Source organism: Amphibalanus amphitrite, unplaced genomic scaffold (genome assembly GCF_019059575.1).
Source record: "Amphibalanus amphitrite isolate SeventyFive unplaced genomic scaffold, NRLGWU_Aamphi_draft 002187F_arrow, whole genome shotgun sequence".
NCBI lineage: Eukaryota > Metazoa > Arthropoda > Thecostraca > Balanomorpha > Balanidae > Amphibalanus > Amphibalanus amphitrite.
In genome coordinates, this window is record NW_024883679.1 from 1 (window position 1) to 52,369 (window position 52,369).

Genomic DNA, 52,369 nt, shown 5'->3' on the forward strand with positions numbered 1-52,369 from the left:
GCCAATCTGTTAGCAAACTGTCAAGTAGTTCCGTCAATAGTACTGCACCCGGCCGTCCGGCGGCGCCGCGCCGCCAGAGCCCCAGAGCGGTTACACGGTATACAGGCGAGGAGAGGGAGAGATGGAGGTGGGTGAGAGGAGAGGGAGGGAGGAGAGAGGAGGAGATGAAGTGGGAGGGAGAGGGAGAAGGAAAGGGAAGAGGGACCCAGGAGAGGGAGAGGGAGAGGAGAGGTAGCGAGAGAGATGGTTAAACGTTTTTTTTCTTTTGAAAAAGGTCAACTTGAGTGTTGACTCAGGTCAAGGTCAGATCAAGCCAATTACATTACAAAACTGGTCGATGCAATGCAGATCATACTGCACATCGTTAAATTATGCAGCTCATTGTCAGTATCTTGGTACTTTTCACAACCCTGCTTGATCAGGATTATTGACAAAAAAAAAAAACTTCGACGAGTCAGGCAACCACAGTGACGTCATATATGACATCACGCAAGATCAAAATGCTGCACCCGTTAGATCTTGCACAGAAAGTATGAAGTGGTGTTTCTTCTTTCGTGCCTGCAATCGCGAAAAAATAATCTGGTAGTGGCATCAAGCGCTCAGCCGAGGAGGGTAATTAGTGCTCGCCCCCCCCCCCCCCAGCGTTATCTTTTTTGCGAATGCTCGTAGCGCATAAGCTTAAGAGTGCTGAAAGCTGGCATAGCATACCTCAATTTTGATTCAATTCGGATCTTCTGACACCAACATAATTTCCAGGTCAGGTCAGGTCACTAGCCTATTACATCATAAGTGAACCTATGCACCGTCTTATAACCCGCGCGGGGCTGGGGTCTCCAGCCGAACGCGCGGGGCTGGGGGGGGGGGGGTAAATTTTACCCCCCCCCCCCTGTTATCTCCCGAACTAATGGTCCGATTTGGAAAATTCAAACGCCAATCGAAAGCTCTCATCACGAACTACTAAAAACATGTACTTAATTTAAAGTTTGAGGTCAAGGTCAAGGTCAGGTCAAGGGTACAAATTGCAAGTTTCTACAGTATCGGCCTTGCACCGTAGTTGCCGAAGAATGGAGTCATGGACTGAGACTGATCGCCCAAAACGTGTTCTTAGGCTACCAAGACAATATTCGTTGCATACAATATCATTCAGAGGTCAAGGTCAAGGTCAGGTCAGGTCAGGTCACCAAAAAACAAAATATAGAAAAAGGCATGTGCGACACATGTTTTATGGGTCATTTTACTCATAGAATTCAATAGGCACACTCAATAAGTGATATGAACCACCTCTGGATGAATTTCAGGTCGAGGTCAGGTCAAGGTCAGGTCAAGTGAGGTCAAATTTTGAAGTTGGTTGTTAAGGCCTAAAAAGGTGTCTATCTGATGCAGTTTTTCACGGCGAATCGAATGGTGCTATTTTTGTTTCCGTACGAGGTCTAGAACTTCCAAAAAAGTCATTTTTCAAAAATTTGTCGTGACGTCATAAAATTTTGAATAACTTCCACATTTTTGAACCGATTCTTCTAAAATTTGGTATGTAGGTGCACATAGACCCCTTCTCTGACATATATTCCGGTTTTTTCGATACACTCAAAATTTTTGATTTTATAATGATTTTCCCAAAAAAGTCAGTTTTTTCAAAAAATTTAGGCCACAATCCAAAATTTTCAAAAAACCGAGATAGCCATTTGATAGACAAAGTAAAATTACGTATAACCTTTTTTGTTACGTCTTGATTCCTTTAACAATAAAGATGTTAGCGGCGTTTGAACTTTTGCCGTTTTTGAGGCGAAAATGGCGAACATGACGTCACTAAAACGTCAATTTCTCAAACATTTTCCGACGGATTTCGCTCAAATTTTCAGGGAACGTGTCAAATTGATGTAAGAAAAGGAACTGAAAGTTTGGCGGCGCTGCGCGCCGCCGTTTTTGAGATATCGCAAAAATTCGCGAGGGGGGGGGGGGTAAAATTTACCCCCCCAGCCCCGCGCGGGATAATGTCGCATTTTGCATCACCCTCAGTGCCTGGGAATATTTTACAGGAAGAATAGATTTACAGGACTTCCGAGTAGTAGACTTTTAGTAGTCTTCCGAGTCCTCACAGCTTGTGTATCTCGGGTTATCCTGAAAGGCCATCTGAGATCAGGTCGATCAGGTAACCTCATTTGGCGCCAGAAATGATTTAAGACTATCTTGGACATATGTAATCGTAACTTCATAGTTCATACACTTCTTGCAAAATTCAATGCTCAGCTTTGACCTTGTTGATCTTGCGTAACGGCATGTAGGAAGTCAATCAATCAGTAAGTTATTTGTTAGCAATTATCGTTTACCTACATACATTGCGTTAGTGAAGCTTCAAAACCACCGACGGGCAACGGAAGAAAGACTTGCCAAACTGAATGATATACGGCATGACTTCCTTCCAATAAAATTTAATGACATGGAGGGCATAGCCCTGACTAACGCAATAGCCGTGAATAGTCAATAGCCCTGACTTATGCAACTGACATGAGGTCAGTTGCATAAGTTTACCTCATCGAAGCAAGCACAATAGCCGTTTTCACGAGGGCTATCCGACGAATGCACCTAATTTGACCAAATCTGCACCTAATCTCTTTTATAGCATATCTCTTTATCTTATGAGTTTATTTCAGTGTTTTAATCGATGATACTCTCTGATAATATGACAAAGCAGGCATAAAAGCAAATAGTGCAACCCTAGCTGATAGCTACTAAGAGACACGCTGAACCTAATTTGACCAAATCTGCACCTAACCTGCACCAGATGTGCACCAAATGTGTACTAGATGGCCGTCGTGAAAACGGCTAATATCATGCCACGCTCCAGAGCACGCAATCAGGATAGTGCAAGAACTGCATCTTTGCGATCTCTTTTGTCGAGGTCTTCCATCAAAACTCGAACCCATTTCTCAGGGCATCTGACCTGACCTGAGAGGTCACCGATTGACCTTAGAGTCTACCTAACATACTCGCTGCATCTTGTAACGGCGTATATGCCCGTTTTCTGTGGATATCTAGCCCATATAGAGGAGAAACGGCGAGGGGTGTTCCACCGTGCATCTCCCCCTTCGGTAAGTAGAAAACCTTTAGAGCCGGACAAAGGTAATGCTAGTTTCCCCGTTACCCCGCGTACCGACTTGTCACGCAAGCCAGCCTCGCAGCTTTGCATTCGTGGCTTGGGTACTAATAAGGCATAACGTAATCGCTGAACATACAGCAGGCTACAAGCACAAAGCACACAATGATCCATGTCAGTCATGTTATAAAGAGAATCTGCAAACATATTACATGTCATAATGAGAACATACAAACACATAAGCGGTCTTTATGAAGTACATATTTAGCCGTCTATTCAGGTCTAGGTTGGACATTCCACAAGACTTATGTGGACTGAGGGTCCACGACATTCAAGTGAGGGTGTTGGCGCACACATTCAGAGAAGACCTAATGCAAATGATTGTGTTTGGGTCTAAGCGCTTGAATGAGTGCGCTAGTAGGTAGGTACTTGTGCTGTTCAACTGTCGTATGCAATCATCAAATACTGTTTGTGCCTCTATTTGCAGAGATGAGCGTGCAAATGACTGAGTTTGACAAAATAGAGAAGGCAGCTTCCAGCAGCCATTATATAAACATTGGCATGTAAAATATGCACTGCAGTATGGTTACATTGATCACTGAAGACAGCAGGTAGACGCGTTTATCTCCAGTACGGTACGGATTGCCCCGGTAGGTATGGAGTAGCTCTGTGACCCGTCTGGCTGCGCCGCGTCTGGCACCGTCACCACACCTGGTGGCGCGGTGGGCAGAGCTGCCAACAGGCCCGACACACTGCCGGCTGCCAGTCCTCTGTCAGGCAGACATTACCCGCAGTGTCCAGCCGCCAGTTCCGCCACAATCAACTACTGAGATGACAATGTGCCACTGTTATAAAAGAATGATGCACCTGTTCAAATGTTGATTTTTATTACAAATCGTGTCACATTAAGCCTTAGCTAAGCTAAAGCACTAAATAAATTCCGCATAGGCTCAAGCTGGTTTCACGCGTGCCAGTCGCGCGTTTCTGGTCTGGCGCGTTTGGTTTGTGCTTTTCGTTCTCGCTGCGCTCATCAGGGCGCCATTCAGTCGGGAGGCCGCTGTGCTGTGCTGTGCGGACGGTTTGATCCCCGCGGCCGAGGTGGCGGCGCCCTTCCCCTCCCCCTCCCCCGGCCGACCCGCCCCGCCCCGATCTCGGTCAGTCACGCCCGGCGCGGCCGGCACGCGGCCCCGGCTCCGGCCCGGGCACTGGGTCGCGCGTGCCAGGAATGTCGACTGCGTGCCGGCGCGCTCCCGCGCAAACCGCGCCGCCGCCGGCAATTAGCGCGGCTCGGTGCGGCGACAATGACGTCTGATGTGCAAACAAACAGTGCACGGGCGGTAATGGGAGCCGGCGGCCGGTATTTGTTTTACAGGATGAGCCGGTGTCGCACTGGGACGCCGAGGGGCGACATTGGCCGCGGGAGACTCTCAAAGACACACTCTGGCCGCGGGAGACTCTCAGAGACACACTGTGGCCGCGGGAGACGGAACATGTCTCAGAGACGCAGAGATTGGCCGCGGGAGACGGAGCATGTCACAGAAACACAGGCCTGACTGCGGGAGACGGGACAGCGCTTACGGAGACAGGAGACATTTTCCTTGAGGAGACGGAAGGAGAACAGCAATCGGCCGACACAATGCCGACAGGCAGTCAGTCGGGTGCCAGTCAGCTCACCAGTGGGAAACTCAACTTCTGTGTGATCTGTGCTCTGTCTGGTCTGTTATTCAGTGGTCTGGTTCATGTCCGATCTGTATCCGGCTGTGGTCTGTGTCCGGTCTGTGTACGGTCTGTGGCCGGTCTGTGGCCGGTCTGTGGCCGGTCTGTGTCCGGTCTGTGTCCGGTCTGTGGCCAGTCTGCGTTCTGTGGTCTGTCCCCGGTCGGTCGGTCGCTCTGTCTGTGTCCGGTGTGTGTCCGGTCGGTGTCGGGTATGTGGTGTGTTTCTGTGTCCGGTCTGTGTCGAATATTATTTGGTGTGTTTCTGTGTCTGTGGTCGGTGCTCTATGGTCTGTGCCCGGTCGGCCGCTCTGTCCCTGTGTCCGGTCTGTGGTATGTGTTCTGTGGTCTGTGTTCTGTGGTCTGTGGTCTATGTTCTATGGTCGGTGTCCGGTCGGCCGTTCTGTCCCTGTGCCCGGTCTGTGGTCTGTGTTCTATGGTCGGTGTCCGGTCGGCCGCTCGGTCTCTGTGCCCGCTCGGTGCGGCGCGCCACTCACCCCTGTCGGGCGGCCAGTCGGCCTGAGGTCGTCGCTTCTCCTCGTGCACCGGCCCGGTGTCGGCGCCGCTGTCGTGGCGGCTGCGCTTCCGGCCGCTGCGGCCCGGCCTGCCCTGCTGGTTGCCCATGCCGGCCGGCTGCCGGCGCGCGCCCCGTCCGCCCCGCTGGCGGCTGGCGCAGCTCGCACGCTCTCACTGCAGACGGCCGGTGGCCGGGCACACCTCACTGCCCTGCAGACCGGCACCGCTGACCTGCCGCGGAGCCCGAGCCCGCGCCGCCCCCTCGCGGCAGCCGCCGACGACTGGCGCGCCACAGGAGCGCTGCCAACCGGCGCGGCGCGGCGGCCGAAATATTTGGCTCCGCTGACGATATGTGAAGTTCCCTCCGTAGGCTATTTAAAGTGGTCCCGACCCCGGCGCGGTCGGCGCCACAGCAGGGGACACATTGCCCTGCGCTCGCCGACGGGGCTGGAATGACGGTCCGGTGCCCTCGATAGCCGCGGGGTCGCGTCGGACGGATAGTGATATGGGACCGGTACCCTCTGTAGCCGGGGTCGGCCGGTGATATGGGACCGGTGCCCTCTGTGTGTTTGTGGGGGGATACAGTCCCGGTGCCCTCGGGGGGGGGGGGGGAGGAGGCTGGTGATACGTGTAGCCCCGTGTCGTCTGTGGCGGGGTCGGACGGAAGGATTCTATGCATGCGCTCGGCATTCGGAAAACGTTATCCTTTAGAGATTGTCGGTCGGAAAATTAGGCATTGATGACAACTTACGTTCGGTATGCCTCGTTTAGGGAAGAATCATTCGCGGATTAATATCCTTCACATGAGAGCTCGGCATCACGGATGTCATCCCTGGACGGTCTCAATAATTTGACTTACTTTTGATTTTTGCTCTTGCAAACACCTTAGTTATTCATAAAATTGCATCACACGCAATATGTCATCACATCTTATAATTTATCTTCAAAAAATCAAAAATAAAAGCCTTTCGATCACTACTATCAAAATACCCACCCACCTCTAACACTAAAAACATCCAGCCAGAGAGAATCAGGTCCGCTGATTCTCCCCAGGGAAGAATAATTGTCGGGGATAATTTTTGTTGTCGCGATACCGAACGTGATCCCCCATAATTCTCGCTGATTCCGGATAACTCTCCCTGAATATCCGGATGCCGAACGCACGCTATGTAGTGCCTACTGCCTGTGAACACTATTCTGAAGGCGGCCTGCGGTCTGCAGCTGATTGAATGAAGGCGAGATTGGTTAGAATTCTGCGCTTGAAAATGAATGCTTGATGAATGAATCGTGTTCATTTTTAGGGCCGGCATCCTTCATTGGGCACTTCGACCTTCCGCTGTGAAATGTATTTGATAAGTTGCTATTATTTATTAAACCCGTTCTTTCTTATGTATATTTGCCAGCCTTTTTTATTTGTATGTGACCAATGGCGAATGATGTAAAACCGATTTACCGCTGTTTGCATTATATCTGACTCGTAGGTATCGGATACACTGCCCCTGAATCCGCGGCCTGCTTGGGGAGGAGGGGGGGGGGGGCTAGGGGACGCTTATCGCCCCAGTTTTTCCGCCGCACTACATATATATGTCTCCAAAATATTGTGCGATGCTGAGGTTCTAAAGTGTTATGCATAAACGTCAAAAATAATGATGATAAATGAAATAAAAAATAACAAGAATTAACCCTCGCACGACCAGGCCATTTCTCATAACACGAACGACCAGGGGGGGGGGGGGTTGTTACGACCCCCCCCCCTGGCGTTTCGAAACGGAAGGTCGTAGAGCTTAGCGGAAAAAAACCAACGGATTGCTCTCAACGAGATCTCGCGATTGGTGGTATATTGTTTGGTCCTAGGTCAACATTTGACCTACTTTTGACCGGTCGAAGGTCAAATTTTCGGAAAAATAGACTTTTTTCAACTTTCGGCGGCGATTGCGGCAAAACGGTTGAAGATATCGACTTGAAACCTTCACTATCGTGTTCCTTGATCAATTCTCTATCGTTTGGTATGTATTTCGTTTCCCTAGCTCTACAAATGGCGCGTTGGGAGCGCCGGAAGTCGGCAAGGTCACAGTCGGCGGCAGAAATTCGAAAAATCAAAATTTAAATTTTTGAAATCTGATTGTATTTTTGGATTTGGGAGGTCCATTTGCTCCCTATAGAAGCTAATATTGCTGCATATTCCCATTGAGGTGACAAGAATTAGCAAAATAGTGGTTCGGGCGCTTTTCAAAAATAGTACCGGACGCTGTTCCTCTTGTGACGTCATAGCTCCGTGACCTGACCTGACCCGGTCAAATTTCTTATACCATATGATAGCCAATACTTGCCCCAACATGCATGGGAAGTTTCATCACGATCCATCAACCGATGTCCGTACCACCGGCAGGAAACCTCGGGCGTTGGCACTCAGTTTGTGAAAATCCGGCCGGAGGCTGTACCTCTTATGACGTCATAACTCCGTGACCTGACATGACCCGATCAATTTTTTTCGGCAAAAGATGCGCAAAGGTTGCCCCAGAGGGTATTGAAAATTTCAGCCCGCTACGACAAGCCGTTTAGCGTGCACTTCGAAAAAACCTCAGGGGGGGGGTTGATACAACCCCCCCCCCCCCCTAGGCGTTCTAGGGTTAACGTAAAAAATAGAAGAAAGCAAAAATAAAAAATAGTATAATAACCCGCGTACCGACGGGGGTCTGCGCCAACTTCGCACCGACGGGGGGGGGGCGGATGACCACCCCCCCCTGAGATCTCAAGAACGAAGCAAGATAGCGACAAGCGGTAAACGGCATCGGATACGTACCGTCAAGATCTACAATTTTTTACTAATCATTTTCAGGTCAGGTCAAAGATGACGTCACAGGGGTCAAAAAGTCAAAATGGCGGCGCTAGATATGGAGAGAGTTTTTCTCGAATAACTTTCGAATTAGTCAAGATAGGAACAAACTAAGGGCATCATCGTGATCCTCTCGTCAATCCGCATCGAATGATATATATATATATATATATATATATATATATATATATATATATATATATATATATATATATATATATATATATATATATATATATATATATATATATATATATATATATATATTGACCTCGAAAGGTCAAGGTCAAAGGTTGACCTCAGGTCACGTGACCTCGAGGTCATCATGTATATCATTTGATGCGTCTTGACGAGCTGAACACAATGAGACCATCCACGCGGCTGTATCTTGTTCCTGTACGGAGTTATTGGCCAAAAACCTTTGGTGACCTTTGATGACGTCACATGACCTCACAGCTGCCCAACAGCAAAACAGACCTCAAGGTAGTGAAGGTTGATCGTATATGAAGTCATGTATGGTATATGGGGCCATTCCGACCCGTTTTAGTGGTAAAAAAGGGAGTTGATTTTCCCCCATTGACTTATAATGGGGAGGTCGCGAAATTGACCTGACCTTAGGTCACCGATATCAAAATTCCGAGATATACAAATTGTAGCTACTAGTGCCCTAAAAACATCCTGCGGTTTTCAAAGGTTTCTGACATCTACTGTACATCTGGCACGGTGACAATGTTGCAAAAAAGTGACTTGAGGTTGGGTCATCCAAAGTGACCTGGTGACCTGACCTTAAAAGGCAGGAGGTTCAAACTTGCACACCATGTGTAAAATTGATAAGGAAATAGTCGTACCAAATTTCGCGGCGCTACGCGCCGCGGTTTTCCCGCTATTTGTGAAAAACCTCAGGGGGGGAGGTGGATATCCGCCCCCCGTCGGTGCGCGTGATGATATGTCATAAAACATATAGATATCATGAAATAAAATAAATGAGATAAAAAATGAAATAAGGTGAAAAAATACTGACCAAGCCGGTAAGGAATATCGTCTTAGCTTTTAAATGGTATGTGTTAAAGCAGACGGTGCGAAAAAATATAAACGCGCGTTTTTACAGCCTGGTATAGGATGTTGCGGAGAAACGCCTGCAAGGTCACTATATCCCGCCCCGCTAACAGTTTATGTGAACGGTAGCATGTTCTTGCCCCTTGGTCTTGCCTTCAATGCGCACATTTCTTAACCCGGCCGGGCCCGGGGGGTAATCCCAACCACCGCAGCCCGGGGGGGGGCGTTTTTCGCCCCCCCCCTGTCTAACTCCGTAAATAAGGGAGCTACGGAAACAAAAGCGATACCAAACGAAAGGTCCTTACGAGACAATTCTAATGCACCTAAAATTTTTGACCTCAGGTCAATTTTCAAGGTCAGAGGTCAAGGTCAAAGGCCAAAACCGGCACAAGTGTAGTGATCTCAAAGTAAGCCTTCTAGAGGACGGCAGGCTGCATCAAACCGGCAAAATTGGGTGTCAAACGAAAGAAGAGAATCTGAGGATTCTGAAAATGTGCTCCAAATCAAAGGTCAAGGTCAAGGTCACGCTCAAAATTGACCTCAAACTTGGCACTTTTTCGCACATCTTGCGTGCTAACTTCCAAGATGTTTTGAAATGTTTTGAGGCTTATCAGTTCCCTATTTGTGGTTCATCTTACCATACAAGGCTGCTCAAAGGTCAAGGTCACAGAAGAGTATCCCTGTTAGAGGCTATTTCACTGATTCAAGTTAGTAATAATAAATAAGACAATTTTGCCATCCGGAAGCTCTAAATGAAGGCTTAGAAGAAAATAGATGCCAGATTCGTGATCAGCGGGTACAAATCCATCATAAACGACCTTTCATGTGTCAAGGTCAACCAGAGGTCATTCGAGGTCACATGAGGTCAACATGAAACTTGACCTTTTCCGAACAAAATATATATCATTCGACGCGGCTTGACAAGGCGAATGCGATGGTACCACTGCCGTAGCTCTAGGACCATTTTTGTCGAAGTTATTTGCGAAAAACTAAAACCACATTTCGGGGTCGTTGACCTGACCTCTGACCTCAGGTCACCAAAACTATTTTTCTATTTTTCTTTAGGTTAAACGCTACACAGCTGTGCTCGTAATTTGTCTTTATCTCTAAAACTCTATTTTTAGCAGCTATTTGAAGTTTGCGTCTGTGACGCCGAAGTTTGCCGTGCAGGGGTCTAGAAAAATGGACCTTGTGACGTCATCAAGGGGGCTAGGTCCAAATTTTTTACTTCAGAAGATGTCAAATTGATGGGAGAAAAGGTACTGAAAGTTTCGCTTTCCTATCCCTAAGCGTTCGGGAGTTATCGCAAATATTCGCCAGGGGGGGGGCGAAAAACGCCCCCCCCGGGCCCGCGAGGGTTAATGGCCATATATGCAATATGCATGCTGATTCCACCTATCTCATGCTGTTGATGACAAATCCATCCTAATTCGGCAGTGCTTCCTCGGAGATGGAACATCTTTGAACAAGGTAGGTAGTTACGTTATGATCTAGTTAGTGGGAATCCTAAGGATATCTGACATGCAGAAGTAATCCTAGACACTTACTCAAATAACGTTCTCGAAGGAGCCTCCCACTGGACCAGAAGTTCATGGAACTCTGACAAAGTCCAAGCTCAGCAAACACCAATATCCTCAGATGAATGACGCAAATGCCAATGACGCCAGCACAATGCAAATTGCAACACTCGACTGCCATCCTCCGGCAAAAGTCCGCGAATTTCGCTTATACATGGGCGGGATGGCATGACGCTACCACTGAAATGTTTTGCGATCAATTTTACATTGGAGCATCCGATGTGAATTTAAACGTCACATGATTTCTGCAAGTTCACGTGGATGTGACAAAAGGTAAATACACCGTGAAAAATGACTATTAGGTACTGTTATCTGTGGTGACTATACCGATACGTAAGCTGACACATATGATGGTATGTCATTTATGTACTAACAAGAGGCTGGTGATCTGATCATAATGTATCTGGCCGGGAAGGGGCATTTTGCGACATATTCTATATAGCTAAGCTCCTGGGCCACGCAGCGGAGAACAGTAAGCAGTGTTCTAGGTGTTATCACATTTAATAAAAAAGCATATCTAGCCATTTTTAGGTCAAGTCAAAGACCAAGCTATACCTATCCTACCCGAGTCAACCAAAGTTTCCACTTTCCATATCAATAAATTTTTCCGATGGAGTGAACTAACCCTATTAGTGGCAGGCGGCGGTTGTTTTCATCCACCCCTCCGGTTTTCTAGAAATATCTGATGTCTCTGACACGGCTGGAGCTAAGATGATGAAATTGCCTGACTTTTCCTATATCTCCTGTAACTAAACTGGGCATATTCCCTGAAAATTTCAAGTTGATAACTGCAAAAGGGGTGGTTCCAGCCCAGGTCATCGGAAATCGGGAGGTCCTATTCGTAAAGTGAGTGTTTAGGGTGAACATCACGATGCTGATGCATTATAGGTAACTGTGTGCACCAGTTTTGTGAACAGCGACTGAAACATGTCGGCATGTGATAGCATATACACACTGATTGTGCATCTTCCTTTAATACGTGTTTCCTATAATAGGCGGATTTAGCCGGCATCCAAAAAGGGGGCTCATTTCCATATGCATTAGCCGTTTTCACGACGGCCAGCTGGTACACATTGTAATATAACAGAACCAACCGCCCATCTGCTTTAGTGACAGTACAAAGAAAACCCCAATTCATGTATTTTGTGCATCCCCAGCTTCAATGACCTTTATCCGCCTATGATTTTTCCAAATGCTCATTTTTATTATATATGTAAATTTCTGGCTCATTCTGCAACAATCGGCAAAAGTTATTTCAAAATTGGTCCAGAAACCTAGCCGTGGTAAGGAGTTAAAATGTCCTCAATTTGCAGTTTTTACCCCCTACGAGTCTACGATCCCCATTTTGCATTTTTTGAATTCTCATTTTTGAAATATGTTGATCACTTTGAGTGGAATCGAATGTCGTTTGAATTTTGAAAATCGGCTCATTAATTCTCAAGTTATCAAGGGGGTCAACTCAACAGTCCCCCTTTCACTAATAGGGGTAGCCAGGAGCCTGCCACTAATAGGGTCGAATAACAGATCGAATTTTAAGCAACTTTGTTACGAGACTCATATGCTCATTCATACTAGAGCCCCTCCCCCCCCCCTCCGAGCGCACGCCTGGCGACTCTCTCGACCACGTTAAAACATCCGGCGTGCGGCTGGGGCGCGGCGCCGACGGCCGCACTGTGCGCTGTCCGTCGGCGGCGCGCCCCTGCTGGCGTAAAAATAGCCGCCCTGTGCGGGCCCCGCGGCCAGCGGGAGAACCACGTGACGGCAGAGCAGAGGAGCCGCGAGAGAGAGAGAGGGAGCGAGAGGTAGGGCATTTTCTTGTAACTGAAACAAACAACGAATGAAAATGCAAAAAAAAAACTTACCGAGTTTTAGGAGTTGTAATGAAGTGGCAATGCTCAAATCTCGAGGAATTTGTGTGATAGTGAACACCGGTGAGGTATCTTTTTGTCATTGGTAAACCACGGATCAAGCCACGGATTCAGCATCCGATTTACAGCTGATCGCTACCCAGCAAGGCTCAAATTCGGGTAGCGAGATGTTGCGACTGAAAAATGAAAGGAAATTGCAAGACAATTACATTTTGAACTGCTATCTAAAACGGGAAGTTTATGGAATGGAAATGGGCAATTCTGTTGGCTGCGGATGCGTGAGGTTGCAGTGACACCGTTCCATACTGGTAACTATTTGTTATGCATGCACCACTTTTGAGCCATCACCGCGGAGAGGAGTCCTCGTCTCGCGGCTGCACTGGTCCGCCGCGCTGCTGGCACGGTGCCAGCCCTTTGCTGCTCGGTTTGGCACGTCCACGCCGTCCCTGTGTCACCGCCTCCCTCCCCTTCCCCTCCCCTCCCCCGCCGCCAGCCGCGGGGTCAGCGGGCGGCCGGCGCGACCCTTCAGCCGGCCAATCAGAGGCCAGCTGGGGTCAGGGGGCACGCGGTGCCGGACGGTGACCGCGCGCTGTTCGTGCGGTCCGGCGCTACACACAAAATAATTGAAACACGGACGACACTTGTCATGCAGGCCTTTACATGTGCCAATAAGTTCCCGTTAAATGCAGACTTTTTGGTGAAGTTGCGTAACTATAGGGATAAAATGATGCATTCAAGCGGTTTCCTTTGACCCACGGCCCACTGCGGCGCTAATCCTGCGGCCCGTCGCGGTTGTCCGCAGTCCTAACCAATGACAGGAGAGTCAGGTGACCGCCGCCCCGCCGCCGGCTGTCGGGGGGGGGGGGGGGGGCTCGAGGTCGTCTATTCGTGCGGCCGTAGGTAAGTGCCTCTCCTGTTGACCTGGGACATGGGCCGGCGACTGTCATTGTTTGACAATGGCAGTGCCAATTCAATTATATTTGGCAACTGCACCAAGCTACCGATTTAAAGTTTGTTAACTCAATTTTGTGTCGGCCGTTGTTCGGTCAATTTGCCGAGCTGCGAGCTGTCGCCGCGCTCTCAGCTGAGTGTGTCGGTGCCCCTGGCGGAGGGCGGCTCAGCCGCTGGTGCCGGCGCCGCCCACAGAGGACTCTGGCCTCCGGGGCCGGTTCGATCGCCGGCGCGTCGATACCGTCGGCAGTGCGTCGGTGCCGACGATGCGGTCAGGGTGCGGGTCGCGCGGCGAGCGCTGGTGCTGAGACGGGTGCGGCGGCGGCTGAGATGGGTGCGGTGCCGCGCCGGCCGCTGGCCACCTTCGGCTGTCTGTGTCTGCTGCTGCCGGCGCTGGTGGCAGGTCAGTCCGCTGCCCCGCGCAGCCCTCCCCACTCCCCGGCAAACCCAGCTACGGGAGTCCTGAGGAGCTCCCGATCGCCCCGGATGTACTGCCTTATTAATCGCTCCATTGTACGCTCATTTAGCTACCAGAAGTTCCTATTGAATAGCAGTGCTACTTAGCACGGAAAGTCATCATGAGATACGGTTCTCGATTAATATCGGCTCCTGCACTGTACTTATTCAGTCATCTTTTGACATGCTGTGTCCCTATGTCCTTGGCATCTCTCTTTTTTTGCCCTCGCTTCTTTCTTATACCGGTTGAGAATGACTCGTTCCTCGACGGGCTCCCTGGCACAGTTTCACGTCCTGTATCGAGAAGGGAGCTACAGGAGCCGCTCTTCCCTCCGTCCTGTCCTGTACCGAGTTGAGAGCTGGGCCAGCTACCCCCCCCCCCCCCCACCTATCCTGTACCGACCTGAGTGTTGGGACTGGGGTGGGGTCAGTTCCCCTTAACCCTCACCATCCCCTGCACAGCTGTCCGATCCGAGCAGAGCCACAATTCACATAGACACAGGAACACCTCTCTCTCTCCCTCTCCCCCCTCTCTCTCTCTCTCTCTCTCTCTCTCTCTCTCTCTCTCTACCAGCTCGGTCCTTAACAGCTACTACTGCAGCTACTGACTGATGCTATAGGGACCACACAAGGTCATAAGGGGCAGCTTACCCCCTTTCCCAATGCCCAACCGAGCAGAGGGTCGGTAGAGGGTCAAAGGGTCAATGGTGAGGCAGTCGCCCCTCCCCCCCCCCCCGTCACGTCAGGGTGGCTCCTGGTCTCCATACTCGGAGCGCCACCCCTCGCTACGACAAATGACGCGTGCTCGGTGCACTCGAGCATTGATCGTTATTCTGATACACTTTTGAAATCAGTTCACCTGGCAACTGTAATCTTCCTGTTTGAAGATGCGTACTCGGACTTCCGCTCCCATTTCTAGCCTAGCCAGCCAAATACCCTAAGACCTAACCAGTGCTCCGATCGCTGTATAAAGTATCTGTGTTATGTGCTGTGCACTGGCGGATCCAGGGGGGGGGGGGGGCCACCGGGGCCATGCCCCCCCCCCAAAAGCCTGAAAGGGGGGGCCAACATATCTTTTGGCCCCCCCCCCCAAAAACGCTTGAAGAAAAATTAATGTGAGATGGTTGCGTAGTAGATACCTACTAGAATCAGCAGCGTGATTCAATAGCGTAGAGAAAGTCAGGGGTGCGGGAACTACTTTCAGACTGGGGGGGGGGGGCACACCATAATAGAGATCAACCTGGGGTCCCCCCAAATCTAGTTTCTCACCGGTTTTAGGCCACTTATTTTTCATCTCTTGGCTTTTTCAACAAAAAAAGAAAACATTTGCAAAAAGGGCGGTATTCCGTCTGAAAGTTGTGGTGGCACCGCCCCCCACTGGTGGATTCAGGGAGGGGGCACCGGGGCCATGGCCCCCCAAAAGCCTGAAAGGGGGGCCAACATATCTTTTGGCCCCCCTCCGAAAACGCTTGAAGAAAAATTAATGTGAGAAGGTTGCGTAGTAGATACCTAAAAGTTAGAATCACCGGCGTGATTCAATAGCGTAGAGAAACTCAGGGGTGCGGGAACTACTTTCAGACTGGGGGGGGGGGGGGGGCACACCATAATAGAGATCAACCTAGGGTCTCCCCAAATATAGTTTTCTCACCGGTGGTTTTAGGCCACTTATTTTTCATCCCTTAGCTTTTTTCAACAAAAAAAGAAAACATTTGCAAAAAAATGGGGTATCCCGTCTGAAAGTTGTGGGGGCACCGCCCCCACGGCCCCATAGTTGGGGGGTGGGCAAGCTGTCCCCACTGCCCCGGTTCCCGTGCCTATGGAGAAACCACCGGGTTTACTAGCTTCCTTCATAAAGTGTCGTCATGTCTTGTCGTCACCCGAGAAGGTCTTATTGCATACATATCGATTGAACTGTCAAGTTAACAAACTTGCTCTGGCAGCCTGACCTGACATGACCCGGCAATTTTTCATTCACGGAATATGCGCAATAATTTTTTTAGGAACACTCACTGAGTTGGCGTTGAAAAGCTTGTTTTGTTTGGTAATTGTACAAGAAGCATATCAGGGACCTTTTTGTCCCTTCCCGTGAAACGGTAAAAGACTTATTTCGGTCAGAGCTCAGGCCAATCTCTAAGGGGTCAGTCGGGTCACTTATTTCTTAAAAGGGTCCTTACGGCATCCAAGGACCAATTCCGGCTTTTGAGTGCACCACATCAGCATTTGATGCTGCGACAGATGGTGAAATATGAATATATGTTACAGGCCGTATGAAAATTGTCCGTTTGCAAACGGCCTGGCCCAGTAGGGCATATGAAACAGCCTGAAAACACCGGCCGTTTGCAAACCATGACCTGAAATATCAGACCGTTTGAAAACGGCCTAGTTAGTTTCGGCCTAGCGGATCCAGGGGGGCCACGGGGTCATGCCCCCAAGCCTGAAAGGGGGCAACATGTATTTTGGCCCCCAAAAACACTTAAAGGAAATAGTTCACTTTCCTGAAATTAGTATTTTGCTATGCATTTATGTTTTTTATGCTCAAAACGATCAGAAAATAAAACCAAACGTTTTTGTAAAAAGGATTATTTTCTATATTTTAGTATAAGAAGAACTATATTCTATATAAAATAATGTTTGACGCGGAAGCTTATTACGCGTTGACCAATCATATTGCGTAGGACAAACCCATCGGCTGTAAGCAGCATTCTGATTGGCTGACGATGACGTGACTGCATTCCTCAGCAAGGCACGCATTCCTCTGCAAGGCACTCTTTTCGGAACGAAAAATGGAATATCTTCGTCTAGGGTGATCGTTGGACCGTAAAAGCTTCTGATTTGTGCTAGTCTCAGCGCAAGCAACAAAACTGCTATTCCAGTTCCAAACCCCATGTTAAAAGTGAACTATTTCCTTTAACCCGCGCCCTGCTGGGGGGGGGGGTGTTTGAACACCCCCCTTGTGGTTTTTAGCGAATATCTCAAAAACGGCGGCGCGGAGCGCCGCCGTTTTTGGTACACCTTATCATACATCAATTCTACACATGTTGTAAAAAGTTCAGACCAAGGTCATTCAAGGTCAGGTCACCAGGTCACTTGAAGTGACCTCACCTCATAAAAACTTTCAATGTCTGTCATAGCTACACCGAGAGACCGATCGCTTTGAAACTTTCAGCGATTGCTAAAGGCAATAGCATGTACAAAATGTATATCTCAGAATTTTGATATCGATGACCTAAGGTCAGGTCAATTTTGCGACCTCGCCATTATAAGCCAATGGGAGAAAATTGAAATGCGCCTCTTTTGGATGCAAGACATTATAAACACTCCCAAACACTGAATTACAAGTGGTTTAGACACACTGAACATGAAAATGGTGTCCGTGACCCCTGTTTATGCCCTGAGGTCATCTTAGGTCACGAATGGTATCTAACAGTTTTTCGCAAATAACTTTTGATAGAGGCATGCTAGAGCGATGAAAACGCCTTAGATGTGTTCAGCTCGACGATACGGATCGACTGATATGCAACATGACCCTTTCCGGTCAGGTCATGACCTTGACCTGAGGTCAAATTTTCAAGTTGACCTTTCAAGGTCAAGTTATAGTTCATTCGATGCGTCTTGACGAGAGGAACACGATGCCGGTAAAAGTAAGCTCGTACAAGCCTTGGGTCAAAAGTTATTGCAGAAAAACTGTTTTCGAAAAAATCGTCTATTTTTGCAGTTTTTGTCCCCTGGAGGCAAAACCGTTGACGTTAGGTCAAATCTGAGAGAATTAATCAGAAAGGGCGTTAATAGGGCTATCGAATGCGCTTTTCCGCGGCGCTGTAGCTCTATTGGTTCCCGAGTTATGCGTTGGCTTCTTGGAAGTTTTCGACATTCGACCTGGAAATCGGCGAAATTTTGCCTTCAATGACCTCTGGTGACCTGACCTTTGACCTGACCAAAAAATTGACCGAAGTGATTTCGTCATTATTTTTGACGCTCTTTCGAACGCCGCCTTCCGCGTATCGCTACGGGGCCCAGGAGCCGAGTTACAAGCGGGGGGTGTTCAAACACTCCCCCCCCCCAGCAGGGCGTGGAAATCCAGGACCCCCAGCAGGGCGCGGGTTAAGAAATATGAATGTGAGAAAGTAGCGTAGTAGGTAGAAACTACCGTATCATTAAAAATATGTGAGTTTGAGTGTTGGTATCGTCTTCACCCAAGAAGTTCTTATTGCATACTTTACCTCTCGATCGACCCATGAAGTTATCGTGTAAGTTATCATGAATCCGATCGCGACGAAACTTTAGCACCCTCATGTTGACAAAGTCTGAAAATTTCATGACCCTGACCCAAGTGACCTTTGACCTGTGGCCTATTTCTCGAGACTATCTGTGCGTTCGGAGAGCATGGAATATTCACCGTCCCCTGGAATATTCCCCGTGCCGCGTTCGGAGGCGTATCTCTCTGAACGGCCAATCTCCGGGAATGTTCCGCGCGCATGGAGTATTCCACGGATTCCACGTGGAATGTGCCTCTCCGAACGCACCATATGTTTGGCTATGTTTGAGGCCATGTTTGGCCGGAATCGCGATTCCGCGTATGTCGGCTCACATTATCCGCTCGTTTACAGTCTTTTCGTGGTTTAAAACGCTCAAACATGTGAAATGATGTTGGTCCCAACCATTGTGGTAGGTGTCAATGTCACCTTAGGGTCAAGTCAGGTCATTGACCTTTGATGACCTCGGTGCACTTTTCCGAGTTTAACATGTTTCTAGGATAGTTTCGTTTAGCTGATTTTGAATTTAGCATTTAGCAACCATTTGAACATTTACGAAGTAGTTTTGATGCCTTCGTATCATGTTACGTAGCTGCCAGTGGTAGTCGGACACCTGCTACACGGACGCCCATAAGTACTGGTTGACCTGGTTGACCTGACCTGGCCTGCCCCGACATGGCCTAAAGGCATGAAGACATCATCTATGATCCAAACTAACATGAAATTCGTGATCAGCACAAAAAAAATCTATTACAGCCTTACTTTAGGAGGTTCTGACAGGCCCTGATTTTCCCGTCTTTTGGGTCTGTGACCTGACCTGGGCGGTGTTTCACGGCACGCTGCCAGCGCTGTTGGCACTTTTGGTTTCCATGGAGACATCAACTAGCCTATACCTACAACACTACCGAAGGTTGACCTTAGCTCGCGGAATGCGCTAGCAGCGGCTGGCAGCGCGACCGTGAAACACCGCCCTGGAAGGTCAACCAATGACCAAGGACCTTAAAATCGGGTATCATCGGCTTCCTCTCGTCACTGACAGGCAACACACTCGTTTTTTCCGCGAGCTCTAGCTTGATCAGGGGCCGAACGGCAGAGAGGTTCAACCGACACCTCCCAGCCCGCGAAGGCTGCGCCAAGCACCGACCCGGAGCGGTGGTCGACAAAAGCAATTTGAAGTGTTTTCAAAGTAATATTAACCCGCGCGGGGCTGGGGGGGGTAAATTTTACCCCCCCCCCCTCGCGAATTTTTGCGATATCTCAAAAACGGCGGCGCGCAGCGCCGCCAAACTTTCAGTACCTTTTCTTACATCAATTTGACACGTTCCCTGGAAATTTGAGCGAAATCCGTCGGAAAATATTTGAGATATTGACGTTTTAGTGACGTCATGTTCGCCATTTTCGCCTCAAAAACGGCAAAAGTTCAAACGCCGCTAACATCTTCATTTGTAAAGGAATCAAGACGTAACAAAAAAGGTTATACGTAATTTTCCTTTGTCTATCAAATGGCTGTCTCGGTTTTTTGAAAATTTTGGATTTGGGCCTAAATTTTTTCAAAAAACTGACTTTTTTGGGAAAATCATTATAAAATCCAAAATTTGAGTCTATCGAAAAAACCGGAATATATGTCAGAGAAGTGGTCTATGTGCACCTACATACCAAATTTTAGAAGAATCGGTTCAAAAATGTGGGAGTTATTCAAAATTTTATGACGTCACGACACACAATTTTTTTGAAAAATGACTTTTTTGGCAGTTCTAGACCTCGTACGGAAACAAAAATAGCACCATTCGATTTGCCGTGAAAAACTGCATCAGATAGACACCTTTTTAGGCCTTAACAACCAACTTCAAAATTTGACCTCACTTGACCTGACCTTGACCTGACCTTGACCTGAAATTCATCCAGAGGTGGTCCATATCACTTATTGAGTGTGCCTATTGAATTCTATGAGTAAAATGACCCATAAAGCATGTGTCGCACATGCCCTTTTCTATATTTTGTTTTTTGGTGACCTGACCTGACCTGACCTGACCTTGACCTTGACCTCTGAATGATATTGTATGCAACGAATATTGTCTTGGTAGCCTAAGAGCACGTTTTGGGCGATCAGTCTCAGTCCATGACTCCATTCTTCGGCAACTACGGTGCAAGGCCGATACTGTAGAAACTTGCAATTTGTACCCTTGACCTGACCTTGACCTTGACCTCAAACTTTAAATTAAGTACATGTTTTTAGTAGTTCGTGATGAGAGCTTTCCATTGGCGTTTGAATTTTCCAAATCGGACCATCAGTTCGGGAGATAACAGGGGGGTAAAATTTACCCCCCCCCCAGCCCCGCGCGTTCGGCTGGAGACCCCAGCCCCGCGCGGGTTAAGGCACGGGTTGAGTGGGCTACCATTACTCTATTTTTTTTCAGTTTAAAAAAAAATTATCGTTTCAGGGCTGTGACGAAAAATAAGTGGCCTAAATCCGATGAGAAAACAGGATTTGGGGGTACCCTAGGTTTGGCTCCTTGCACGAGTTGGCCCCCCCCCCCCAAAACGCAAGTCTGGATCCGCCAGTGGTGCTGTGCCTTATCTGTTTGTAAGACCATCACCGCCTCTGACTTTGCGCGGTTGGACAGTGGCACCACCTTACCCCATGAGCATTCCTAGTAGGAATGTCAATTACGGAAAATCGGAATACCGATACCAAACCAAATACCAACCAAAACCGTGGAGAAATACCGAAACCAAACCAACTTGGGAACATGAGGAAAATACCAACTTTTTACCGATTTCTTAGCCTCTTAAACATTAGCGAGGGTTCATGATACCAACAAAATACCAAATACCGAGTTGGTATCGGTTTGGTATCGGTATACCAAAAAGTTGGTATCCGATTGACATCTCTAATTCCTACATTATCCCTTGCATAATCCCATTCATCCATCCATGGCTGACTGGCCGCGGTCGGTCACCCGCAGCCACCATCCAACCGTACAACACTGACCTGTCACCCACCACAGACCACCGGTCACCACCGGCTGATCACCCACAGACCAACTGGTCACCACCGGCCGATCACCCACAGCCGATCACCGACAGCCGGTCACCCACCACTGACCGGTCACCCACCACCGACCGGTCACCACCGACCGGTCACCCACCACAGACTGGTCATCCACCACTGACTGGTCACCCATCACAGACCGGTCACCCACAGCCACCACTGAACGGTCACTACTGACTGGTCACCACTGACCGGTCACCGCGCCTCCACTGACCGGTCACCCGCGGCCGGTCACCGCGCCACAGCCGACGGCCGGTCTCGCGTCTCGCGCTGCAGCCGAGCGCCGCGCCGGCCGCTCCGACCAGTCAGTGCAGCCGGCCAGCCCGCCGGCGATCAATACGTAGTAAAGAATCTGTTTAGGGTCAGCCAGTGCCGCCGGCAGCGCGCCTACGACCGGACACTGGTGCGTGCCGCGTCGGCCGGCGACGGCCGCCGCGGCGGGTCGGCGCCGCACGCTGGGGTCACAGGGGTCACGGGGTCAAACAGGCAGGTCACAGGGGTCACAGGGTCAGTCTGGAGGGTCATGGAGTTTGCCGGGGTGCGCTGGCCCGGTAGTTGGTAGGTCGTGGCCCGTGCTGTCGTGCAAAGGCAAAAACTACTATGTGAGGTCAGACTCTGACCTCACACGGTAGTTTGCCTTTGCACAGCAGCGTGTGTCCAGCGTCAATGCCCGTACGGTCGCGGGCTACGGGCGCCTGGCGCCGTCGACGGTCCGTTCACCAAATCGGAATGAGCGGCGCCCTCGATAGGTGTCGAGCCAATTCAGATGAAGAAATGACGACCATCGCATTGATTTGAGTGATGGCTACGTAAACATAAATACAGTCATATTATTGTACTTACATATCAACGACCAAAGTATAGGTAATTTGGTGTCTCCGAATATTTTGTTGTCCTTCACCCTTATCACCCTTTTCACCTTTTTTCTCGTGATCAATGAGAAGTACTGTTGGTGTATTGATATAGTTTACTGTGCAGCAAATGCTGAAACATTCCTTTTAACCCGCGCCCCGTTGGGCTCTGCCGAGCAACGCGCCCTGTTGGGGGGGGGGGGGGGCATTTTGGCACTCCCTAAGATCTCGAGAACCACGAAACCTAGCGACAAGCGGCAACCGGTGTTGGATAGCCCTATCAGGGAACTACCTTGTGACCCAATTTAATTGACCTAGGTAAAACCGATGACGTCACAGGTCAGGTCAAAGGTCCAATTTTCACCGTTTACAGGCATTTCAAGAAATGCGTTGTAAAATCGAGTAAAATGCATTTCATTGCAAATCATCTATAGGGAAATGTTCGTCAAACACATATTTTGCTATTTGAGGTCACTGATACCAGGTCAGGTCACAGAGGTCAGGTCACGGGGGGTCACAATATGAAAGTGTCGTGTGATACATGTTTTATGGTCCATTTTACATGACAAATGCGATTATGTGGGTCAGGCAGCCTTCGGGGCCAGCTTAGGTCACGTTTTGGTCAAGGTCAGGTCAAGGTCAGGTCAATGTCAGGTCAAATTAGGTCAAATTTCAAAGTTAATATTTTTGCATAAAATAGGTATCGAATCGATGCAGCTCGTCACGGGGAGTTCAATGGTGGTCTTTGTTTTGCCGTACGTGGTCTAGAATCGCTAAACATTTGGTTCAAAAATTTGACGTCATCATTTTTGAACAGTTTTTTCGCTATAACTTGGCCAAAAAACGAGATATCGATCTAAAATTTGGTATGTATATAGAAGAGCCCAGGGACTATCACATATATTCCGGTTTTTTCGAAATTAGGAAAATTTAGATTTTTTTAGTTTTTCTAAAAAAAATCATTTTTTGATTTTTTTGGTGTCAAAAACCCAAAATTTTGAAAATCCGAGATGATAGTTTTGTAGCGCCTTTTTTTGTCTACTAGACCATATAAAGAACTTTGAAATTGCTTGATAACTGTAGATTTGGTGAGCGTTTCCAGATTACATATTTTTTGCTCATTTTTGCTCAAACATGACCTCAGTTTGACCTTAATAACTCCTGACCTAAGGTGACCTAAGACTTGAAATTTGGTGTGAAGGTGTCAAATTGATTGTGCGCCGCCCGTTTTCTTGCTATTCAGGAAAAACCACAGGGGGGGCCAAAATGCCCCCCCCCCCCCAACGGGGCGAGGGTTAACGTAGGTATACCCAACTAAAAGACTACTAAAAAGACTTCTGCCGACATCGCCTCCGGTGGCACTACAGGCCTTCCACCGACGACGAGTGTGTTGTGTGGACATTTGACATATGCATGTATATTGTCTGTGGGTATACACGTATGCGTTGATGCTGGTGTGAGTGGGCGTTGGTGGGTGTGGAATGTGGATGGTACGAAATTTTACTGTCCCTGTCTATTTTCGGCGCCGTTTTCTAATTGGTGTGCCGGCCTATTTCTCGTTTAATCACGCCATTTGGGAGCTGCAGGACGGGCCATTTGATTCGGAGTCGGAGGCTGACTGATGAGCCCGCCGCGATCGAGGATGATTGGAAATCGAGGGGCGAGGAGCAGCAGATCTGTGCGCAGATAAACCCAATCGCTGAGCGGCGGCTTCATAGCGCCACGAGGACACTGCACTATAACTGGCAGCAGGGCGCACACTAGGGCTGCGTTTGGACAGCCCGTTTCGTTTTTTCCTCATCGGGGAGTACCTATTCCTCGGACCGTTCGGCCAGGCTTTCCAGGCATGACTGCTTTCTCCAATGTTGGGTACCTAACCTAAGGGCGGCAGAGCCCCGCGCGGGCCTGCTCGACCACCGGCGACCGGCGACTCCGGTCGGCGAGCGGCGTCGACGTGCATCAATTGCTGAGCACCAGCGGCCGAGCACCAGCCCACTGCAGTCGAGCACCAGCGGCCTATACCCACCGGGGCACCATGACCGCGGGTCGGCGCGGCGGCTGAAACCATGGACTGACGGCTGGGACCAGAGGGTCGGCGGCTGGGACCATAGGGCCGGGAGCTGGAACGATGGGTCGGGAGCTGGGACCAGAGGGAACCAGAGGCTTCTGGAACCAGAGGCTACTGGAACCAGAGGGCCGGGACTGGAACGATGGGTCGTTAACTGGGACCAGAGGGACGGGGCAGGGACCAGAGGGTCGGGAGCTGGAACTGCAGAGGGTCGGCGGCTGGGACCAGAGGGCGGCCGGGAGCTGGAACGATGGGTCGGGAGCTGGGACCAGAGGGAACCAGAGGCTACTGGAACCAGAGGGCCGGGGCTGGAACGATGGGTCGGGGCTGGGACCAGAGAGAGAGCCAGAGACTACTGGAACCAAGGGTCGGCGGCTGGGACCAGAGGGAACCAGAGGCTTCCTGAACCAGAGGCTACTGGAACCAGAGGGCCGGGGCTGGAACCAAAGACCGGTGGGAGTATGGGGACGCTGAGCGTGTCCCGGTGTGTCAGATGTTGTCGGTGCTAGTGTCCCGGTGTGTCAGCTGTTTGTCGGTGCTAGTGTCCCGGTGTGTCAGCTGTTTGTTGGCGGGTGTGTCCTGACATCGTGTGAGCTGTTTGTCGTGGGCCTGTCCTGTGAGCTGTTTGTTGATGGGTCTGTTCTGTGAACTGTTTGTCAGTGGGTGTGTCCCGGTGTGTGAGCTGTTTGTTGGTGAGCTGTTTGTCGGTGGGTATGTCCTATGAACTGTTTATCAGTGGGTGTGTCCCGCCGTGGGTGGGCTGTTTGTCGATTGAGTTGTGTGTGTGCGTCGCTGCATGCGATCTGCAGCTATCCCGCGGCACACTGCACAATGCAATTGCACATGCATGTGTATGTGTAATAACAGTGGATGAAGTGTGCTACTTACCTGCGAGTGCGAAAGCCTTGCGTGATTATCACGCCAGCTATGCGGCGAAAAATTACATCAGCCTTCCACAGAAGACAAGCCGAATAATGATAAACAGAGTCGGGCATCGGTATGCAGTTGAAAACAAATGAATAGGCTGAGATAGCGTTATGTAAACTTTCAATTATAAAAACAATACATCCAATATCCACAGGAACAAGTTTCGTTACGTTCTCAATGGATTTAACATAGCCATGCGTGCAAATCATCAGTTCACTCATACTGCGCGAAATCAAATAAGGGCATGCCAGGGACTAGTCGGCTGTGCCTTTTTCCTCCTTCGGCTCAGTCCTCTTGCTCTTCTCCCGCCATGACTCCAACATGAGACCATCTTCAGAAAGGACGCCCCATCGACGCAGAGACACACGGACCTATAGACACACACACACACACGCCGACAGACAGACAGACAGACAGACAGACAGACAGACAGACAGACAGACAGGCAGGCCACTCCGTGATCCGCCGGCAGGCTCTGATTAGCGCCGGGAAGGCCATCCGCCTCGCCACAGCAACAATCGATAGCCGAGCTGCTCCGACACGAGACGGCCGACCGACCGGCCGACCGCTGCTGCTCCGGCGGCCGACCGACACGGGCCTGCATAGCCGACGGACGCTGCTGCCACGACGGAGACCATCGCTGGTCTATGCTGACATGGTCGATATGGTCTCTGCTGCCATGGTTGAGATGGTCTCTGCTGTCATGGTCGATATGGTCTCTGCTGTCATGGATGAGATGGTCACTCTCTGGTCTCTGCTGTCATGGTTGGAGAATTGGTCTCTGCTGCCATCTGCTAGTTGAGGTAGTCGCTGCTAGTTAGCTTCCCTGTCGTCCATCGCTCCGTTTTCTGGTGGGGCTCACCTTCCGCCCAGTCCTTCCTCCTCTCGGGGTGGTCGCCTCCTGTAGGGGGGGGGGGAGGGGGTGTAGTCCGGATTGGCGGTCCGATTTGGCGCGTCTCCCCACGGCTCGGCCGGGCGGTGAACAGAGAGGCGGCATTAATCGCTCTGATATGCTGAGCTATCAGAGGCACACAGGCGACGTTTTGTCTCCGTGCCAACGATACCATGACATCATGTTCCGAGCTGCCATATCTCCGGTGAAGCTGCCATATCGCAGCCGGCGCCATTGGGCTTGTTCACGGTGCCGTGGGCAAAGGAAATCGGCTGTAATACATAACGTCATGGACGCATTAGGGGACTGCGAGATATTGAGTGTCGTGACCACTTAGGTGATCCCCCCAGTGGGTCGAACAAAGTGCCCATTGTACCCAGGTGCGTGTTCACCGGCTCTTGGAACGTTGATACAACTGGGACGACACTGGTCACGCCGAATATGAAAATGTCGATGATTGTTTCGGGCGCTGACACTTTAGGAGCAGATGGATCCTGCATTTATGCACAGTTGTATGTCCGATTGGCCGCCATGCGCGTATTTCAGAACCAGAGCTGGTAACCGCTAGCTCCAGGCTAGTCAAATGCTGGTTCATTTCCTCAGGAGGAAACCCCTAGTGAAGTGATGCATAGTTAAGATTTGTAGCGATTAGCTTAGCGACTCACTTGCCACTTGTGTACAATGCCTGCTAAGTGACTGGAGGACTAGCATTCCTTCCGAGCAAGGCTAACACTCAACAGCACTGGATTTTATGCTTCTAATGTGGATGTGAACTTATGAATGAATGCTGACGATTTTCCGGTTCCTTGCGGTATCCACCTACTTGATAGTGGATACCGAATGATAAACAGGCTTATAATCTAAAAGAATAGCCCATCATCCCTTAATGTAGTAGTGCGTTCATCGTATTTGTGCTATGGCCATTACACCAGGAAATGATGACTCTCATCAGCCCAGAATCGTTTGAATGTCCGGCCGAACAGACGGCCCACGGACAGACAGACGGCCCACGGACAGACGGCCCACGGACAGACGGTCCACGGTCAGACGGCCCGCGGACAGACAGACGGTCCACGGACAGACGACCCACGGACAGACAGACGGCCCACGGACAGACGGCCCACGGACAGACGGCCCACGGACAGACCACCCACGGACAGACGGCCCACGGACAGACGGCCCACGGACAGACGGCCCACGGACAGACGGCCCACGGACAGACGGCCCACGGACAGACGGACCATGAACAGACGGCCCATGGACACTGGACACTGGACAGACGCCCCACGGACAGACGGACCACGGACGGACAGACGGCACACGGACAGACGGCCCACGGACAGATGGACCATCGACACTGGACACTGGACAGACGGCCCACGGACAGACGTTGTGTCCTGTGTCCTGCACATTTTACCTATGCTTATCAGCGGACAGGTAATTCTGTCCATTCTACCGCTAATCGTCCCTTATCTAAATGTATGCTGTGTAGTTTATACTCTTTGTGGATAGACACACGCTCAGTGTCCTATAGTCGGTGTAACTCAGTGCCTGTTTGGCTAATTTAGTCACGGCTTTCGTGTGACCGTTGTCCCGGTTTTTTTTCAGGAGAGCTGCGTCGCGGCATCTGGAACCAGCCGGGCACTCCAGCAGGTAAAGTAACGAATACACTATGATTGTAAGTACGCGTACAGCCGGGCACTCCAGCAGGTAAAGTAACGAATACACTTGCTATACAGCCGGGCACTCCAGCAGGTAGCGTAAAGAATACAGTATACAGCTGGGCACTCCAGCAGGCAGCGTAACGCATACAGCCGAGCAGTCCAGTAGGTGGCGTGGCGCATACACCGTACACATGCGTTTCTCTCCTCTCCCCTCCTCTCTTCTTCTCTCCGTTCCTCTCTTTTCCTCTCATCCCTCTGGGTCTCTCCATATTTCCTCCTTTCCTATTTCTGTCTCTCTCTCTCTCTCTATCTCTCTCTCTCTCTCTCTCTCTCTCTCTCTCTCTCTCTCTCTCTCTCTCTCTCTCTCTCTCTCTCTCTCTCTCTCTCTCTCTCTCTCTCTCTCTCTCTCTCTCTCTTACTCTCACTTTCTTTCCCACTCGCTCTACGCCTCTCGATTTACCTTTGTTCCTCGCCAAGCACTGAGGCCGCTTTGTTTCGCTCTCATTGTGCGCTGTGAGTAGTCCTTTATGGCGGGCTGCTGTGTGTGACCCGGGGGTGTCGCTGTGCGCCATAAAGGGCACGGAAAACCGCCATCTGAGACGCCCGCCCGACCAAGGTCTCGCAGATCGGCACAAATGCACGGACACTGTACATACGTGGGCACTGCAATGAAATGACCCAAAAAAGGGTCATTGCCGCACAGCGTCCTCAGAATGCAAGGAATAAGATTATGAGCCGATGCCTGTGTTCATGTTTTCAAAAATACGAGTGTCTGTGCCGTTACCAACTAGTAGCTGGTGCCATTTACTAGTCTCAGTTAACCTTCCAGGCGGTGGGGGGGGGGGGGGGCATTTTTGCCTCCCTTATGGTGACCAAATTTTTTTTCCAAAGGCTATGATAGGATGGCCGCTAATGACGTCAGAGTGACGTCATTTTTGCCATTTTCGACCCAAAAAAGGTTTCGCGGGAAGAGCTGTCAGGCCTACAGCTTTAGAAATACAGAAAAATGTTTCAGACATAAAAGGTGTGGAATCAAAAGGGCTACAAAACTGCTTTTTCGGTTTTTCGAATTTTTTGGATTTTGACCCCCAAAAATTAAAAAATAGATTTTTTGAATATAATAGCCAAAAAATCCAAAACGTTTTTTGAATTCCGAAAAACCGGAATATATGTGATAGTCCCTACCGCCTTCTATCTACATACCAAATTTGAGACCAATACCTCTTTTTTGGCCAAGTTATAGCGAAAAACTGTTCCAAATTGATGACGTCAAATATTCAAACTAAATTTTTAGCAATTCTAGACCTCGTAGCGCAAAACAAAGACCATCATTAGACTCCTCGTGACGAGCTGCATCGAATCGATACCCATTTTATGCAAAAATATCAACTTTGAAATTTGACCTTTTTTGACCTGACCTTGACCTGACCTCCACCAGAAAGTGACCTAGACCGTATCTGATGGTCTTATAACCAACACCATTGAGTTGGAAATGAAAAACTGGCCATAAAACATGCATCGCATAACCTTAGTAAAGTTGGGCTCATGTGGTGACCCTTGGTGACCTTTGGTTTACTCGGTGTTATAGCGCTTTCCCTATAAGAGGCCCCGTGAACGGTGAAACATTTTATCTTTGACCTGACCTGTGACGTCATCGGTGAACCCGAGGTCAATTAAATTTGGTTTCCCTCAACAAATTTGACAGGGCTATCTAACGCCGTTTGAATTTTCTGGATCCGTCCAGTAATTTCGGAGATACGGGGGGGGCAAAAAATGCCCCCTCCCCCCACCGCGCGGAAGGTGGCTGGTAGGCCCACCGCCTGCCGGATTAAACCCGCGCCAAGCTGGGGGTCCTGGATTCTGCTGGGGATGGGTGTTTGAACACTCCCTTCTATTCTAACTCGGCACCTTGGCCACGTAGCTATACGGAAAAGGCGGCGTTCGAATGAACGGCAAAAATAAGGAAGAAATTATTTGGTGTTTTTTTTTTTTTTGCTCAGGTCAAAGGTCAGGTCACCAGAGGTCATTAAAGGCATAATTTACCGATTTCTAGGTCAAATGTGGACAACTTTCAACAAATCGACGCACAGCTCGGAAACTAATAAAGCTACAGCGCCGCAGAAAAGTGCATTTGATAGCGCCCTTTTAACATTCTTTCTAAGTAATTCTCTCAGATTTGACCTATCGTCAACGGTTTTGCCTGCAGACAGCAAAAACTGCCGAAATAGACGATTTTTTCGGAAACAGTTTTCCTGCAATATCTTTTGACTCAAACCTTGCACGGTCTTTCTGTTGCCGGCATCGTGTTGCTCTCGTCAAAACGCATCGAATGCATTGTCACTTGACCTTGAACGGTCAATTTGAAAATTTGCTCAGGTCAAGGTCATGACCTGACCGGAAAAGGTCATGTTGCATATCGATCGATCCGCATCGTCGAGCTGAACACACCTAAGACGTTTTCATCGTTCTGTCTCGCCGGAAGACACTGCCAGATGGGTAATAAAGCTTGATTTCGTGTGCATCTAGGCTGAAATCTTTTCTGATGCTAAACAGATGGTTTCCTTATGTCCACTATTGGGATGAAAAATGGTGAGGTAACGTCACTGACCAGACCTCAGGTGACCCTTTAAAAAAATCCGAAGTAAATAATTTGTTGGTGTTTTGGAGTGCTTTGCAACCTGAATGCGTCATCTCTCTGCATTACATTCCATGTCGCTCAGACTTCAGAGCATATGCGAAGTCGTAACATTGTTATAATGTTGTATGATGCAAACTGCATAGGTTCACTTATGACGCCATAGGTCAGTGACCTTATCTTATCCGAAAACACAAATAAGATGAATATGTCCGGTTTGAGTCAGAAGTCGCGGGTATGTTTACATTCAGCTCTTTGCTGCCAACGCGTTCTGAGAAATTGTGATAAAAATGTCAGGGTGTATCTGGTAAATGGCTGGATGTTCTCTGCTCTTTGACCTTTGACCTCTGATGTTCTTTCGAACGTAGCTAATCGTGTACTCCTACGGGACTCAAAGCCTCTTTAGAGGGGTCATAACACGCTTTTCTGATTCGATGGATGTAGATCCAACTGCACTCCTTCAAATCGCCAGCATGGACAATTGTCGCGCTGCTGAGGGGGGGGGAGGGGGGGACACTGGTGAAATACTCGGCCGCCCTGTCCGGGACCCTCCGTATTCGTATACCACTCCGACTATAATGGAGCGTTTCCGAGTCACCGGGTGCATACATGCAGTTAGCACAATTACTGAAATGGATCTGGTTCGGTCGGTGTGGCGCGATTAGCCGGCGGAATCTGTCCGCCGGGGGCCGTGTTGGGCCGGCCGCGGCGGCCCGATCCCGATCCCGCCGTCATTTCGTGGTGCCGATCCGTCCGAGTGGCATTACCCTGGCCGCCAACGGCCGCCACCGCGGTGGCAGCGCTCCGGGATGGACATCTGGGATCATTGCACACGAGGAGCAGCAACACGCAGTGGTCTCCATGGCCGCACGCTTGAGGTTTGGTCTGGCAGCCAACTGATGCCGCGGGGCAGATACGAAGGTGCTCGCTGAACTTCGAACCAACTCGCCTAATCGACTTATACTCTCTCTTATTTGAATAGGCTAGTTGCAATACCATCACGTACCATTTATAAAATTTAACGATGGAATACAGCATTCCCCAATATTTTCATTGTTTTGTTCATATGGTGATTTCAGAACGTTTTGCGGAAGCCTAGGTACTCGATTTCTTAATCATAGATTGATTGATTTTATGAATTAACTTCGTCTTTCAATGGGAATAGCGTCGACGATCTTGGTAAATAAATAAATAAATAAATAGATCGTGCACAAGAGGGATAGTGCTCACTGCTCAGAAACTGTCATGAATAAGATCTCGAACTCAAATCGCTTCATCCCCAATCCAAACATGAGAAACTTCAGTTTTGGTGCAACAACCGTCACATTCATACCATATTTGAGGCTCTGCTGGGTGCTGGTGATAATCGCTCGTTCTGATGAGTCAATGCTTGGCATTTTCACGCAACTGTGTATTTAAAACAGTCCCGGCTCACCCGGCTGTTTGCTATGCCGCCTGACCTGATATGTGTGGTGCCGCCGGCTGGCCTTGTGTTGTGTTTGGTGCAGGTGCACTGACCTGGTGTTGTGTTTGGTGCCTCCGGCTGACCTTGTGTTGTGTTTGGTGCGGGTGCACTGACCTGGTGCTGTGTTTGGTGCCGCCTGCTGGCCTTGTGTTGTGTTTGGTGCGGGTGCAGTGCATTGACCTGCTGCTGTGCTTGGTGCCGCCAGCTGGCCCGGTTCTGTGCTGTGTTTGGTGCCGCTGAGTGACCCGATGTTGTGTTTGGTGCACTGACCCGGTGTTGTGTTTGATGCACTGACCTGGTGTTGTGTTTGGTGTCGCCGGCTGACCTGGTGTTGTGTTTGGTGCCGCCGTCTGACCCGGTGTTGTGTTGTGTTTGGCGCCGCTGAGTGACCTGGTGTTGTGCTGTGTGTGGTTCCACTGAGTGACCTGGTGTTGTGTCGTGTCCAGACGAGGCGAACCGGCTGTTCACCGAGTACAAGGAGAACAGGGACATGGTGCACGGACTGGGCAGCCACTACTTCATCACGTACCCGGTGCAGATCCGAGACTCGCGGCGGCAATCGACCATCATCACACGCGAGAACGGGCCCTCCAAGGTGAGACAGAGAGAGGGAGAGGGACAGGGACAGGGACAGAGGGAGAGGGAGAGGGAGAGGGAGAGGGAGAGGGAAGGGGACAGAGGGAGAGGGAGAGGGAGAGGGAGAGGGAGAGGGATAGGGGAGAGTGAGAGGGAGGGAGAGGGAGAGGGAAAGGGAGAGGGAGAGGGAGAGGGAGAGGGAGAGGGAGAGGGAGAGGGAGAGGGAGAGGGAGAGGGAGAGGGAGGAGAGTGAGAAACGAACCCTTGTGATGAGTGTGAACGGACCCTCCTAAGCGAACAGAACGGTAGCCTTCGGATATAAAATTCTGGCATTTTCACACTTTTATTGATGTCCTACTGATTACCTATTATGCATTTTTTCTGATGTTAGCTTAAAGGGACCCTCCCACCTTCAAAAAAGTTAATGAATTGGCACGAAAGTGATGTCGCTCGGTTCAGAAAGAGCGAAAACGAATATCTACCAAATTTCATCGAAAAATATTCACCGGTTTTCAAGATATTAGACTTTTACTTTTGTTTACTTTTTGGGATCTCCGCTGTTCCTAGCGACTTTATTTGAAAGTGCGGCATTTGTTGCGCGCAAAGCAGCATATACCACCGCGTGCTACCAAACGTTTTAGTAAAAGATTTAAAAATCGTTAGATCTCCGCTGACGTCACAAATTCTAAGGGGCATACCAATGCACTAGCCCCTTAGAATCCGAAAACTGGAAGTTTGAAATTCCATATCTCCGAATTAAAGCATTTTTCGATGTTGTGAGTGCCCAAACCGGTATTTGCAGGCCATGGCCACCAATTTGGCTATCTCAACTCAAAACTAATGTTAAGGTGGGAGTGTCCCTTTAATGCTGTAGCAAAAATGATGGATGCCCAATTTATTCTGCTGCACATACATGCGTTGGTAGAGCGATATTATACGCACGAGTACATGCTGTTGGAGATGTTCGTCTGTGGCGGCGCTGTGTTTCACTGATGCCACCCTTTTTTCAGCTTGAGAGGGACAACACGTCATCTAGGAACGGATTTTATCAAAAGGTTAGTAAGCGCCACACCCTAAACACCAATACTTTGGTACAAAAAAAAAGATTGACCGCTGCTCTATTTGATAAAGATTTAACCCGCACATGACTGGGGGGGGGGGGGGGCTCTACAGAACTCCCTCCCGTTTTTCGGCAATATCTTCTAAACCGTTTGACGGATCATCACGAAACTTGCGGCACCTTCAGCGGCATCAATTTGACACCTTTTGTTAAAATTTAATTTTGCTAGCTACCACAGTTTAGTCGGAAATGACGTCAGAGTGACGTCATGTCGGCGGATTTTGATGCAAAGTATTGAATTGCGGAAACGCTCTCAAGAGCTCAGTTTTAAAGCTAGATCCAATTTATTTGTATGCATGGACTAAAAATACACTTAGCTATCAAACTGCTATCTCGAATTTTCGAAATTTTAAAATTTTCGAAAAATGTGTATTTACAATTACAAAAAAAAAATATTTTTGATTTTTTAAGAAAGTTTCTGATTTTTCGCAAAAATCGGAATACATGTGATAGAACACACACTGTTAACCCGGCAGTTGCTGGGGTAGGGTAGTGTGGGGTAATTTGAACATATTTTTACGTCTTCTCCGTTGTACTATTGGTCTCAAGATAAGGGTCCAGGCGACCTGTAGGTTTGATGCGGTGAATACCCCCACCTTCGCCACACACGCTCGGTGCTACGGAGCTCCGATCTCGCGACCGGTCACCTGTACTTGTAGACTGTGCCGCATGACATAGCAGTTGAGCGGGCCAGCGGAGCTTAGGCGGAAACTAGCGCCGCGTTTGACAGAGAAGGACGCTCACCATTGCGGCGGGAGGGCCGCTCGCCATTTTAACTCCATGTAGCGTCTCGCTGACAATGAAAGACACTACAGGACGACACTACAGGGTTCGGCAAAAGTTATGTCCACTAACTATGACAGCACTTTCCGGTTCCTAATCGTGTCTATACCTGTAGGATGACGATTCAGGTTGCACTCCTGCATTGCACGGTCTTTGGCCGCAGAACATGAAGTGACGAACGGACCTCGGGTCACGGAGCACCGAACTACGGCCAGTTTCACAGAGATTGTTCACCTGAACGGCTGCGCCGTTACATGCAGGTCTGAAATTTCTATCGAGGGAGCTGGACTGGACCAGACAGTCGGCATGCTACAGGCCGAAATGACACAGCGTGTCATTGCTGATTGGTTGGGACATCTGCCTGTTGGTTTTGTTTGCAAGTCTTAACCTTCGCCCCAGTGGGGGGGGGGGGCATATGTTACCACCCTGTCGCGTTTTTTGCGTGTGAATAAAAAACCGCGGCGCGTAGCGCCGCGCCGCTTGGGGTAGCTTTTGGTACATCAATTTTGGACAATGTGTGAAATTTTTGACCCCAGGTCATGTCAGGTCAGGTCACCAGGTCAAGTTAACTGACCAAGCCTAAAAAAAGTTTGCAATCGTGTCCAGCCTGCAGTGTTTGTCAGAAAGTTTTTAAACTTGATGGATTGCATGCTGTTATGGGCGCCTACAATTTGTATATCTCGGATTTTTTATATCCGTGACCTGAGGTCAGGTCAGTGGCGTGGCCTTTCCATTACAAGTCAATGGAGAAAAATGAAAATGCCTCTAGATCCGTGTGTACGCATAGGAACAGTCCAAATATTTCAGAATCACAGTGATTTGGACCACCCGTGATGACCTAGGTGTCATTTTTGCTCATAGCCTCTAGAAAGGTCATCCGAGGTCATTTGAGGCTACAAACAGATTTTTGCCAATAACTCGCGATTGGAAAGAGATAGAACGCTGGGGATGGTCTCATTATGTTTGTCTTGTTGAGACGCATCGACTGATATGCAACATGACCTTTTCCGGTCAGGTCATGACCTTGACCTGAGGTCAAATTTTCAAGTTGACCTTTCAAGGTCAAATTATAGTTCATTCGACGCGTCTCGGCAAGCGGAACACGATTCTGGCAATAGAAATGTCGTGGCTTTTCGTAGTCGAAAGTTATTGTCGAAAAACACTTTTCGTAAAAACAGCTATTTTTGGAGTTTTTGCTCTCTGGAGGCTAAACCGTTGACCTGAGGTCAACTTTGATGATGACCTTATCAAAAGAAGAGTTCAAGAGCTATCGATTGCTGTTCCATGCGTTTTTTTAGCTACCATAGTTCCTGAGATAACGCCATGTTTTCTGAAAAATATAATGACAATTGGCAATTTTTGACCTTTGATGACCTCTGGTGACCCAAATATTGCTCTGAGATGAAAAATGACTGAAATACTTTCAAACGTACGCATTAAGAGCTATCGACTGCTTTTTACCGCGTCTTTCTAGCCCTCTTAGTTTTTGAGTTAGAGGTGGGTGGTAACATATGCCCCCCCTCACTAGGGCGAAGTTGGCTGAGACCGCCACTGGGGCGCGGGTTAATTATAGACGAACTGTCTGCACAGTCCGGTGTTGGTGGGATAAGCATACGGCTGCTGGCAGTGTTGCTGGTCGTTCCAGTTTGCCGGCGTGCGCCTACCATTTCAAACGTTACAGAAATCGCATTGAAAAAGGTGGCCGGGAAGAGGGGCCAGTAGTTGGCGACAAAATTGGCCAAGCGGCTCGCGCTGAAGCGCTATCACATCTCCAAACAGGACCGTGAGACGCTATTGGAAGAGCTCTCCGAAGCTCATTAGACCTATCTTCGACCCAATACTAAGCTGCAGCGCATGGTCAAGGACATGTTGACATGCATTTTGAATCAGGACGGCGCGCCAGCTCATCGCTCTGCCAAGGCCCAGCGGTGGTGGGAATTGAACGTGCTAGACTTCTGAAGGAAAGAGATGTTAGCCGGCTGCCATCCGGACCTCATCCTGATCGACGAACTTCGGGCTATCATCCAGCAGGACCTGGACAAACAGAAGCCGGCGGCCAGCCTCGGCGCCTTGTCGTTACAGCTAAAACGGGCATGATAAAAAAAAATCCAGCCGTATTTACTGCACAACCTAGTTACCAGCATGCAAATTTGCGTTCGTATGTAAATCCCTGTTCGTGGGGAATAAACTGAACGCGTAAGAGGATCGCTGTCCCCTATGTAGCAACTTAGAGAGAACATTTTTTAGAGGATAAAACTTATGCCGGACCATGTAGCTCACCCATCATCAATTGCAGTTTCGCCTTAGACTGCAAGACGTGGCAATTTCTTTAGGACGTAGCAATTAATGCTGTCATGATCGGCATACCTACCGCCGACAGGCGACAACTCCAACCATATTCCAACCTTCATAACTTTTAATTTCCTACTGTTTCATATAATTTCAATTATTGCGCTGAACAACTGTTCTGACTGTTAAATAGTTCATTTCAATAACTGCATTGTTAAACACTCGGTAGGGTTAACCATTAAACAATATGTTAAGTGTTACTCTCGCCCCGTTCGCTATGTGTTTGTTTTATACTTCTATCGAACGTGATATCATTCCGAGAAAGCACTAATAGTGTAGAGTGTAGAAGCCATTCCCACTGATAAGACTCTAAGCGATGCAGCTAGGTAATGCATAAGGCTGATTGGCGAATTTCAGCTTATAGACAAGACAAGGAAAAGTTCTCGAAAATTAAATCCACACAGAACAAACATATTTAAAGAGTGCACGTGTCTCGTTGTCGTTGTATCCGTTATTCCTCGTAGGACCTATCGGCTTTCTGAATACAGAGAGGGGACTAGAGTGTGTGTGTGTGGGGGGGGGGCTGGACCCCCGCCGCCGTTTCGTCCAAAATCAAGCTACAAGCCTTGCAAACAAAAACAATCACAATCAAATTATAAGTGTCAGATCAACATGTGACCTCTAAGGTCAGGTCACGTGCACAAGGGGTGTTCATTAGCGAATGACATTAAGTAAGCCCCCGCTGGAGCCCCAAATGATCGCCGGCCATCGTGCAGACGAAGCCTTCGACGACTCACAGCAGCGTTCAATTCATCAAGGGTCTTGGACTCTTGAGTTCGCTCCGCAATTTGAGTTGCTTGAGGTTAAACGGTGAAGTCCAAGCAGGAAAAATCCAGACTGCAGAGTGACCAGGGGTGCTGGGATATTGTTCAGTTGCTCGAAGGTGAAGAAAGTCTAGCAATCATTCAGTAATCTGTCCAGTATTCACGTTCGCAATGGATATGCGAACGGAATGGATATGCGAACGAAAATGCCTTCCCAGAAACCTGGGAAGGCATTTTAAAATATATGGACTAGTGATGTCAATTACGGAAAGTCGTGATACCGATACCAAACCAAATACCAACAGGAACCGTGGGAACATACCGAAACCGAATCCGACTTGGGAATATCGGGAAATGCCAACTTTTTACCCAAGTCACAGTCTCTTTTGCATTAGCGAGGATTCACAATACCTACCAACAAAATACCAAATGTGTTAGCCTCGAAACGTCAAATACCAAGTTGGTATCGGTTTGGTATCGGTATGCCAAAAAGTTGATATTCGATTGACATCTCTAAGATTGACAATCCTCCACGAGAAGAAACTGAGCTGGAAACATTATCGTCCGATCCTAATGACCGTCATCTCCCCTGGCAGCATGGTGTTGAGGCTGGAAGCGTGCAACTTTTGGCTCACGGCTCAGTGAAGCGGAAGAATGGTTCGAAAGGGTGATATTGAGTGACGAAAAGTGGCTCGCGCTACAGCAAGCACCCGCAAAAAGAGTACAGGCTCCTTCGCCAAAGAATGCACAGTGTTTACAATTGCTTCACGTGCAAAGAGAGAAAATTATCAGATGTCGTGTAACTGATTTGTTAAACGTCTAGACGATTAACAAACTATTAAACGTCTAGTAGACAGTTCGTCTAGTCTGAAGTATGTCGTATTTTTATATAAAATGTATTCTTTAGTCTTTATTATCCTAAGCGCCCGAAAGATATCGGCGGTACGGGATAAAGTTATTAAACCGGTCGTAGGTAGAAAAATATTTTAAACGTCGAGCCGATAGTCGAGACAACTTTCGGCCGCTTAAAGGTAAAAAATACATTTTATGTAAAAAAAAAGAATACGGCATATTTCAGACTAGACAAAATGTCTACGATCCGTTTAACAGTTTGTTAAATGTCTAGACGTTTAACAAATCAGTTAAACGATATCTGACAATTTTCTCTCTTTGCACGTGAAGCAACTGTAAACACTGTCTACGGTGCGGGATAATGACAAAATACTCCAATATCTATGTAATATCGTTTATGACGTTGCGCATGGTTCAAAACGCAAAAGTTGAGCATCGATCTTGCAAGGAGTGAAGCGACACAAGCACGACTCCATGTGCAAACGATAGTCTTAAATCATTTTTGGTCATCAAAATAAATTTTAATGGCCGTTTTCACGACGGAATAGCAGGCATCTATTTAATCCCCATTTGATCCTTTGGTTCCTCAGGAATTTTAGTAGTTCTTTTTAGTAGGTTCCCCAGCTTTCGAATGAATGGTGCGTTAGTTTGCTATTTTTCTATTAAATATCACATCGATTTACTTTATCTAAGGATTTATCACTAATATCAACATAAAGCGTAAGCACAATTATAAAGTTATGAAATTATTAAATACTAGTACAATAGTTAAAAAAAGATACTGAGTTGCCAGGCTACAAAGAATATATTCATTTATGGCGCACGACAGACATTTAGAAAGCAGCGCCCTGTTTTATTGCACGCTGCTAGCCGCTTCCATTGGGTTTTGCAGGCCGTCGTCATTGGTCGTTACACGTATGATGTCACGCGACTTGTGGCCTGTCACGGCTCTTTAATGATCTCCACTAAATGAATGCAACAATGGCCTTTTAAGTTGATCTCTGTGGCCATCTGTCTATGGAGCGACCAATATGAAAGTTGGGTGAATTTACCGGGGTTACATGACTATGAGCAAGCAAATGTGTATCAGGAATGGATTTAGGTGGAGAATTGCGCTAGACCATGAGTGCTCGAACGCTCCCAATTCCACGCCGGTTTGGCTTTGGAGCCGAGACAGACGATGCGGGTCAAGGTCACCGCTGGGGTAACGGTGGATTGGGTGCGCCCGAGCACCCGTAACGCGGCACAATTCTCCATCTATGGATTTTCCTATTCGCTCAGCATTGTGATAGGCGTTCGTAATAGCATTTACTCTGCTCATGTACCTATCCCCGGTTATTTAAAAGAAGTTTTTGTGGGGGAATATCACGGCTTTAGGTACTCGGTGGCCCTATTCACGACTTTCAAAGAATGCTCCGATAACTAAACACCGCACAGACCTACTGCATTAGTGAATCTGACAGAATGTCTGTGGAATTACATCCCCCCTCACCACACCCCTAAAAACTCATCCAGTGTCCAAAACCACTTTTATCGACTCGCCAAAAAAAAAAAACACACACACACACATACACACACAAAGCATGGGGCATGTCAGCTCTCAGTTCATTTATTATTGTCTTTACCATGGTTCAATTGCATTGCGCGATTTAAAGCACGTGAGTGCCTATATAGTATATATGTAGAAAACAATATCTACAGCAAACCATCCAAAATTACAAAGGCTACAATGCTTAAAAAGTAGGTTCATCAAGGAAGCCCATTTTTACTTGCGTTGTGTTCCCAACCATGCGATTCCAACGCGGGCTATTCGCAACGTCTGTTAAGGCACGTTAACAACTGACAAGCCGCCACCGCTGCCACTTATTCATAGATGGTTGATATCGCAGCTTGGGCGTCAGCAGCGCGGCCCACAACGCGTCGGCGCCAGCGCACGCAGCTGTTGGCACTCGGCAGCCGGTGTTGCGACTTAACGGCCGGCCGGTCCCATGAAGGAGAAGCTCTTGGTGAAGCTTTGTGATCGCCTCATAGCCGCCTTGGATGTCATCTTTCTTGGCAGATCCATCCGTTCAGATGGTACGGTGCAGTCTGGATAAAGGACGAAGTCCAACGCCGCTAACCCCGCGACCGCCACCCCACAACGTGGCCGCAGACCGAACGGGCGTGAGGGCCGTAAGGGCCACCCCGCCATCCGGTAGGTGGCTGAGCAGCCGGGCGCAGCGGCGCCTGGGCGGCGGCCGCGCTGAGATGAAGTCCCAAACCGCCATGTCGCCATCACCGCCATCACCATTGCTGCAGCTGTTCCCAACCGCCTCAATCGCCGCCGTTTTGCCAGCAGTCGCGCCGCGGAATGGCAGAAGCTCCAGAGTAGCCTCCAGCGCCCCTCTCCGCACGTGTGCAGGTGCACTGCGGCCGCCGGGTCCGACGTCCAGGCAGAACATGATATTTCCATGCTGCTCCGACGGTGGGCTGGTCTTGTTTGGGCGTTCCTCCACTGTGACGTCGGTCACGCCTGCCCCGGCCAGGGCGCAGAGGCCGACGTGTCACCATCCGGTTGCAGTCCTCAGTCGGATCGCAACGTGTACCTCTTCCGCAGCGTGGAGCGCGCTCCCGCTGGGCAGCGATACAGCCAAAAGTAGCATAGCATGCGGGCGGCCAGCGCTGCGCCGGACAGCGGACCCATGCCGGGGGTATGCCGGTCTCGGCCATTAGCGGGGTCGTCGGGGCCGAGGTGTACATACAGCTGGTGACCGCGTGAGCCGCCAATCGAAGCTCACGGCTTATAAGCTCGACGCGGGCATCACACGCCGTCCCGATGGGAGCTCCACGACGCCGCCGCGAACTCCAGCGCGGCTCGCAGCGCGAAGACCAGTACGGACGGCAGGGGCAAACGGCGTGCGGGAGTCGCAGGCGACGTTCTGCGGACAGAAAGGGTTAGGCATAAGCTGGTCGGCAGGACACTCTTGAGCCGAGCCTTTGATGTAATTACAGATGATCCAGAAGCATGCACAAAAATTCATGACACACTATTCTCATTTATGTATTTGCTACATATGATATGATATACCAGCTCATGATCAGTGACGCATTCTGGGCAATATGTTCTAAAGTGAAGTAACTGAAGTTACAGCTTAAAAGCTTAAAAAAACAGCTTTAAAAAAAAACACACACATTCGATAGCTTATGAGAATAACATGCCTTGTGTGCTTAATGCAGGAAAATATTTTTTTTTTCACTTTTTTAGAAACAGCAAAAGAGTTGTCAACAAGCCATGTCAACTATCTAAACAATTTTTATGGAAACTGCTCTAGCTAGCTTAAAGTTCCACAACGTTTCCGGAGCACCGTACCCAAACTCAGTTCAGGTTACAAGAAAAAACAGTAATAATGCCTCCTAATTTTGAATGAAATATAGGTATGAGTAATTTGATTTGGAAAGCAACAAATTTCCGCACATCATTTTAGCAAAATTACTATTTTCTTCAGCCATCAGGTTACACAAAACCATAGTAAAGTTTATGATCTAGTTTACAAAAAACCAAAGCCCCGATTTTAACAAATGTAGATAAATTTAAACAATTTTAAAAAATGTATCGTGGAGAAAATGAAAAGTGTAGATTTGTAAAGCCGGGATATTTCAATTTCACGGATTAGGCACTTAAAGAAATATCTTCACCTTTCTTTGAGCCACCAGCCTTCACCCAAGTTTTACACGAATGTAGTGAAGCAGACAATGTGGCAACTCAAAGTTGTGATGGTTTGAGATAATTATGACGGTAAAAGAAAAAGCAACACAAGGTTCCTTACCCTCGTTTTTTCACATGGGTTCAGATGAGGCTTCAACTGTTGCCGACCTGAGGAGCTATAGGGACTTGAGCTTTCCAAAACTCAATTTCTAAGGGCACTGAGTAGTGTTTGGCTTTCACACGAATGCGATAGTAAGTTATATGAAGTTGACAAAGCAAGCAAAGCAAAGCACGATGCCCCGTGCGTCCGCCCGCGACCACGCCCCGCGTCCGACTCCCGACCGCCGCGTGACCCGAGGCGCCCGGCGGTCACGTGACCTACCGGCCGGGACTGCAAACGGCCTTCACCACCATTCTTGTATGACGTCATATCCTACTGAGGTGCTGATTGGTCGGAATTAGATACCTGAAGGTAATTATCTGCCGTAGTTATTTTTGTTTCATTGTTTTGCGTGTTTTCTTATATGAAATGTAATTAAAAAATTTGTCATATTTTAATCACCATTAAAACATAACTGAATAGGTATAAAAGAGAACTCGATATATACTTTCCTTGTTTTTAAGAATTCCGGAATTAGATACCCGAGGGAGCAAAAGCCCCGTTTACATAGGAGTTGCCAGATTCACATGCCAGCTCGATCTACTTTCAGGTGTTCGGCCTCCGCCATGTCGACAAATGCTGCGCAGCAAATACAAAACCCAGAAATGTGGTAATGGAGTTCTGGCCACCAAATAGAAAAAGCCTGCCAATTTTATGATACTCTTCATGTTATGTAGTTTTGATAATTAACGACGCATGGGCTTCAAATGAATTGTATGTCGTACATTTGGGCATCATATGAGTGGAATATTGCCAAGTTTTTACCCAACATCTAAGCATAAGACTAAGTTGTTTCCAAGAAAGCGATGAAAATAAAGCTGATTGTTGAGTTCGATGCACTCCTTGCAGCTTATATTTAGCGGATTGCATTTATTCTTATTCTACATTCATTTATAGAAAGATCAATTATGTAACACCCCTTTTCCCGCTTACCTTCAACCTCTGAGCAGTGACATTTTCTTGATCGATTCAAAAGGCATGGAAACACCAAGCAGAAACTGAGTGCGTAAGATATTTGGTAGCAAGTATCACATACGCTCTAAATGACTTTCTAAGCAGATTCGAGAGTCAGTAATTACCTATTTAATCACGTTGCGCTCATTCATCAAGTCAAACAAATACCTAAACCGATTGGTAGCGTCATCTAGGCGATCCATAAGTGCCAAACTGCTAGTTGAAGACTTCTATTATAGATGGCACTGCTAGACAAGCCAGAGCATAAGCCAGAGGATTTTACCACCGCTGTAAAAAATTCCTAACCAAAGGCGCACTCCAGTCCCCTCAACATAAAACTCTCGATATTTATCTGACCAATCAGAGTAAGCCTTACTCGGCGCTGATTTGCTAATCAGAAAATGACGTCATTAGGGAGTCACGGCGTTCAAGCTATTTTGTGGCGGCTCAGGTGATCCACTTAGAAGTCATATTTTGATGTTTTTAGAAAAGTCTGATGAATGCTCTTATATTTTCAGAAAAGAACCCTTAATGTTGTTGTTGATAAACCCAACTTCGCTATTTTAGCCAATAGTAATAAGACAGGAAATCATCTGTTGGTGGGTCTTCACGCTAAATCTACCACCCCCAACTACGTCATCATCGTTCCTAAGCATGCTGGTCATAACTTCGTTGCCCAGCACTAGTTAGCCTTGATTTCCGCCAATCAGAGTGCAGAGCTGTCTGCCGAGAGACAGCAGTACTCGATATTAGTGGTGGGCCAAATACTTGTTTTCTAAGATGTTTTTCTTTAGAGCCTTTTATATCTTACTTTTGTTTATATTATATATCGCTTTATATTTTGTTTTTGTAAAAAATATCTGCATATATTGTGATTTATATAGCTTGATTTAGCTAATATGGCAAAGTGTTTACGAAGGGGTGCAGGGAGATATGGCAGCAGATATGGTGCTTGCAAATGGTCTTTGTACGCATGAAATAGTACCCTTTTTTCGAGCCGAAAATAACCTATTTATTGCAATTTATTGATGTATTATGCCTGAATTCCGAGAAAGTGCTCTTCGTAGCATTGAATACAGTCACTTGTGTAGTTGCAAAAGGTCACTGGCCAGTTTTGTGATATCTCTAAGCCAGCTAGGGAAATGTCTAAATGCTATGTAAACAGGGTTAAAGAGGGAGCAAGTTGCCACGCTGATTTAATACCTCATAGTCGAAAGGTGGGCTACTAGAACCAAAAATTGCTGTGTTTGTAAATAAATAAGTGATTTGAGGGCAAAAAATGCCCAGATTTAAACTTCTAAAATTATTTTGAACATAAAATATTTCAGTTTGAGGGATGTTAAGGCCTCTAAGGGTAGGTACTTTTTAGGTATCAAATAAGTTCCTCTGCGAAAGTTCCGTCGTGAAAACGGCCAATATTTCCCTTATTGAATTACGATGGTGAGGTCACGTCATTGACCTATCTTTACGTTAACTTTATAGAAAATTACGATACATAAAAGCTGCAAGGTCTCGGAAGAATTTGAAGTTCCGTGAATTTTATTTATCTGCAGAATTTGACCTAGCAATGGCGAAGTTGCCAAGCCGCAATATTTTAGGACCGAGTGAAGTCTTTTATGACGTCATAGGTCAGTGACTCGACAAGAATTGAAAATGTAATTGGTCGTTGGCTCGTTGGTGTCACCAGAAAATCGGCTTGAATCAAGTCAGGTCTGCTATTTTTCAGCTTTCAGGCTGCCTTGTTGAGAGCAATCGCAAGAAGTGTGGGGTAGGTAACACCCGTCACCCTCAACCATGGAAAGTTATGCTTTTGCGGAGTGACCTTCAAAGCTAGTGCGCCCCATGCACTGTCGTGTTTTCAGCCTTCTGTCGGTTTTCCAATATATGGAAGCCAGTTACAGGCGTCTCTTAGTCTCTCATTGGTCAATCGCACGCACCACGTGTGGTTCATCAATGACCAATGAGAAGATGAGAAACGCCAGCAAACTGACATCATGCTGATTTGGTGATCAAACAGCGCCCTGACCACACCCCCTCCCATCTATCGCTGACACCCTGCTCGGTAACTCGTCTCGAGACGCGACTGAGCCAGGCCCTTCGACCGGTTACCGCCGCCGGCATAATTCCGCCTGATTCCGACTGCGCCGCTGGACACTACACTGAGGCGAGCGACCTCGCTGTCAGACTCGGGCCGAGCGCAGCTCCTCCCCTACCCCCACTCCAGCTGTGGCGAGGGTGAGGGTATTCACCGCATCAAACCTACAGGCCGCCTGGACCCTTATCTTGAGACCAATAGTACCAAATTCCAGCTCAACCCTGGATGAAGAAAAACTGTTTCAGTAGCGCATGTGTCACTTGCTTTCACCATGCAAGCCTCATTTTTGGACGAGCCGAGCATACATTGAAAAGCATAGCATCACTTCTCCACCAAGTCACGGTGTGTTCAAATTGCCCCACCGTGCGGTAATTTGAACATACTGCCTTTATCTGCCATAAAAACGATAGTCTCGCCAGCACCGATGTTGTTTGACCCATAAACGAATAGGCAGAGCAATTCTAAACATAGCTTCATTTGAAAAAGCAGCACAACAACAAAAATAACAGTTGCAGAGTATCAATATCTGCACGCTGCACACCGGTCAGTTGACAGAATTCGCCTCTCTTCAATGAACAGAACGTCTATCATCTCCGTTCGATAAAAACCCTACCAAACCTTACTTCATCTGTTATAGTGGTGCCAATCGGAACCTGGACATTCGGAGTTTCGATTCTTTATATTGTCCAATTCGGAATTGATTGCACAAAGGTATAGTAGTCTGGACAACATTGGACGATAGCCTGCCACACTTACGCATTTTCATCAAGTAATCGTGCGTAGCATTGATTGGCGAATGGAAAGCTTGTTAAGCTCTCAATATAATGAACACCTTTCGGCTGGTAAAATTACATGATAAGCAATATAAATGACGGTTTGAGTGTTGATAGCTGCATAATTTTCGGACATATTTGGACAAATAATTGATTTTAACATTTTTTGGACGGAAAATCAACGAAAATGCCGGACATTAGACGGATATTAGACGTAAATTTCCTAAAACTGGCATCACTTATCTGCTTCTGCTTTGGGTCGAAAATATTGGCAAAAAAACTGGGAGCGTTGTTTTTCGGAGCTATCCCTGTCTTCATTGAAATTGTCACACTATGTTCAAATTACCCCACGCTAGAAGTTATTTTGCCATTTTTAAAAACAGGATTCAAAAGCAAATTTCTTGGATTGAAGGCACTGATTAGGTCATTGTACAACAAAAGCCGTTGCGTATTAGGCGCTAGCAATGCAAGATTTTGCGCTGCAATGAAGTTGCAATGAAGTGTTGTTAGGCGTTTTTCCTTGCGAAATTGATTTTTTACACTGTGCGTCAACATCTACATTCCCTGAAACTTTAAACCCCGTTCATATGATAGCCCTTTTGGTTACGATAATTTCTCTCATTGGTCTTATTGTCATGCCACTTATGGATTTTCCGTAATTTTGTGTTATTCACACTATGTTCAAATTGCCCCACATGTTCAAATTACCCCACCCTACCCTATTTCGCCACATAACGTTTGCTAGGGGGGGGGGGCGTTAAACGCCCCCAGCCGATAACTCGAGAACCAATAGGCGCAGCGAAACGCACGAGGCGGCAAACGAAAGAACGCGACGAGACGCTTCAGATGAGTACTTTAAAGTTGAATTTTGAGGTCACAGGTCAGGTCAAGGTCAGGTCAAACACCTGAAATCGGGCTTTCAGTAGCATGGACTTCAGGACTTCGCAATGGGCGCCTCTCGTCATAAACTCTGTCAAAACGGTGCACAATCCATCATATAAGGTCTACAAGAGTGTCAGCTCCATGCAGGGGTCAGTCAAGCATAGGTCAGGGTCAAGGTCAGGTCAACCGGGCAGGCACATATCCCCGAAAATAAAAACTGATATTCGCAGCCTGTGACACATGTTTTATGGGTAATTTGGGGCGTAGAACACGACGGTGACATTCAATTTATCATATGTGTACGTGTTTGGCTAAAAAAGTTCAATTCAAAAAATTCATGCATCATGGTCGTGAAGTAGTCACGAGAAATTGCCAAGATTCAGTTCAAGATTTTGGAAAATGCGGAACGATAATCAATAATCAAAGATAGCCATTTGATTCTCCATGGTATTGGCAGTCTAATGGCGTTTACGGCATGTCTATATGTCTATTCTGTGATTTTATATGATTTTTTAACATATGCCGTTTTTGGTCTAAAACTCAGAAATCATGACGTCACTAAAACCTCGATATCTCAAAAATTTTCCGACTGATTTTTTTTGAAACGTTGTCACAATAAAGTTCAATCAATTCCCTACAGGTACCCAAAATTTGGCGCGCCTGCGGCGCGCCGTTTCTATGCTATGGCCCGGCGAAAAAAGTGGGGGCGTTTAACGCCCCCCCCCCCAGCAACTCGCGGGTTAAAGTGAAGTACTCTAGCAAACTTTAGCCAAATATCTTCAAACATAGCCAAATTATTTGCATTATAGTCAAAATTTTACAATTATATATTTTTCAAAATCCTTTTTTAGTACGTCTTTGACGTCTTACATCACTATAAATGGCCCCGTCGTGTTTCTGAGCTCAAACTGCATCTGACAGGCACATTTTTGTTGAAAATTTCATTTTCAAAATTTGACCTTTTCTGACTTCAAAGTGACCTGATCTTCAGTAAATTCAGCTAAAAATGGCCTCAAATGACACAGACGACATTGTTTTCGAAATCTATGTGTAAAATGGACCATAAAACATGCGTCACGTGACCGATACATAATATACAATTTTCGTGACCTAGGATGACCTGGCCTTGACCTGAAAAATTCGAAGTAAAGGTTCTGTACCATCAGGGTATCTAAGGCATATACCAAGGAGTACGTAAACACAAAATGAGCCTGATCGGACTTCGGAAAGAAAGTGCGAGTGTTCATTTCACTTCTTATTTCTCAGCAGCCACAGACTTCTCTGCATGTAAAGAAGTCCGTGCATCAGCTTGTCTTAACTCTCATTCACCACTTCTGTTTTTCATTTCAAAATATTTTTATGGCTTTGTAATTACTTATTTATTGGACTTATATAGTTGTGTATGGTTGTTGGTATGATAGCAATAGAACATGCATGTGTAGAACTCAGCATTCTCCGGTCTTACCAATGCCGTTTTGCAGGTGTCAACAAAACATGTGGAAAAGACGTCACTCATGATAAAAGCATTCACCCATCAGTTTCAAATCGACCTGCAACTCAATTCGTAAGTATTTCTTTAACTATAAGATGTTAGAAACCGCATTTATTTCGCTTGTATCGAAGGTGTTCAGCGAGCCTGTCAGATATAAATGGCACCATCTTGGAAAGATTCGAGAAATTTCTCAACTTTTATGTATCTCCGTGTGATAAAGAATGAAGTTTTCAAGTGCCCAATTGAATGCTAATGAATGCATTAATGGTATAGCAGCAGAGTTACTTCAACGCAATTTTCTTTGAAGTTTGAACTCATTTTCGCCATTTCTATTTTCAGACAGCTGCTGGCACCAAACCTCATTCATCGACATTACCTGCCAAACGGAGCTGAGCAGATCTCTAAACAGGTGAGGAAAATCAGCAGTGCAAGAGAGGGGACAGTTTTTAATGTATGATGTGTTTCATCAACGAAAACTTTTCAACGAAAACAACGAAAACAACGAAAATCAGTTTTTTTAATAAGCAAATAGCAATAGTAGCCCCAGCCGGGGTGGTGTCCCGGCCAGCCAGTGCTCTGGTTTTGGGAACGTTAATCACGAGCGAGCGAGCGCAGCGAGCGAAGCGAAGTCTTTTCAATACCAGTAAAACGCCTTTTGGGCGAAGAACGAGCGAGCGAGATAGTGAGCCCTGCACGTGCGCAAGGGCGAGAGGGTACTTCCAACGGGCTTGTGCAAATCGCCCTTCTAACCGGTCGCTAGTGGTGTGCCAAATTTGAACGCAATCGGCCCAGCCGTTCCTGAGATCTGGAAGCGGCATACTGCACGTGCGCACGTGCAAGCGGGGTCCAAACTGACTTTTGCACGGCACCCTACTAACTGGTCCCCAGCCGGGTACCAAATTTGAGCGCAATCGGCCCAGCCGTTCTCGAGATCTGGGAGCGCCCCCTGCACGTGCGCACGTGCTGTAGCACCCCAACCTTAACACATGCAGATGAATTATCTGATGGAGGCCTAACTGTGTACCGAGTTTCAATTCAATCGGCCCAACCATTGTGCCGTTATTGAGGTTGCAATTTTGGGGGTTCTTAAAAAATGTCCAACTTTACCACGCGCCACGTGCGGTGGTTGGCAAGAACGCATGGTGGCCATCACACCACAGAAATTTTACGTCCAAGTGACATTCAGTAAAGAAGACCGCTTGTCAATCGGATGTCCCGTTCCTAAGATATTAGCTTTTGAAGAGCGTCCCCACGGCCGGCCGGCTGGCCAGCCGCTCATACTCATGATTTTCCCTTAAATTCAGTATGAACTCGCTCGCCAGCTCCGCTCGCTCGCTCGTAATAACGGAAAATGGTTACGCCTGATCATCTTTAACAAAGAAAATACTCTGAGAGCTCAATGCGGAAAAAGCGATCCATCAACTTAGCGAGTACTAAAAAATGTTATTTATCACTCACGCAATTACTGAGTCTATTCAAGGCCATCAAAGGTCAAATTTTCCCGATAAGGACAATTTTGGGACAGTTTAACGCATACCTTGTGAATCAATAGAGCTACTGTATCGCAACAACGCATCTCATAGCTCTTTTAACGCTCTTTAGTCTTTTGCTAATTTGATATGTTATCAAATTCAATCTTTAGGTCCAACGGTTCGGGTCCCAGGAAAAGAGAACAGTCGAAATTGACTGAAGTTTCGAAAAGCTCAACAATACCATTTGACCTAATACACGTGCTTCCTTTCGTTGGGGGCGTTGAGGGCGGAACTGGTACCTGCCAGCTCAAGTGTGTCGAGTTGCTCCACTTCCATACAATAGCTCCGCAACGATCAGGCTGATTGCGCTAACATTTGGCCTAGGTATCCATGGGCGTATAGGAACGGCTGGAACATTGTGGGTGCATGGATGCAGAATTCCAGCCATGGCCGGTGAAGCGGGGGGGGGGGGCGACACCCAAGCGAAGGCTCGTTACGAGCTTTGAGGGTGTACCATGTCGAAAAGGTACCAACCGATAAGTGCATTTGAAAGCATTGACCCTCGCATGTGTAGGAGGGTCGGATGAACCCCCCCGCCCATGGTTGTTCGCAAATAACTCGCGCAAAAAGCGGCCGATCGCGACGAAACTTTAGAACCCTCGAGTTGATCAGTTTTACACCTACTCTAAAAATTTCATGACCCTGACCCAAAAGACCCTTGACCTGTGACCTGATTCTCGAGACCATGTTCGGCGGGAATCGCGATTTGGCGTATGTCAGCTCACATTATCCGCGCGTTTCCAGTCTTTTTGTGATTGTAGACGTCCAAACATGTGAAATGATGTTCTTCCCATGCATCACGGTGGGTGTGAAGATAACCTGAAGGTCAGGTCAGGTCATTGACCTTTGATGACCTCGGTTCACTTTTTCGAGTTTTACATGTTTCTAGGGTAGTTTATAGGGCTGATTTCGAATTTAGCATCCATTTGAACGTTTACGAAGTAGTTTTAGTGCTTTCGTGACATGCTACGACGCCGTCAGTGGTAGTTGACACCTACTATGGATAGCCGGTAGGACGCCTAATGTTGACCTGACCTGACCTGACCCGATCTGGCCTAAATGCATGAAGAAATCATCTGTGATCAAAACTAACATCAGACATTTGTGATCAGCACCCCCGAAAAACCCGATAACAGCTTCACTTTACGCAGTTCTAGCAGGTCCCGATTTTCCCGACTTTTGGAATATTGACCTGACCTGGAAGGTCAACCAATGAAGTAGGACCTTAAAATTGGGTATCATCGGCTTCCTCTCGTCACGGGCAACACCCTCGTTTTTTCCGCGAAGCTCTAGCTCGATCAGGGGCCGAACGGCAGGGGGTCCGACCGACCCCCTCCCCCTCCCCCTACACATTAGAAGCTGGAAAACGCTGCACACATTCGAGGGCTAATATTGTCAATATTGACTACCGCAAAAAGTAAAAGCGGCCAACTTAGCCATTTTCGAAGATATCGGGCTAAAATTTTTGACAGTGGGTCATCGGTTCGGTATGTGTTCAATCACATGCTCCATTTCCCTTTTTTCAGCACAAATGTAAGTTTTGAAGACCATCACTGATCACAGTAGCAAATGCTTCGAAAGATGGATAGTAGGCAACATATCCTGAATTTGCCGTGCTGCATGGGAAGTAGTGTTGATGAAAAAGGGGTTTTTGGTTTAGATTATTGTGGGTGCAGAATACATTGTCTGCACCCACTGGATAAATATTGTGGGTGCAGCTGCACCCTTGCACCCATGGTTCCTACGCTTATGATTAGGTAATCACCGTTAAATGCACGTCTGTGTCGCCTTCAGAGTGTTTCTGCACGTGCGCACGTGCAGTGGCTGTCTCTTATAGCTCATGATCGACTGAATATATTTACGATCTAAGGTGGTCCTGCGTTAGAGACTGCCAAGCCGGGTGGCCGCCATAAGAGCTTCTTTGCTTTGCTTGCACGTGTATCAATATTAATAGCAAAATTACGTAACCTACTTTTTGCGGACCCCGGCAGCAGGGTACGCCATCTCTCTGATTGATGGCTGCGCTGTCCGGGATGGAAGCTCGCTCGGTAGTCACTCGCACACAGAAATACATATGGCACATTTCCGCTGTTGGTTGGCAGCATTGTCCGTTAGCGGGCGCACAAAGGGAGGTCCGGCGTGGAGGAAGCTAATTAGACGACCGTTCCCACGTTACAGAGGTCGATAATAGATCTGAGAGCAGCGGAAAAGAAACGAGCAAGGAAGCAGACGCGGGCGTGAACAAAAAAGAAAGAAAACAAAGAATGAACGAGGGAAAGTAGAAACAATCACTTGTCACTCCGAAAATACGAAAATGCATTCTTAGTTTGCCTTACATCAGGCTCAACTTGATGTAATGATAGACAAGTAGGTACGGTATCCAACGGCTGGCAAATAGGCATCATACAGGACATTTAAAAAGAGTCCTACTGATTACAGAATTATGCCACGTTATAGAGAATGATTTAACAGAAGGCA

The 52,369-nt window shown here is 47.9% G+C and overlaps 1 protein-coding gene across 1 annotated transcript; it reads left to right on the plus strand.

Moving 5' to 3' along the window:
- Positions 1-13,878: 13,878 nt before the first annotated feature.
- Positions 13,879-48,768, plus strand: LOC122376530 (the record flags this gene model as incomplete). The annotated part of the gene is made up of 6 exons (XM_043356425.1): positions 13,879-14,014; positions 27,719-27,763; positions 32,321-32,469; positions 33,461-33,505; positions 48,349-48,431; positions 48,699-48,768. Coding segments are annotated over exons 1-6 (465 nt in total), but the record flags the coding sequence as incomplete, so codon positions are not given.
- Between the last annotated feature and the right edge of the window lie 3,601 nt (positions 48,769-52,369).